The sequence below is a fragment of the Vanessa atalanta genome, chromosome 30 (genome assembly GCF_905147765.1).
Source record: "Vanessa atalanta chromosome 30, ilVanAtal1.2, whole genome shotgun sequence".
Classification (NCBI taxonomy): Eukaryota; Metazoa; Arthropoda; class Insecta; order Lepidoptera; family Nymphalidae; genus Vanessa; species Vanessa atalanta.
The window spans coordinates 3,233,881-3,294,828 of record NC_061900.1 but is presented as its reverse complement, the minus strand read 5'-3'; the positions used below and the strand labels follow the sequence as shown (position 1 = coordinate 3,294,828).

At 35.6% G+C, this 60,948-nt stretch overlaps 2 protein-coding genes across 2 annotated transcripts; one reads left to right on the top strand and one right to left on the bottom strand.

Annotated features, from left to right (window-relative positions):
* Positions 1-378: 378 nt before the first annotated feature.
* Positions 379-31,751, bottom strand: LOC125075277 (solute carrier family 2, facilitated glucose transporter member 1-like). The gene is made up of 12 exons (XM_047686992.1): positions 31,591-31,751; positions 12,352-12,450; positions 11,588-11,748; positions 10,792-10,902; positions 9,265-9,352; positions 7,975-8,188; positions 6,568-6,626; positions 4,884-5,085; positions 3,894-4,030; positions 2,959-3,061; positions 2,558-2,658; positions 379-1,218 (listed from the first exon to the last, which is right to left on the bottom strand). Exons 1-12 carry the CDS (start codon positions 31,594-31,596, stop codon positions 1,081-1,083), a joined length of 1,419 nt encoding a protein of 472 aa, XP_047542948.1. The 5' UTR covers positions 31,597-31,751; the 3' UTR covers positions 379-1,080.
* Positions 31,752-41,892: 10,141 nt separating this feature from the next.
* Positions 41,893-49,373, top strand: LOC125075242 (zinc finger protein 808-like). The gene is made up of 9 exons (XM_047686940.1): positions 41,893-42,057; positions 42,169-42,279; positions 43,261-43,791; positions 44,604-44,818; positions 46,377-46,481; positions 47,467-47,673; positions 48,197-48,308; positions 48,597-48,698; positions 49,169-49,373. Exons 1-9 carry the CDS (start codon positions 41,947-41,949, stop codon positions 49,319-49,321), a joined length of 1,647 nt encoding a protein of 548 aa, XP_047542896.1. The 5' UTR covers positions 41,893-41,946; the 3' UTR covers positions 49,322-49,373.
* The last annotated feature ends 11,575 nt before the right edge of the window (positions 49,374-60,948 follow it).

The window sequence follows — 60,948 nt, the reverse complement described above, 5'->3', positions numbered from 1 at the left end:
CGCAATTACAATATTTAACAATTAATATAATAATAAAAAATATAAAATTGCGTCTAAACTTCGTAATTTCAATTACTGACGTGTATCTATCATTTTTAAAAAATATATATTTTTTTAATCTGGCAACATTGACATCGACTCGTTATGGAAGGAAATCGATCCGATATTATCTGTGTATAAAAAACATCCCTCAAAATTTATCGTCATTTACCAAAAGTAGATTTTTACCGCAATAGGGTTTCTTATGACATTATTTATATATCTTATCAGTGTTTAATACAAAATAACTAAAACTAGTGTGTTGCATATCGATAGACTATCGATGGGTAAGGTGTTAGCGATAGTATCAATAGTCTTTATAGTATTGTCACGTGTATAAAGTATAATAGTATTGATCAAAACAACACTATCGATAGTACTATCGATATCCTGAATAATTTTCGAGGTCAACTATCGATAGTTCTGCAATGCTGATAAAAATAGACATGCCTTTATTATCTGGTGTGTGTCAGCTCTGCTCGACACCCCAAACGTCACATTACTTTACTACAGGCACGGGAGATATCTGTATTTTGTGACATCGATGTGTAACGGATATTTGGATTAAATATCGACGTTGACATCCTCTAGATATCGTCCCGTCTTTGTTTAACTTTACATACGTACGATATGTGGGAAAGAGATGAAACGTGTCATCGGAATCGGTTTGACATTCGCTTCATCTCTCTCTCGCAGATGGGTTAGTATAAAGTTAAAGAGAGACAGGGCGAATGTTTCATTAATTTAATGTTATCGTACTGCTGCTTTGACGTACCAGAACCAACCACCGATTTTAGTTGTGTTTCGATATATCTAACACGTGCCTAAATGGCGTTATACTAGTTTGTATAGTAACATATCTGTACTCGTTGACGTTTTATTGTAATCTATAACTGAAAAAAACTACTATGTCGAAATTTAACGCGATTCGGAAAAGGTTTTAGTACATAATAATATATTATAAGATCATTGACGCGATACGCGCGAACTTCACGTTGTGTTCAATGACGTACGAAAATAATTTAAAAACATTTTAGATGTTTACATCTGCTGTCTGAACATTGCGGTGATCTCTTCAATAGTTTTGTTCTTCGTCTCCGGAACTTTAAAAGCGATGAAGAGAATGAAAATAAACTGCAATATTGCGAATATTACGAACGTATTCGAACCCAGGATGAGCTGCAATAAAAAAAACATTAACTAACTTATAAGGCAACTTATAACTTGTGAGGGAGTAGCTTAAAGACCATTGGCCTTATTTCCAGCTGTTGAGTGTCGGGAAGATTAAAGACTTTGACCTTGAATTGACGTGACGTCATTGGTCGAGATCGGAATATTCTGTGGTGTTCATTATAATAGGCTATTTGACAATGCGAAAAATTAAGTGTCAATTATTGTAATCAGTATATATTATGAGTTTAAAAATGGTTATTTATTAACGAAAGTTGATAGTTAAATTTAATTAAATCAAAAATCCATAAGTAAAAATGCATTTTTTTAAACGCTTGTCACGTGACACAAAACGATCCTGATTGGTCGGGTTTATGACGACGTCACTTGCTTGTTAACCTCGTTTGCCTAATGTATGTGGATTATATGTGCCACAGATTACAATACAGGCAAGTCACGTCACCGATCCCATTGCAGCGCCATATTGTCAAAGTAGCGTTTCCGCTCGCTATTTAAATATGGATTTTTTTAATTTCATATTTTACAGCGAATATGTACTAGAATTATAAAAACAACCTTTTCTGGGTTCCTTAACCTCTACTAAATAATATAAAATGAATTTTAAAAACAAGTCAAATAGCCTATTCGTGAATGACTTTGGAAATAATATGAAAGCAATAAAAAATATTATTTTATTGTGTGTTAATAAATATATGTTTAAGAGAGATTCCTTGACCCATATAACTAAATAGGAGCAATAAAAAAAAAACAAAAGCGCGCCAGAATTGAATCGCCGTTGTTTTTTTAATTTTGAGCTCGGAGCGTAAGGTATTAATTGTAAATTGATAAAAGTGTTCGTTGTGTTGTATTGGGTTTTGCAAGCTTAACTGAGTTAGTAGTTTACACAAAATGTATGATTTGGTGTTTTTGTTAAGATAAATACGAATTTAGTTATATTTGGTTTGTTTAAGTTTTTACTTCATGGTAGGGCTTTGTGCAAGCCCGTCTGGGTAGGTACCACCCACTCGGCACAAGGGACGTAACATTTTAGTTCCCAAGGTTGGTGGCGCATTGGTGATGTAAGGAATGGTTAATATTTCTTACAAAGCCATTGTCTACGGGTGGTGGTGACCACATACCATCAGGTGGCCCATTTGCTCATCCGCCTACCGATATCATAAATTTTTTTTAAACTATTTCACCTCTGGATCCTCAATCTATATTAATCAGCTATTAGTAAATCACATGAATACGTAACTCTAAGGTTTGTTTTTTGTTTCTTTGTTTGAGTAAAGACTCTTGACATTTGAAAGGGATATTAACTTTTATAGTGTAATTGTACACTGACCGTTAAAGGTAAGAAGCTCAAGCCGACGATGAAGTTCGCGGTCCAGTTGATGGTGACAGCTACCGATGACGCCGCCGGACGAGCTGCCTGGTTGAACAGCTCTGCAAACACAAAACGAAATAAAAACAAATATAAAAAATACTTTTTCGAATATTTTTTATTAAATGTCTAGTTGTTTTTTTTAATTATTATCAAGAAATCATCTTGATTTCTCCTAAAATTGGAAGGAAAGCCTCCGAAGTTGGGATCATCGTCCAAAAGTTCCTTAACTTATTAGCTTCGCACGCAAAAATTCTATTAAAGATAATTTATTAAGAAGATTATATGTTTTAAATATAATATAATATATAATAAAATCATTCCGGTGATAATATTAGCATAGACAACATAAACACACTCACCGGTCACAAGGAACCACGGAATCGAACCTGGGCCCACTGCGAACATCACCACGAACAGTATAACCAGAGCTATACAGACGTAGGACACCCACACGTGAGCCGTCTGAAAAAAAAAAACAAAACAAAAAATTAAACACGACGTCACGAATATGTGACGTCACAACAGCTGATGTAAAACAGCGAAAATTTTAGACATTCCAAGAGATGTAACGTCTCTTGTGTCTGTAGCATTTTTTTTAAACTATTTTACGACATCCAGGTTAACGACTCACAGTTGCCCGTGACTTTTTTTACGTTCGACTTTAGTACATTTTGGCGTTTCATATTGATATTATTACTGAACATCAGCGGATGTTCTCTGGGCTTCGAGAAGTCGTCTGCTTGGAAGACGTGGGCCACACTGACTTAATCTGTCTACACTGGCTCACTCACCCTTCAAGCCGGAACACAACAATAAAAGTATTACTGTTTGACGGTAGAATATCTGATGAGTGGGTGGTACCTACCCGGACGGGCTTGCACAAAGCCCTACCACCAAATAAATTATTTAACAGTGTTAAAAATGAGCCGAGATGGCCCAGAGGTTAGAACGCGTGCATCTTAACCGATGATTTCGGGTTCAAGCCCAGACAAGCACCAATGAATTTTCATGTGCTTAATTTGTGTTTATAATTCATCTCGTGCTCGACGGTGAAGGAAAACATCGTGAGGAAACCTGCATGTGTCTAATTTCAACGAAATTCTGCCACGTGTGTTTTCCACCAACCCGCGTTGGAGCAGCGTGGTGGAATATGCTGCAAAACCTTCTCCTCGAAGGGAGAAGAGGCCTTTAGCCCAGCAGTGGGAAATTTACAGGCTGTTAATGTAATGTTTAAAACATTAAATGTTTATAATGTTAAAAATTCTCGAAATCGATTAAGAAAAGTTATACTTACGTATAAATTGGCAACACAGAGCGCGACGGTACAGAACAGCATGCCAGTGAATCCCGTCAAGAGAAGCGTCTTCCTGCCAGCGACTTCCACCAGCAGGAGAGATATGACGGTCATCACGACGTTCATTGCTCCCATGCCTGTAACAAATATTATAATTAGCGACATTTATTATATCTTTACGAGAGATGGCCCAGTGTAGCAAGCACCGCTGAAATTTCATGTAGTTTTAAAAAATATATACATAACGGGGAGCGGTTACTTTGGTTGTTGATTTGGATAATTAATGAATCGAGTAGTTGGCAATACTGTTTGATGGCTGATTTACTTTTAAGAGCGGGTCACCCCGAATGGAGTTGTAAGTGTCATGGCGACGCGAGTCGTTATGTTTTGACAGGCGACTCGAATGCGATGGCTGCTTGCGAACCCATTCGCACTTAATCGAGATGAATCATTGTAATCCTTTGATATTTGTGGTGTACGATTATTGAATCAATTAATACAGTGATCAGACGATATTAAATACGTTTTATTTTGTGAGTATCTCCATTGCACGTCATAGTCTTCCAAATGTCGGATCAATCCCCGAACCTAACTGTTCGGCATCCTGCTCCTCCGACATATATATATACGCCTGGTAAGCATATGACTCCACTCCAACTGATGGTAAGTGGTACTGAAGTCCAAACGCGAAGACGGCCTGTACAGTCAGGGTGAATGAACTGCACAAGCCGCCCTCGCCATGTCAGCTCACAAGATACACTTAACCACTTATATCCACTTTAATTTTACTTCCAAAACTCCGATAACAGTTTCGTCGACGATCAAAACGCCATTCTTTCGCAAATCCATAGTGAATATCATAGACTAATCAAGCTCTCTACTAATGATATCGCGTCAATTTGCTGTCAAATGTTGTTTATTTGGCTTTTCTCCTCTTATGGTTTGGATATACATCTAAATTATCATAATCCGTCTAATTTATTAACTTACCCAAAGTCGCGTATTGGCTCTGCGTCTCACTCAAGTTAGCTGATTGGAAGATATCCGTCGAGAAGAATATCACAGCGTTGATCCCGGAGAGCTGCTGGGCGACCATCACGACCATGGCTATCAGGAGTGGCTGTCGGAGCTGACGGTTGCGGAAGAGTTCACGCAACGTGACTTTCTTGCTTATTTTATTCTTCTCCGCTTCCTGGAAAATAGAACATAAATCCAGTGGAATGGAATTATTGTTATCCAAAAAAGTAAAGATACAACAGAAGCTTATCTATACATATAATAAAATTGGAGGGTCTGTTTGTAATATTAAAATAACCCATTTTCACTAAATGCAGTATGTATACATGGTACATATACCAAAATAACATTTTTTTACAATTTTTGTCTGTTTGTTTGTTCCGGCTAATCTCTGGAACGGCTGGACCGATTTCGACGGGACTTTCACTGGCAGATAGCGGATGTAGTAAGGAGTAACTTAGACTTTTATTTTAGAATAATATATAGAAGAAAAATTAAATCACAATCCAAGTAACTTAAATTCAAACAACGCGCACGAAGTCGCGGGCAACGCTAGTACAATTATAAAATTAAAATAAATATTTAGTTCAATATTATAAACGCGAAAGTGATTCTGTCTGTTTGTTAAGTATTCATTATCAAACCAGAGAACCGAACTTGATGAAATTTGGTAGCAAGCAAGCTGGAACCCCAGGGGAAGCCACGGGGTTTTTTTATACGCAATACCTGATGACTCACTCCTCAAATATCTAATTATATCATGTCCGCACTTCATTACATTAGCAGCCTGTAAATTTCCCACTGCTGGCTTAAGGCCTACTCTCCCTTTGAGGAGAAGGTTTGGAGCATATTCCACAACGCTGCAACAATGCGGGTTAGTGGAATACACATGTGGCAGAATTTCGTTGAAATTAGACACATGCAGGTTTCCTCACGATGTTTTCCTTCACCGCCGAGCACGAGATTAATTATAAACACAAATTAAGCACATGAAAATTCAATGGTGCCTGCCTGGGTTTGCAAGATGCACGCGTTCTAACCACTGGAACTTCTCGTCTCCGCCCGTCTGAGTAGGCAAAATCCACTTATCGCTAAACTATACCGGTTAACAAAAATATCTAGTATTACGTATTTAGTTTGGGCTTTGTACAAGCTGTGTAGGTCTACCCTTTCTTTAGATATTCTACTGCCACACAGCATTACCAGTTATTCAGTTCGAGAATGAGTCACTTCAAGTACGTCTTAGTTCCAAAGTTGGTGGCGAATTTGTGTAAGAATTTCTTTATTTTTATTTTTTTATGGCATTCGTTGGCCGACGAGCATATGGGCCACCTGATGGTAAGTGGTCACCACCGCCCATAGACAAAGGCGCTGTAAGAAATATTAACCATTCCTTACATCACCTATCGTCACCAACTTTGGGAACTAAGATGTTATGTCCCATGTGCCTGTGATTACACTGGCTCACTCACGCTCTAACCGAAACACAACAATATAGAGTACTGTTATTTGGCGGTAGAATATCTGATGAGTGGGTGGTACCTACCCAGACGGTCTTGCACAAAGCCCTACCACCAAGTATTATTAGCTGTTAACCCTTTCCCTCCCAATTAGAGGGGAAGATGTATTCAATAAGAGTATTCAATTATTATATTACCTGGTGCATTTCTTCCATTTCAGCGTGGACAGCGACGTCGCCTCTTAACCAGTTTAGAGCTAAAAAAATAAAAATAAAATACTGCATAAATAATTTATTTCTTACAAGCTGTACATTCGAGAAACATCCAGATATCCTTACAATGTATTTTTTTTTTTTTTTTTAGCATTAGCAGCCCGTAAATGTCCCACTGCTGGGATAAAGGCCTCCTCTCCCTTTGAGGAGAAGGTTTGGAGCATATTCCTCCACGCTGCTCCAATGCGGGTTGGCGGAATACACATGTGGCAGAATTTCGTTGAAATTAGACACATGCAGGTTTCCTCACGATGTTTTCCTTCACCGCCGAGCACATGATGAATTATAAACACAAATTAAGCACATGAAAATTCAGTGGTGCCTGCCTGGGTTTGAACCCGAAATCATCGGTTAAGATGCACGCGTTCTAACCACTGGGCCATCTCGGCTCAACAATGTATTTATAATTGTCTTTCGACGTGTAACATCTTCCCTCTCGCTTTGACGCAAGCTGTGTGTGTTTACGGGAAAGGGACGGAAGTAGCGGGAAGCCTGGGCGCGTGTTTGATTCGATCAAAAAGCAAGCGATGCTGGAGTTGGCCTTCATTTGGCCACAGCTTCCGTAGATAATCTTAATATTACTCTTCCCTCTCGCTTTGACGCAAGCTGTGTGTGTTTACGGGAAAGGGACGGACGTAACGGGAAGCCTGGACGCGTGTATTTGATTCGACCAATAAGCAAGCGATGCTGGAGTTGGCCTTCAGTTGGCCACATAAGATAATCTTAATATTACTTAATACCAATGTGAGATGTCAAATGTTAAAACATCATATGCGACTACTGTAAGGTTTAATTTTGATGTGATAACTTCTTATTGGATAAACAGCTTCGGTACGTAACGCGTCACGGCGCCAGTCAGTCTGGCTTCCCTTTCTCTTACGCATACGGCAGCGGCAGGCAACAATGATTCTAATAATGTACATACACAGAATACTTAAAGTACTGTAAGGTTTTTTTTAAATAATTATCCTAAATTTAAAGTATCTTTACCGGGAAAATGTATTTTTTTTATGAACTGGGCACACTGGTGGCCGCTCGGAGGAGCGGGGCATCAAAACAAGATGGCGGTTGGTTATCAAGCGCGGGAAGCGATATTTTAAAAGTTACCGAATTGTATTTTAAGAAATATAGTCATTGTCAGCTAAATAACGTTTGTCTACACGTTCAGTGACATAAAGGGGATTTATTTTTACAGTACATATTCAAGAATCGTAACTAAGAATAAAATATAATTTTACAATCAAATAAAAAATTTAATAATAAACAACCCTTGCTTACATTATCATATTAATATTTTATTTTTATTGCAATACATAGATGTTTTACACTCACCCCTTTGAGCGTGAAGTTCAGCACCCTTGTTCAGCAGTAAATACTTCGGGGATTCAGGGCAAAGCGGTAACGTGCAGCACTGGATCAAAGCTGGAATCGCGGCCAGCGCCAACAGCAACGGCCAACCGCCATCAGTGCCCAACACTGATTCCAGTCCTAAGACTTGAGATAACAGTATCGTGATTGTGATCACCAGCTGATAGACCGTTCCGATCTGAAATTGTTTTCGATTTGATTGACCGTGTACAAACTTTATTCATAATTTTATATGTTTGTATATATACATATATGTGGGATGTAGGATTGAAAGAAACCACAATTTATATTGTTTGCTTCGAATTTACAAAAAAGTACGTTACACTTCAATACGTCGTGCCGCCATCGTGTCTCCTCTTTCTCCTTCTCGCTCACACCTACATAAGTCTCTGTCATGCTGTCTCTGTCATCATTACACTATTATACTCTCGCTCTCACATTGTACCTCCCAATCACACACCTAACATTCCCACATATAGGTGTCGAGGAACGAGCAACGCCATTTGCTAATACGATCAAGTACTATGCCCGGTGTTGCTAGTTAATAAATTTTCGATGTCGAAATGTCAAGTGGACAATTGGATGGAATCGATTTTGCGAAACGGCAACACTGCATTTTTGATGGAGCTGTCATGTATTCATTTGTTATTACCGATCTTATTCCGTAAAATAAGATATTGAGAAGTCCGTTAACGGGTTTATTTGAGCACCGAGTAATGGAGGAAGAGCGATCTGAGCCCGAACGTGCAGAGGATGCGACATATTTTTATTAATTTCGAAAATGCAATTTTTCGGGAGAAGCATTTAAAACTTTGACATTCCCCAAGCGTCGCCGTGATTCGCGCCAAAACCATAATGACACTCACGCCATCTTACAGAAACTATGGGTACTACGAAAGTATGTGTTACGGGTATTGCCCCAAGTAAAGGGTTGCTTCAGGGCACTTATTAACTACGCATTTAACTCATTTTTTAATTTTTTGCGGTCTCGTACCGGCGTTGCGATGTATATAAGTTATTTTGATACAGATCCATTTTTTTTTAAATATTTTGTTGTCATTTACGCTCAATTAATTTTTTTTTTTCTAAAAAAAGGACGTTTTCTTGGAGGGGGCTTAAGGGGTTTTCCCTTACATGATTTAATAGTTCACTTTACTGTAAGCGTTAAAGAACATCGTTTCAAAAATATTATTTCTTAGTGAATAAGATGGCAACAATAAAATACTTCGTATAAAATAACTTATCAATCCTCACCGATCCTCGTAACGAAACAGGAGATATCTCCGCCAGGTACATCGGAGTCAGACCTGCGTTCAGACCGCTGTTCACTCCGATTATCAACCTGGAATACATGAGTCATTATGATACCTGACTTCAGTTACCCAGTCGTTTATGGCGAAGTTTTTTCGTTGCTTATTACCTACTTATTATTATAATACTAGATGAAAGCCTTCGCTCGGGTATATAAATAGAACTTAATAAATATACATATACCAACTACCGTTCCCTGAAATGAAATTATTATTTGAACACACACATTCTGAACGCACCCGTAGACGTCAAACATGGCCGCCCGTTGAACTGTCAGCGGTTAGAACACGTGCATCTTAACTGATAATTTCGATAAAACCAAAGGCCAAGCACCACTGAATTTCATGTGCTTAATTTGTGTTTATAATTCATCTCGTGCTCGGCGGTGAAGGAAAACATCGTGAGGAAACTTGCATGTGTCTTATTTTAAAGAAATTCTGCCACATGTGTATTCCATTAACCCGCATTGGAGCAGCTTGGTGGAATATGTTCCAAACCTTCTCCTCAAAGGTAGAGGAGGCCTTAGCCCAGCAGTGGGAAATTTACAGGCTGCTAACGTAATATAAATGTAATGTTATTGAATTTCATGGATTTGATATCGAAATATTTCGACTATACGAATTTTGCGAATATATGTTTTTGACTAAATTTTAATTATTTTTTAAAGCTATAATTGTGGATAGGTTTTGATCGGGTCTACCGTAGACCTGCACGATATTATTAATATAGAATATAATGCGCCCTTTTTTTTAAATACATATAGACAGTTTATTGGCAATATTGGGATTATTCGAGATAAATGGGCGTATATTCAAACGATTTTATATGAACGATCCATTAATTTAGTTAGTTTTTAATTAAGCCAATTACACAGATATATTCACAATAGTCATCAATATCGATTCGTTAATAAATCATTTACAAAAACACTGAATCTATCCAGTGGCGTAGCTATCGTAGGGCTAGGTGGTGCAGTGCACCAGGGCCCCGGAACTCAGGGGGCCCTCTAACCTAAGCTTTGAATAGATATGACATATGGATTTAGCCTACTAATGTTCGTCTCAATGTATCCTTTATCCTATTTTTATTCCTATCTATAATTTTGAAGCGCAATATTAGTTAAAGAGGGGGTGAGAGCCCGTTTCTTTTTCATCTGCATCGGTGCATCTATGCACCGGGGCCCTTGTCCACCTAGCTACGCCACTGAATCTATCACAAAAGAATAAAGATAATGTTGGAAATTAGCGATTCGTCACAAACGTGGTGCGCGGGAACCCTTGAATGTAACTGTCGATCCAAGATGGCTGCCGCGCTACCATCGACGCGACGCTTCACTAGAGCGCCATTCAACTCCCATTGATACTGTTTTCCAAACAGTATGAATAAACAAGATGGCGCATCATGCGCCGTCATATATTATTCTGTAACAATGTCACAAATAAATTCATTTCAACATAAGTGTCACCTAACCTTCCAACGATGAGCATTTCAGATGAATTCGCCAACTTCGCACAACCTTGGAGCGCCGCTGCGATGAAGACCAGACCATTGTTTAGGAGTAAACCACCTTTTCTTCCAAATCTGTAAAAGTATTCGCGTCATATTCGTCTTAAGCAAATAAATATTGGACAACATCACATACATTACTCTGATCCCATAAGTAGCTGAAGCACTTGTTATGGAAAATCAGAACGACGGTACCACAAACACCCAGACCCAAGACAACATAGAAAACTTATGAACTTTTTCTACATCGACTCGGCAATCGAACCCGGGGCCTCGGAGTGTCGTACCCATGAAAACCGGTGTACACACTACTCGACCACTGAGGTCGTCAATCGTATGGCCCAACTAGCTGTGCTAGCGACTTCATGCACGTTTAAATTTAACAAAAAGTTTAGGTTGTAGCCTAAGTTACTCCTTATTAGATCAGCTTTTTGCCAGTGAGAGTCCCGTCAAAATAGGTCCAGTCGTTCCAGAGATTAGCCGAAAAATTGAAAAAAAAAATAATTTGGTATAAGCACCGTGCATTTTTAGTAAAAAGCGGTTTTTTTAATATTACAAACAGACACTCTTATTAGACTAGACAATTTTATTATATGTATAGATATCTACTAGAACAACGACACAGTTCATTATTTTAAGTTTTTTTTTTTTATTCTGGCTCTTATTTGTGCCAAGAGTTCACAGATTATTTCGCCAATGACACGTGCGATGGAGGAGACACATTTTTAGTAATTATTTTGTCTGTCAAGACCGGCATTACCTGTCAGCGATGACGCCGGTGATGACGCCCCCAATCATACCCCCCACACAATAAATGGCCACTGCGATCGACCACACTGTTGTCACCTTCGGGTCATCTTTCGCTGGTAGCGTTACATTTGTTCCCGTCAACGCCTCCTTCTGAAGCCATTCTGACATGATCTGAAATAAACACATAATTTTTAAGATTTAATTAATATTGTCTAAAATTTTCTGAATCGCGCTAACGTTTGGTTCACAACAATGTATATATAGCCCTTAGAAGAGACTTTGTAGGACATTTATTATCGACCGTCCGCGCCTAGGCGTATGACGGGTCTCAGAGCATACATGTCCTCCCTCCAGAATCGACGGCGATCTAAGTCGAGGTCCAGTCTCACAGGAGGCGCCCATAGAACGCGCGTACTCTGAGCCCTACGACAAAGACGATAGTATCGCCAACGCCTCTAACTTCAAGGCTAAGTACTAACTCGCTCCCACGCCTGGTAACGCTGTATACGCCAGTTGAGACAACAGCAAATAATATACACAAAATATTTTAGTAGGGAAACTATTACACCCCGACTAGTGACGTCACGCAAACGAGCAAAACGCTCCACACTCCACCGACTACGTCCGAGATGCGATCTCATAAGAAACGTCCTCGGGATGGACGTGATTACCTGTAAAGGTTCAAATTACAAGGTCTAATGATGCTGTAAAGGCCATTAGGGCCAATAACAGCAGGAAGGTTTATTAGTGGCTGTAGCAATATAATAAACTTACCGCTTGGGGGGCATTTAAGACTCCTGTATTGTACCCGTGTTGGAACGCTGACCAGCATGCTGAGGAAACGATGGCGAACGCCAGACGAGGATTCATTCCCTGGAACAATAAAATATTATATGAAATTTTGACATGCCAGTCATGCAGTAGGTTTGTTACAAAACTAAATGTGTCGTGAAACATCCGGTAGGAACCATCCGTTCTATTTTATGTATAACAGACAATAAAAAAAATAACTGGGTTTAAGAATAATTACATGACAAAAAGAGACGGATATAATAAGAAAGAGAGGGAAAGATCTAAAAGAGAAAAAGAGGGAAACGTTAACATTAAACATTTATAACGTAATACTTGTAACTATATTGGTTTATGTAAATTACTTTTTTGTCTCATTTGCATTGGCTCTTGGAGTAATGGTGCAAATAGCTCCATCAAAAGTATAATACCTCGCCTTATTGCCTCCACTGGTGACAGGAGGGCTGGTTCGTTTTTAGCCTAGAGGATCGGAGTTGCGATTCAACGGGGAAATGCTGCTAGCATTCTTGCCACCATTCCACGCATTTATACAGTCACAATTTTTAATACATATTTGTATATATTTAAGCACTTAATGTTATCAATTCTTATGTTAACAAATATAAGTATACTTAGATTGTTTAAATGTCTAGTAAGAGTGTCGCACTACAATAGAACTAAAACAAACCAGTCAACTTTAATGTCTAGATGTTCTAGATGAGATATACGGTTGACACACGCCGAATGTCATACTTGACAGTGTGCGTGGATTAGACAACTGTTGGCCACTATTTTTATCAGTTTAGTATTTAGTCGCAATTAATTAATTAAGGAATTGCTAATATTCCTATTTACCATTCCTCTTTAATTTATCACTTGTGTTAGGAGTGGGGGCGACAATATCCCAAGGGGTCCGTAAACCATTACGCTATTTACGATATATATATTTAAATAATTATCCGTTGGTTTCCACGCTATATGAACAAATGATATTATAGATAATAAATGAATATATATTTATTAATCAGTGAAAAAAATACTATAGCAAAAAATACCGCGTACCGGTTTTATCTACATTCCGAACCGGAAATAGGTCTGTCTAATTAATCTTATAAAATGACAATTCCAAAGCACCTTTTAACATTTTTTTAACGATGTTTTTAATTAATAATATAATAATATCTTGATATAAAGCTAGGTGTTGGTTGTCACGTCACGGTATCATGCGAAAACGACCCCGTGGTGCCCGCCGATGAGGCGGAGAGGGTACCGCTGGTTTTTTAGTGGGTATTCCGGTGTGCCGGGTAGCAAGCATATTGGGCACCAGCGAGTTACACATTCACCTCACCCTCACGTCCACGTGAGTGACACCTATCGCGTTTTTCCAGCGAGAAAAAAAGGGGTTGGTTGTCAGATGTTACGCATAAAAGTAGTCTATGTCCTTCCTTGGAGTTTAAACTTACTTCATACCAAAATTTCATCAAATTCGGTTCAGTACAGTGGCGTAGCATGGGGGGAGCGGAGGGTGCGGTCCGCACCGGACGGCACTTTGCCGAAGGTGGCGCTGCGGAAATTTAACTTTTTTTAAAGAAATTAAATTTTTGCTCCCACGCTTAATAGTTAATTTTCAAAATAAAGTTTCACTTGCTCTCACCTAAATAAATTAAGTGAGTTCAAACTTGATAAGAAATTAACGAAAACGTCAATTTACATGCGTAAATCTGTCAAAAGATTTCTCGTACTACCAAAATGTCGAAAACCACCAGTTATTTCGTCTTCAAACTCGATAAGGATTGCAAAAATAAGAGGGCGGCAAATTTGGAATCCGCACCGGGTGCTAGTGACCTATGCTACGCCACTGGTTCAGTAGTTTGGAATTGACGCGATATCATTGGTCGAGAGCTCGATCGATCTATGAAATTCACTATGGGTGGCGAAAAACTGGCGTTTCGAACGTCGACGAAACTGTTATCGGAATTTTGGAAGTAAAATTAAAGTGGAAATAAGTAGTTAAGTGTAATAGTGTTGTATTATAAATAAAGATATATTAATCATAAGCTCTTAGTAGCTACGAGTAGTACACGATACAGCCGAGTTATTAGAAAATTGCATGAAAAACGTGAATGTACGTGTTTGTTTATCTTTATTCCTACTTCGATTGGAATAGGCTATAGATAGACTATCAAAGCTGAGAACGCGTCGAAAAACAATAACAATTATCCACTCAGTACACGCACACTAGTAAAGTACTTTGACATTTAAAGTGACAAGCTGTTGCTGTCACACGACAGATAATAGTCTCGTTTGTTTTCTATCCGTCTAGTTATTTAAGACATTTTTAACTTTGCCGTTTTATAAATTCAAATCATTTGTAAAAAATAGATTAGTAAAGAAGGCATATTATTCGATACAAGATTATATTGATAATAAAAAAGCGTGGAGTTAATGCTTGTTGACTTCCAGTCAGAAGACATAACATACATATACAGGGTTATTGGTAATTCGACGTATTCCCGTTAGGAGGTAATAAGGGTGATTGTTTGCAACAATTTTAACCCCCATATGCATGATGCAAAAGTGAACCATTATTGAGTTATCACGTTTTTTAGATTTTTTCAAAATAAGTCAAAAATGCAACTTCAAAAATTTATTTAAAAAAAAGTATCAATTTAAATCTATTTTTTTCTTCTGATTTATAAAAACGAATAAACATTGGTTAATTGCCAATATTAAAACAATAATTATCGGTCCAAATTTAAAAATGCGAGACGGAAAAAGATATTTTTTTGATTTTTTTCCACAAAAATGCCTTAAAAACAAAAAAAATCGTTACGAAACTTGTCCTGCTGATTATTTTAAAAATATAACCGTTTTATCAGCTCTCAAAAAATGTATAACAACTAGGAACTTATTTAAAAACAACCGAAATAAAATGACCACAAAGCCAAGCTGTTGGAAATTCTTATTCGAACATGATATAATTCGGACTAAAGTTCGCTCATTAAAATTCACACAAAATTAATTAAAAATAATACCCAATGTAAATAAAACTAAAATACCAATTTATAACTCAACTACCGAATTAGTCAAATTATTCCGCATCATATTTGATGCGCTTTGATAAAATATAAATTACTTTCATAATAAAATCACAAGATCACCAGACCAGTGAATCATTTTTTTTATGTAACCAGTGTTTCAAACGCCTTAATTTTTTATCGGAAACGAATACCGGTTTTTACGATCTAACGTGGAACTCTATGAAACGAGTCGAAGGACAGACGCGGCCGTTAATTTTTTCCTTGATCGTTAAACATTTAAAATTTGTTCTTTAAGATAAATAAAGTTAGACTTTAATCTATTTTAAGAATTACTATTGGATCCTTACATATGGCGTTTTGTCGTACTGACCACTTTGATCGGAAATATCTCTTCTTTGGTTTACATTACATTAGCAGCCTGTAAATTTCCCACTGCTGGGCTAAGACCTCATCTCCTTTTGAGGAAATGTTTTGAAACATAGTCCACCACGCTGCTCCAATGCGGTTTGGTGGAATACACATGTGGCAGAATTTCGTTGAAATTAGACACATGCATGTTTCCTCACGACGTTTTCCTTCACCGCCGAGCACGAGATGAATTATAAACACAAATTAAGCACATGAAAATTCAGTGGTGCTTGTTTGGGTTTGAACCCGAAATCATCGGTTAAGATGCACGCGTTCTAACCACTGGGCGATCTCAGCTCTTTGGTTAAGAATTACAAATTCAACTCCGATGTAGCACTGATACACGGACAGCGAGATGATATTTAAATTTTTTTTTCTAATTTGTAAATCGACCTTACATGTGAAAATTACAGTTAGACCGAAAAATTACTTGATTCTAACGATTGTTAATAAAAATAATAAATGTCGTTACTTGAATTAAATAATACTTAAAAAAAATGTAAAAAAAATAAATAATAAACGATAAATTTAAAAATGCAAACTAGCGACCCGCCCCGGCTTCGCACGGATGCAATGCTGATACTAAATATACTACAGAATGTCTGACAGCGTTCACAGTTTCTTGTCATTAAACAATACAAACCGCTATGTCCCTGCGTTTTAAATCTGTGATATCTTCGAAAATATTCATTTAAATTAAATGCTGTAAAGAGCCATATTGATCTATATTAAATGCACAATGTATTTAAGGTACTTAATTGGAAAAGGATTAAAGCTGTATTAATTACAATCGCTTCGAAAATAAGCCATTATTTATCGTAAAAAGTAAAGTATAAAAAATGGTTGATGTGGGCTATCTCTAAGAGATAGACATATACCATCTTGGACATTTTTGAAAAGCTTTTTAAGGTGTTCAATACTGTAGTACATTATTTTGATCTATCTCGTAGGGTTCAGCCAGCGTTTGCAATGTAAGCGCAAAAAAATATGTTACGACATCACTTCAGAAACTTCAAAAATTATCAGTGTTTCTCAACTATATTGTGCATGTATTATACATATAAACCTTCCTCTTGAATCAATCTATCTATTAAAAATAACCGCATCAAAATCCGTTGTGTAATTTTAAAGATCTAAGCATACACAGGGACAGGCAGCGGTATGCGACTTTGTTTTATACTGTGTAACGATCATGTTATATCCCTTTGATTTCGTAATCAGATTAGAACTGTTCTATGTCAACCGTTCATTCAATTCCGGTCAACACTTCCTGGCTGGCTTAAAACAATTGACATTTCCGACGACTCACCATTGATTGTTATGCTAACTATTACGCTGCGTACATTTTAGGGTCGAGCGAAACCAAATTTGTGATATCCATAATTACACAGGGACGCGTAGGCCCATAAGGGTCATCTACTGATTACGTGAGGCGTGTCGGAATCTTTCCACCCATCTACCTTTGCTGAGATGTGACATTTTAGTCGAGCCTTACCCCCTGTTAACCCCTTTGTTTTTAATGTAACGTAACAGCTTGTAATTTCCCACAGCTGGGCTTTTGAGAAGGTGGGAAGCTACCATATTTCATTGAAATTAGACACGCGGAGGTCTCACGATGTTTCCTTTCACCGAGCACGAGATGAGAATTCAGTGGTGCTTGCCTGGGTTTGAACTCGCAATCAGCGGTTAAGATGCTCGCGTTCTAACCACTGGGCCATTTCTGCTCATTATCTCGGCTTTTTAATGTAAATATTAATTTATTAACATTAAAAATTTGTATTTCAGTGCTTGACTGAGTTAATTTTTAAAACAATGAGTTTAATTCTTTTCTAATTAAGACTAGTTACAGTTTATTTATATTATAAGTGTAATGCTCCTATCTTCTATATACATATAATAAAATTGGAGTGTCTGTTTGTATTATTAAAATAACCGCTTTGTACTAAATGCATATGTATGTATACGCGGTACATATACCAAAATATATTTTTTTAATTTTTTGTCTGTCTACTTTTATTTTAGAATTATATGTAAAATCGCTTAAATAAATAAAGTCGCTTTTTTATTTAATTCAAACGCGCGCGAAGTCGCGGGCACAGCTAGTAAATAATATATATATATAAGTAATCTTTTAATCCTATTTAATGCAATCCAGCGGACATCAGACTCAGCCTCGGCGAGTCTGATGTCGCGTTTTAAGTTTAATACTGTAATGATTTTTTAAATACACTTATATAATTTTAATTGAAATAATAATATTTAGTACTGCTTTTGACTTTTAAATACGTTTTTTTTTTATTTAAATTGTTGATTCGGTTATTGTGACACCGTATTGTGACACTCCCGAACTGGTACTGCCTGGCACGGAGCGCGGGATTTTGTAACTGGAGAGAAAAAGATGGAGGACAAACTAGGAAGGACGGATATTTGCTGGATTTTCTGTTAAAGTTTTAAGTAAAATATGTATCGAGTGGTTTTAATATAATGGAAGTTAATGTGATGTGAGTTGTTTTATTATAATACAGTTCCGTAAAATGACGATTCAGAAGCGCTTGTTACTCGAATAGAGTGTACACGTTGAATTTGCCGTTAAAAAATCGCATGGAATACCAAAATCTAATGTTTATTAATTTTTATCTTTGTCTATTACAATATAATTTGCAAGATTATTACAATTTTCCTCGTAATCGTTCATTACATAATCTAAAAAGATAAAAAATATATAAATCTATTCTAAATTTTGTAGGTTAACTGTCAACAAACGTGACGTGACGTTAACACGATATTTAAATATGTTAGACGATATAATCTTAACATACACATATGTATGTTAACAAATAATCGTAACGACTGTTTGTTTATAAAATTGATATATTAATAGCGTAAGCCGATTTTTGTTATTGATTATGGGCATTACCGTCTTTACCATAGGGCACATGGGGCAAGTGCCCAGGGCCCCCATCCCGAGAGGACCCGGAGAACCAACAATTTCTTTCACATGTTTGTGCTCACGTTGTCTGCTATTTATATTTAAGAAATTGCAATATTCGTAAGAAATAACTAACATATTTATAAAAAGGCTAGTGACGATAGTCGATACTAAAAGTTGAAGGCTATAGACGTGCTCTTCATGATACTATGGCCATAAGATTGTACAACCAATCAGATTCCTACGAATTTACGAAAATTACCGCACCGTTTATTTGAAACTATACTTAAGGCCTGGCCATAAGCAACGTATTTGTACATGGTAGTAAATATCTACCAAAAGGGCCCCAAATTCATGGGTGCCCAACGGTCCCTGCATAGCTTGAGACGGCTTTGATTATGGGACGATAGCTGCACGTAAAAGATCGGTTACGGTCTCATTTTGAAGAGCTCCAGCTGTAGATGTGCAGAAAAATAAAGAAAATTCTTTATTGCAATTTACTAAATTGTTACGATTTAACAAATAATTAATTTTAGACAACGGAAATAAGTTACTGGCCGGGAAGAGAGCGGCGTCATGGCTGTGTAAAAAAAAACAAAAGTAAAACGAGCGAGCACACGTCGTCAGTTTACAAAGAAATTAAATCAAAACAAAACCTGTCATAGGTTTCTAAATTCCTAATATAATCTGTTGAATAAACGCAATATTTCAAGGGCGACCCACTAGTGGTTAACTTCCAAACGAAGTAGGAATAGAGTTAAACAAACCTTAGATTTACGTATTCAATGCGATTCGCTAACAACTCAGCTATTGTGCACTACTGAGAGTTTACGATTAATATATCTTTATTTATAACACAACACTATTGCACTTAACAACTTATTTTTTTTTTATTTATTTATATTTATATTTTATCAAGTAACATAAAGACTCATTTTGTTAGTAACAATAAAAACTTATTTCCTAGGTTAGTATTTTAATTATTTTTCTATGACACTTGAAATGGCACAGCAATGGTTGACATATACACAATCCAGTCTATTAGAGATCATACCTAAGATGCTGTTGGTGCTACCCCGTAGTCTTTGTACTAACGAGCCACATCTTTTACGCATAGTAGCAAAGAAACAGTTAACTTGCGCCGTGGCGAACATACCCGACGCACTACAGAAACGAGTCAGCCCCAGCAGCACCCTAAATGCGTCATTGTATTGAACCCGAAGAGCGCTGTAAGATTTTTGTGAATATCTGGCCCATAGACTAGACATATCCGCTTTAATTTCACTTCCGAAATTCCGTAACAGTTTCGTCAACGTTCAAAAGGCAATTCGCGAATCCATAGTGAATATCGTAGATCAATCAAGCTCTCGACCAATGATATCGCGTCAATTTGCTGTCAAATGTTGTTTACTTGGCTTTTCTCCTGTTATGGTTGGAATAGAGTATAAAAGCTGAGATGTTATGTCCTTTGTGCTTGTAGTTACACTGGCTTGTAGGGGTACTGGTTCTTAGTTTAGTAGGTTAACATATTTTTTTTTTTGAAATAACGATAACAAAGACAAAATCATCAACGTAACTGAAATGACGCCATTTTACGTACGTAAATATGCCGGAAAACTTGGCGGCCATTTTGTTTCTTCAACAGACTATAATATAGCAAATTTGAAATGAGTAATTCAATTACAATTAAATTTTTTGTTTGATTATCACATATAATCACATAAATATATTTCTAACGAGCGACGTCACAGGTACGCCGTTAGTATTTAGTAAGTTAATTCATTCGCATACAGGTATAGTGACGTAAATAAATTTTTCCATAGCGTGTTCAAACACGAATATTCAAATGAGTTGGGCTAACAATAATCAGTTTCTACTAGACTCCTGACAGTTGTTTGTCTAATACAATATCAATATGTCTGCCTGACATACGAGATTTTTTTTTAAAAAAATAGTAGTTTAAAAACCTAAAAAACACGCTTTTAACACGCACTAAAAATTACAAAAGCAAACTCTTTAATTTAATACCCATATCATGGGGGTGCTTTTCAATCACGATGGATTTAAATCACGTGACTATTTTTTTCGTATTTCTGACAGCAAACCCTTTCATTTGATATCCACATCATGGAGGTGGATTTCAAACAGCCAGTCCGCCATCTCGGGGAGGCCGCCATATTGGATTTGTAATGACGTTTCTTAGCTAGTCATGTATTGTCATCAGAACTCGGACCGTGTTCAAAATCCTAATCGAAGACCGGCAAGTGGGTGAAATTAAGATTCCAAGATTTACTTACATACATAGTTACGAGTGAAGCTAATATAAGCGTGATAAAAATATACTTAAGGTCGCTATTGTCTATAGACATTAGCGCTGTCAGATATATTAATAAATAAATCTTATATATTAATAGCGTAAGCCGACTTTTGACCCAGTGATTATGGGTTATGGTCTCATATTGAAGAGCTCCAGCCGTAGATGTGCAGAAGATTATAGAGGATCCTTGATTGCTTCTAAAGTATTACAATTTAACAAGGAATTAATTTTAGAGAGCGGAAAAAGGTACCTAAAAATTAAAAAAAAAACGTAAACAAGATTAAAGTAAATTATTTGCCAAAAAAAAATAATAATAAAAAATCACTTTGGCGCCAAATGTAGACGATTGACATGCAGGTTTCCTCACGATGTTTTCCTTCGCCGAGCACGAGATGAATTATAAACACAAATTAAGCACAAGCAAATTCATTGGTGCTTGCCTGGGTTCTGGTGTCAGAAATATGGTAATCTTGACTTAACTACTTATATCCACTTTAATTTTACTTCCAGTAACAAATCAAAACGGAATCTTTATGCAAATCCATAATGACTAGCTGTTGTCCGCGACTTTGCACGCGTGGAAATTGAATATATTTACAGATTAATTTAAAATATTATAATTAATTTTTAATAATATTTTTTTTATTATTAATTTATGACATCTCTGTAAACCACATTGGTCTGTATTTCACCTCTTAGGGTAGAATCTAGAAACGGTTAAAATTCGTATCTACTTATTATTAATCATCGTAAAAATAAAGTTTCATGTTTCTAACTTAAAAAATGACGGACCTCCGTACAAACTTTCGAACCCTATTTCACCCCCTTAGGGGTATAATATCCAAAATTCCTTCCTTAGTGGGTATTTATAAACGATCCAACTCACCAAATTTCATCGCCATAACTGTTTACGGTCGGCGATGATGAATCAGTCACTCGGGACATGTTATTTTATATATAAAGGCAAATTTCCATCTCTATTAGGATAGACTATTTGTTTATTATTTTCGTAAGAAACTACAATTACACAATATAAAAAAAAATGAGGAACAAAGGCGATTCGTCGCAGACGTGTTAGAGCTTACAGTTGACAACCCCACAATAATGGCGGCGTTCAAAATTCCCGCCAACCATCGATACGACGCTTAACCAGACCGATTAGCTGTCAAATTTAGTTTCCTCGTGATTAAAGAGATGGCGCTAGTGATGCTCCGTCATATAAATAGATAATTTATATGGCTAGATAGAGTGTCGCATTACAAAAGTCCTAAAACAAACGAGCGAACTTTAATCTTAGTGTGCATCACTGTGACTATCGCCAAACGTCACTTAACAAGTGTGCGTGTATTTAGCTCAGCTATACATTGCGCTATTAGACTAAGAGCAAGTGATCGGCAGACTTACGGTATAGTAGCAAGCTGTTGGTGAAATGGAGGTTCACTATTCCCATCGAGGGTTCCTTTGAGCGTGCCATGGAGTCGTATACGGTATACCGTAAGTCTGCCGATCACTGACTCTTGGACTATATAAACAATTCGTAATTATCATATATTTATAAATGGAAAATGAAAAAAAAAAACTATTGCACTTAACTACTCATATCCAGTTAAATCTTACTGCAAAAGTTCTATAACCAACTTAAACGTTATGAAAAACGCCATACAGCTCTTGTGGTTGTAACAGGGTGTATTATGACGATCTCCGTGGTCGAGCAGTGTGTACACCGGTTTTCATGGGTAAGCCACTCCGAGGTTTCGGGTTCGGGTCCTGGCTGAGTCGATGTAGAAAAAGTTCATTAGTTTTCTATGTTGTCTCGGGTCTGGTGTTTGTGGTACCGCCGTTACTTCGTTGGGATCAGAGTAACGTTATGTGATGTTGTCCAATATTTATTTCTTATTTATTTATGAATATCATTTTCTCTACCCTAATTTATCTCAAGGAAGTCATTAGCCATTATATTTTTATCTCTCTGGAAGAACGCGTTCCACGTGGAAGTGGGAGGGAGGGTATGTGGGACTCGCCGGTGGCATGGATGCCGAGTGCGTGCCCGTTCTCCTCTTGACCCAGCGTCTCAAGTGAGGACGTATCGCCAAGGAGGTCGTTTACCATACGACAACTTTTTGCAGTAATGCATTGTTTTGTTCATTTACTGCAAACGTTTTGTTTCCTTGTACAATTAAATGCATTGTTATTATTATATTTTAAACTCTCACGCCCACAATCGAATATACAAAACAATGAATTATTTGTCACAATGAACTTACTTAAGCTGTTCAATACTGGTAAATGAGGAGGGGTTTTCTTTGTGATGTCGCTCTGACTGATCGGTCACGGCTAAACTCAAAGGAGAGCTACGCAGGACATATTATAGAGCTCATCATTATCATTATAATAATCAGCCTGTATTAGTCCACTGCTGAACATAGGTATCCTCTAAGCGCTCCACTGAGCCCGATCTTCGACCCTTCAAATCCAGTTTCCTCCAGCCACCTTCCGTACACACACTACGCTTGCCGATTCGCGGTCTTCACTCTAGAACCTTCGAACCTACGGCTATCAGTTCTTCGACAGATGACCGGGCCACTACCACTACATCTGGCATATCCTCTGAGCTATGTCGATCACCTTCGTTCTGCTTTCTAGTTAGTGTTAGAATATCGTTCGGCTGACTTGGGGCCATCTGATGGTAAGTACATCGCCAATGCGCCACCAATCTTGGGAACTAAGATGTTACGTCCCATGTGCCTGTATTTACACTGGCTCACTCATTCTTCAAACTGTAACACAAAGATACTAAGTATTGCTGTTTTTCAAAGCTACGACTTAATAAGTACAAAACATCCATATAAACCAGATCAGTACATTTGTTTTTCCCTTTTTTTCGTTGGACAATGTGTATGATTTATTAGTACCATAAGAATTGATGACATTAGTGCTTAAATATATACAAATATGAATTAAAAATAGTTACTGTATAAATCTTGACCGCGTGGAATGGCGGCAAGAATGCTAGCAGCATTTCCCCGTTAAATCGCAATTCCGATCTTCTGGGCTAAAAACGAACCAGCCCTCCTGTCACCAGTGGAGGCAATAAAGCGAGGTGTTATACTTTTGATGAAGCTTTTTGCACCATTACTCATTTGTACATTTGTTGATAATTTTGATAAAACTCGTTAGAAACAATAAACTTGTATTTTTTTAAACGAACATAGAAGTCTCGTTCTCCAAACAGAACTTCTAAGATAAACTATTTAAAACATTACAGGCGCACGACGTCATGATGCGTGGAGGTGTTCTTTAAATAAATATTTTTTTAATTTCGTAAGACTAAGCATCTTTGTTATCTTATCTCTAAGATTGTTAATATTTTAACAATTTAAGAAATGTTAAAATCTGAATTATTCTATCGGTTCAAAAAAGGTCTTAGAAAAAAAATCGCGTACTTGAACGATGTTTACAGAATTAATATCCGAATTAAAAAGTTTAACTCTAATTAAAAAGCTTGATTCAAACATCAAATCACTTAAATTAAATTTACTTGTATGTAAAGGGTTTTGTGCCCTCTAGGTACAACACATACGTCATACCAGGGATTCGTATTCGGATCTGGATACGGATAGATGAATAACATATCACCGGGTTCTGATACGATTACGGATACGAAATTATGTCGGGTTATCCGATTGCTACGTATACTTTCGGTTACGGATTTTAGATTATTTAGAAATTGTAAGAGAATTTGACTTTATTTGTAGACCATTATTGAATATCAGGTATTATCACAGAAAATTAACTTATAGCTTTAAAAAAGAAGTACAATTACTATCAATATTATTATATCGGTTACGGATAGATATTTATTTCGGATATCCGACAGTTTCGCTTACGGAGATCCCTAACATGCCTGCATGTATTCTCTCGCCAAACAGAGATATACTTTTTTTTAAATATAGGTGGTTAACGAGCAGGAGGCTCACCTCATGAAAAGTTACTACCGTCCATGGACATCTGCAATACTAGGCTTGCAAGTGCATTGCCGACTTTTAAGAAATGTGTACGCTCTTTTCTTAAAGGTTTCCAAGTCGTATCGGTTCGGAAAACCCTCCGGCGAAAGCTTGTTCAACACATTTGATGTACGAGGCAGATATTGCCTTAAAAATTGCGCTATCGTACATTAATACAGCATTGTTGTGTTCCTTGAAGGAGTGAGCAAGGTATTCTTTTTTTTTTATTACACCACATCCACGGGGTCACAGTTGCCCGTGCCTTTTTTTAAAGTTTTGGTTTTAGTTACCAGTGGTGGTTGACAGTTTTTCTCATTTACTAAACATCAACAGATCTTCGCTGGAGTTAGAGATAGACGTCCTTCTTGAAAGACATGCCCCACACTGACTGAAGTATTTTTTGGTTTTTTTTTTTTAAATATTATATATTAATCTTAATTTTTATTTCTTTGTTTCATATACATTTATTTAATAGACACGTCGGGATAATTCATTAATATGATATCCTTCATTCGTTAATTCGAAGAATTGACTGCTTCGTTGGCCAAACTTGATATGTAGCCCCAGATCCAGAGATTCTGGGTTCTTATAAAAACACCAATATACTGCTTAAATAATACTATATATGCTTATATGATACTTGCACAAAGCCCTACCACCAAGTAAAGGCTTGCAAGAACCCCTCTTATGTAAGGATGAAGGCTACTTCCAGATTTTTCCACTTCTTTCTATGTTTGGTAATTGTCTTCCAGTTTTTACCAGCTTTTTTAGTATATCGTTATCCCAACGAGTTATTGCTTCCTCTCTTTCTAATAAAGGCAGTCCGTAGACGGTTATGAGATATTATTTTTTGACTAGGTGGTCTCACGCGAAACTTTGCGTTTATTCAAAAGATTTTTAGGAATCGCAATCAAGAATCCTCAAATTTCAGTACACCTACGGCTGGAGCTCTTCAAAATGAGACCATAACCGATCCTTTACGTGCAGCCATCGTCCCATAATCACTGGGACAAAAATCGGCTTACGCTATTAATATATAAGATATCCATTAAGAACCACAAACTGAAACTCAAACTCCTTTATTCAATATAGAAGCATTACACTTACTTATTGATAGTCAAATCAAAGACTACCACCGGTTCGGAAAAGAAAACACCCCGACCTGAGAAGAATCGGCGAGAAAACTCGACGGGTCTTTTTTGAGAATTTTATTATTTACATATATTCAATATGAATAGAAATAGCCAGGAGGTTTCATTCCCAAGGTGTGCTATCAATCACAAACTCACTGATTGTATAAAAACCGTACATAAGCGTTCTTTAATAATTTTCTTTAATTTACCAACAGAGGCATTTTGGACGCTTTCTGGGATCCTGTTGTTGAACCGTATACATTGCCCCACAACAGAGTTACTGACTCTATGCAGTCGAGTAACAGGAGTAACAAGTGTGTATCTGTTCTTACCAATGCTATAAGTATCAAATTTTCTCATAAAATCATTAATCCGTACAGGATGACTTTAATTTAATGACAGTCTAGCATTTCAGTATCGTGTACTGCGGTGAGATTCGAATGTTATTACAGAATAGTTCTGTGCAAACAGTTTAAAGCCCATGTAGACTGTCCTTATAATATCATCATCCTCATGCCCTTACCCCAATTTACTTGGGCGCAGCATGTCTTCTTCCATACTTCCCTATCTGACGTCATCTCACAAGTAACATTCTTTCCAGCCATATCATCTTTCACACAATCAATCTTTTCATTAGTCGTCCCCTTCCTCTATATCCATCCACGTTCATGCTCAAGATCTTCCTCGCAATATGTTCCTGATTCCTCCGCATAACATGCCCATACCATGATAGCTGCCTTCCACATAACTTCTCCGTTACCAAAGTCAAAGTCAAAAATCTTTATTCAATATAGAAGTGTTTACACTTGCTTATTGATAGTAAAAAATCTACCACCGGTTCGGAATTTAGCACCTCGGACCTGAGAAGAACCGGCGAAAGAAACTCAGCGGGATATATTTTTTTTTTTACCATTTTGCATGTACAAAAATAATTATATTTTAGTTATTTGAAACAGCCTGGAGACGTTTATTTAATTATTTGAAACAGCGATTCATTCCCAAGGTGTGCAGTCAATCGGTGCCACTTTCAAACTTCCTCTTATGTACTCCTCACTCTATCCATTCGCGTAACACCACACATTCCTCTCAATATTCTCATCTCCGCTGCATGCACTTGTCCCTTAATCCCTTTTGTGGCCCAACACTCTGACCCATATAGGACAGCAGGTCTGACCATGGTCTTGTCATATACTGTCCTTACGATATCAGTATGATAATATCGATGACGTAATTACTATTCTGATGTTAAGCGAGTCATTATTATAATGTCATTTATTAGTCATACAATTCACTCATTATAATAAATGTAAGTATATTAGATCCTTCAAATGCGTCACAGATTATGCGAATATTGAATCTATTAAGTAATATTAAATATTCGAAAGTAACTCGGTCTGTTAAGTCTTCAAGGTTAGTCGCTGAATCGATTTTTGTAGATATTTGGCATTTGTGAGCCGAGATGGCCCAGTGATTTCGGGTTCAAACCCAGGCAGGCACCACTGAATTTTCATGTGCTTAATTTGTGTTTATAATTCATCTCGTGCTCGGCGGTGAAGGAAAACTTCGTGAGGAAACCTGCATGTGTCTGACACTAATGCATGTGTATTCCGCCAACTCGCATTGGAGCAACGTGGTGGAATATGCTCTAAACCTTCTCCTCAAAGGGAGAGGAGGCCTTTAGCCCAGCAGTGGGAAAATTTACAGGCTGCTAATGCTAAAAAAAAAATGGATAGTTTGAGACACCTTCCAAGGCGGGCTACTTTTTTAAATTTACTCCTCAAAGAGGTTAATTTTGGGTGACGGTTTGTTTGTTATAAGTAGTTTTTTTTTATAAATTTATATACAACTGTAACAGCCTGTAAATTTCCCGCTGCTGGGCTAAGGCCTCATTTACCTTTGAGAAGGTTTGAAGCATATTCCACCATTCTGCTCCATTGGATTGGTGGATACACATGTTGGTGGATCATTATGGCCGAATTTAGACACACGCAGGTTTCCTCGCGATGTTTTCCTTTACCGCCGAGCACGAGATGAATTATAAACACAATCTGAGAACATGAAATTCAGTGGTGCCTGCGACATTAGACTTTTGCAGAAAGAGACCATGACATTCCACCACCTCTCAGTCCTCTCACTGCCTAGCATACAGACAGCCAGACATACGGGAAGCGCTTTAGTTTTATACTACGTAGTGATGAGAGACCACTAACACGCAGTCGAAAACTAGTATTTGATATAGGTGAGTTTTTGTGGGTTTAAATAATATATTACAGGACAGTATTCCGCCAAGCAACAATACTAAGTTTTTGTGTTCCGGTTTGAAGGTCGAGTGACCCAGTGTAACTACAGGCACAAGGGACATAACACCTTAGCTCCCAAGGTTGGTGGCGCATTGGGGATAATGTCTATAGGCGGTGGTGACCACTTCCCATCAGGTGGTCGATTGTCTGTCCGTCTACATATATCTGACATTATATAACACACATAGGAAGATAAACAATATATTGTGTGTGTTTTTTTTATTGGTTTCTTATTTCGTGACATTTGCGTTCATTGCGTTATGTTTGAGTAAAAGTTGATTTCTTGTTTTATTCAATACTAGCCGTCCTTCGTTCCTTTGCGTTTAATCTCGTTTGCTAATAAATTTCATCAAATTCGGTTCAGTGTTTTGGCGCGAAATAGCAACATGCAGACAGAGTTATATCAGTACAGATGACTGACTAGCTAAGCCAATAGTGACCACCACCCAAAGTTATGGGCGCTACAAGAAATATTAACTATCCTTTAAATAGTCAATACGAGACGAATATTGAAAACGAAAAAAAAAAAATTGAAAAAAAAAAAAAGAAAGTGTCAGTGTGGGCCACGTCTTCCAAGAAAACAACAAGCTCGAAGTCCAGAGAAGATCTGCTGATGTTCAGTAAAAATATAAAAAAAACGCCAAAATTAATAAAAATAAAATGTAAAAAAAGGCACGGGCAACTGTGAGCCCGTGGATGTTGTAAATTAAATAATAAAAAAAAAACGAATATTGAATACGAAGACTTTAGTGTTCCTTGTGCGTGTAGTTTACACTGACTCAACTATATGTAACGTTGTGGTTTACTTATCTTTATTAATAGACTTCAAAAAAAATACTTTATCAATTTAAATAATGTTATTTCCGTATGGCATGATATAATTCCTCTTTCGTAATATTTAAATAAAAAAAAAAAAATTAAAGTGGTTACTTTTAAAAATGTTTAATATTATTTAATTTCTTTTTTATTTTTGATTTATTAGCAATGTTTTATTATCTGTAGTACTACAGTTTACTTGATTATTTATTTTACATTTTTTTTTAAAATGAGCTTGTTATTCACAAGACAGGTTCTGAATTTTAAATTTCGAATATCTTTCGAATTCATAGACAACTCGCCGAATTTATATTCGTCTTTATGCAAATAATCTTCGTTGATAATTTAAAAAATATATATAGAAGCGTTACAGTTGGCAATTGATTTTTAAAATACACCATTTCTGAAAAAATACCTCAGATTTAACATAATAAGAATAGGTATAGCCTTAACAATAACAATGAAGTTCAAATACCATTTAAAAAAAAACGTATTTTTTTTTATTGAATCGAATTGAGCCAAACATGCCCAGTGGTTAGAACGCCTGCATAATCGATGATTTCGGGTTCAAACCCAGGCAGGCACCACCGAATTTTCATGTGCTTAATTTGTGTTTTTAATTAATCTCGTGCTCGTCGACCTGCAATGTGTCTAATCTCAACGAAATTCTGCCACATGTGTATTCCACCAACCCAGCACAGCCCACAGCGTGGTGGAATATTCTCCAAACCTTCTCCCCGAAGGAGAGGCCTTAGCCCAGCAGTGGGAAATTTACAGGCTGTTAATGTAATGTAATGAATAGTCGCGTCAAGTTTTTGTCATAGTTGCCGGATCTGTATCAGTAATACGAATATAATAAATAATTAAAAAGTATTATTAAATATATGAAAATATCACGAACCAACCGACCTACATACATTGACGGCGTAATATTCACCATTCCTTACGCCAATGAACCGCTGAACTTGAGAACTAAGACGTTATGACCGTTGATTCTATAGTTACACAATTACACTGGCTCACTAACACCAAAGGCTATGTATTAGTAAGCATTAGCATTACCATTAGCAGCCCGTAAATGTCCCACTGCTGGGATAAAGGCGTCCTCTCCCTTTGAGGAGAAGGTTTGGAGCATATTCCACCACGCTGCTCCAATGCGGGTTGGCGGAATACACATGTGGCAGAATTTCGTTAAAATTAGACACATGCAGGTTTCCTCACGATGTTTTCCTTCACCGCCGAGTACGAGATGAATTATAAACACAAATTAAGCACATGAAATTTCAGTGGTGCCTGCCTGGGTTTGAACCCGAAATCATCGGTTAAGATGCACGCGTTCTAGAAACTGGGCCATCTCGGCTCTTAGTTACTCTTAGTATTAGTAAGGTCTACGCCGAATATCTCTGTCATAAATATCTTTACAAATATTTTAAGTGCGAAAGTAACTGTCTGTCTGGTGTACGAATAAGCGTCAACTAACAGGAATATGCTACATTTAACGTCTAACCAAGCCCAAAAACACGAGGAAAACCGCGGGCGACAACTTATACTAATACTTGTATAGACTAAATATATATATGACAAGTAACTTTATAATCAAAAGGACTTATGAAATGCCTAGTTGGTCTAGAAGTCAAAAAGTTCTCTGTTGATTTCAAATTCTGATACCGGAAATAGCATCTTTATTAATAAAAAAAAAAAAATCATTATTTATTGTAAAGTCGATTGGAATAAAGAGTATTTCAAATTTATTTATTATTATCGTAGTGATTTTTATTAATTTTACAGAAAATAGTTTTAGAGATTTATATTTTAGCATTTTTTTTGAATTTGATACTAGTCAATGTAATTAATTAACTCCTTAAGCAAAGTCCGTTTTTTAACGGTAAAAGATTCTAAGAAGGATCGCGTGTTATTGTTACTGTGGTTCAAAGAATTCAAAACGTAAATAAACTCGAAGCAAGAAGACAGACGTATAAGACTTTAAAGTTTTTTTTTTTTTAATATTAAATATGAAAAAGATAAAATTTAATTATTCCAAATGTAAAATATTAATAAGATACATAAAAATAATTTAAAAATTACGTGCGTATACGTAAATCGTTTCTCAAATCATGCTGTCTTGCTGTCTTTTATTATAATTTTGCGTCTTTTAAAATGTGGGAATAAAAGCAACAAAACGTATTCGTATGAAATAAAGAAATAATATTTACTGATAGTTAATTCCATAAGAAGCCGGCTTTATAAATGAAAATCATGCCAAAATATATATTTACCGCCATCCTGTTGCTCTACTTTATATAACCAAACACCACACTTGCGTAACTTTTATTTTTAAACACAACACTTCACTGTATAAAAAAAATAAAAGCTTTATGTCATGATTTTGACATTTATATATTCCCAACGAAACGGTCAGTCCTGACTGCGGGGCAAAAATGATTTGAAATTCGAATTTCGAATGACGTGACTTGCCTTCAAATATAGTATGGTCTGTGCAATATGTATCATATACATACTTAAATAATTACTTTACTTTCGTAATTTATTTATAAAAATCTATAGTTATTAAAAATCATTAAAAAATATATATTCTAACTATTTACTCGTAACAATACTTAAAAATAAAATATATCTATCTCTTTTTATTTTTCGTTCGCAGCTGTTAATAACGCACAGTCCATACTATAGAACGCTTGAGCGCGGTTTGTGTGGGCAGTGACGTCAGACCAACCGGTTCTTGCGTTTTTTGTACGGAGCGGAGAACATTCCGTTGATTTTATGGGATAACCGCCTGTAAATATAGCTGTAATAGAAGATATTTTCGCTTGAATATTAAATGATACATTTTCCCTCGCTTCTGGAGTTTGAAGCCGTTATGAGCGCTGAAGCGCTTATTTTTATAATTTATATTTATAAGGTAAGTGTAGATATTTTTTTATCCTTTTATATAAATATGTCACGTTTTTTTTTAAACATTTTTCTTGATGTGAATCCAAGTTTATAGGTTACTTAAGTAAAAAATATAGTGCTATGATATTAATTATATACATATTTATCGCACGATTCTTTTGTTATTGTTATAATTGCCTGTATACTAATATTATTTACATATGTATCTCTGTTTCATGCAATCAAAGGTTTCTATTCAGCTTATTTACTAGAACAGACAAGCTAATGTGCTAAGTGGTCACCTTTGTGTCATCTTCGCCATTGATTTAGTTAGAAATATCATTATCAGGGCCGGATCTACCGTATGGAATTTTGGGTTTCAGCCCAGGGCCCCGTGGATTCAAGGGCCCCCAGCTGAGTCAAATCAAAGTCAAAAATAGACGATAATACGAAAGAATCCATAACTTTATTAAATTAAACAGATCGTATGGTTTGCGAGTCCTGCAATTAATCATGAGCATGAGCAGCCTGTAAATTTTCCCACTGCTGGGCTAAAGGCCTCCTCTCCCTTTGAGGAGAAGGTTTGGAGCATATTCCACCACGCTGCTCCAATGCGGGTTGGCGGAATACACATGTGGCAGAATTTCGCTGAAATTAGACACATGCAGGTTTCCTCACGATGTTTTCCTTCACCGCCGAGCACGAGATGAATTATAAACACAAATTAAGCACATGAAAATTCAGTGGTGCCTGCCTGGGTTTGAACCCGAAATCATCGGTTAATATGCACGCGTTCTAACCACTGGGCCATCTCGGCTCTTAATAATCAAGCCTATTCAATTAATTTAATTCAAGTATACGTTCAGATATGTCTTAGGTGGGCCTAAGTAGTGTTAACAAAAGCCTAATCTTACGATATGGCCCTGATCATTATTATCATTAGCCAATCCATTGCTGGAATTCAGTCTCTCCCAAAATGTGTTAAAGCTCCTGGTTCTCCGCTTTTCTGACCTGCGTTGTGTTTGTCGATACATGATTTTCACTCTAGCGCTCGTCTGCTCCAACGGCCATCGGTTCATCGACATACGTGACCAGCTCATTGCCAATTCAGTCTGCTTATCATGTTAGCTTTACCGGTAACTCTGGTTCTTCTCCGAGTAACCTCATTTCTGTTTTTATCCGTCAAAGATACTTCAAGCAAAGCTCACTCCATAATATGCCAAGCTAGCTTTAATTTGTAGACTAATCCCTCAGTTAGTGTCCACGGTTCGTCACCGTACTGTCATAGCATACGCATTGTTTAAACACTGTTGCTTTCAAACATTGCGGGATAGACGACATAAGGCTTACTTACTATCTATAACGTATATATACATAACTTCAAAATAAACTTTAAGCAACATTTTACAAGATTTAATTTAAAAGTAAAATAATTTTAAGGTAAAGCTATCACCGATTTCGAATGTAGATTCTACCAAAAATACTACGAAACTGTCTATAGTCATCATATACCTCGTAAATCCAACCAATAAAATTCGAGCTTTTTATCGTATATGCAGTGGCGTAGCTAGGTGGGTAAGGGCCCCGGTGCATAGAAAAAGAATTATGCCCTTGCCCCCTCTTCAACGTAATAATTGGCCTTCAAAATTATAGAGAGTAATAAGAATGGGATACAGGATACAGTGAGTTGAACATATCATTAGTAAGTTAAATCCATACTTCATCTCTATTCAAAGCTCTTTTCATAGCTTAGGTTAGAGGGCCCCCAGAGCTCAGGGGCCCTGGTGTACTGCACCACCTGGCCCTACGATAGCTACGCCACTGGTTGTATGTAAATAAAGTATTACAATTAAATGTATAAATATCTTGCCTATAGCCGAAATGGCCCAGTGGTTAGAACGAGTGCATCTTAACCGATGATTTCGGGGTCAAACCTAGGCAGGCACCACAAAATTTTCATGTGCTTAATTTGTGTTTATAATTCATCTCGTGCTCGGTGGTTAAGGAAAACATCGTGAGGAGACCTGCATGTGTCTAATTTCAACGAAATTCAGCCCATGTGTATTCCACCAACTCCCACATTGGAGCAGCGTGGTGGTATGACATTAATACTATTTTTGTACTGCAGAAGAGGGCTATTCGTGCAATTTATAACCTGGGCCCAAAAGATTCGTTAAGAGGTAAATTTAAAGAAATTAAAATAATGACTGTCGCTTCTCAATTTGTTTTTGATAATGTTATGTATGTACGCAAAAACATAAATGATTTTCCCAGAAATTGTGACGTACATTCTATTAACACTAGGAACAAGAATAAACTTGTTACTCCAAGTACCCGATTACACAGAGTTAGTAACTCTTTTTTGGGGCAATATATACGTTTTTACAACAGGATCCCAGAAAACGTTCAAAATTATTCAATTATAAAATTCAAAAGAGTCGTTAAAGAGCGTTTTTGTGCTAAAGGATATTACAACACTAATTTTTAGTTGACTGCACACCTTGGGAATGAAATGATCGCCTCCAGGCTGTTTCAAATAACTAAAATTGTACATGGAAAAAGGTAAAAAAAAAAATATATATATATATATATATCCCGCTGAGTTTCTTTCGCCGATTCTTCTCAGGTCCGAGGTGCTAAATTCCGAACCGGTGGTAGATTTTTGACAATCAATAAGCAAGTGTAAACACTTCTATATTGAATAAAGATTTTTGACTTTGACTTTGACTTTGTATATGCTCCAAACCGTCTCCTCAAAGGTAGAGGAGGCCTTAGCCCGGCAGTAGCTGCTAAAGTAAATGTAATATCCTGCCTAGAAATCAAAAAATAAGTCCACGCTTCTCATCATTAATATAATCTTATTGAGTATATTAATATGATTATATAAAATAATTGTATTGAGTAATATACCGTTTTTGATTTATGACATGAGATTTAAAATTTTCAATAGGCCAAGTTAAAAAATAGACGATAGACATCATCGTCAATGTGCCGCTAACTATGTATCTAAAATATGTCTCCTTTTCTATAACCCTGACAATACTGATGTAATATTTGTGAAGATCGGTTGAGAATTTGTTGCGTGAAAGAGTAATTTTTTTTTTTATGGCTTAGTTTGGCGGACGAGCACATGGGTCACGTGATGGCAAGTGGTCACTACCGCCCATATACAATAGCGCTGTAAGACATATTAAACATTCCTTACATCGCCAATGCATCAATTCTACCGCCAAACAGCAGTACTTAGTATTGCTGTGTTCCGGTTTTGAAGGGTGAGTGAGCCAGTGTAACTACAGGCACAAGGGACGTAACATCTTAGTTCCCAAGGTTGGTGGCGCAATGGTGATGTAAGGAATGGTTAATATTTCTTACAGCGCCATTGTCTATGGGCGGTGGTGACCACTTACCATCAGGTGGTCCATTTGCTCGTCCACCTACCGATATCATAAAAAAAAAAAACCTCGTGAACTAAGCTGTTATGGTCCTTGTGTTTGTTGTACACTGGCTCACTCACGTTTTAAGCCAGAACAAAACAATACTGAGTGCTGTTATTTGGTGGTCGAATATCTTAAGAGTGGGTGGTACCTACCCAGAGGGGCTTGCACAAAGCTCTGCCACCAAGACTTTAACAAGTCAATTTTTTCAAATCTGAACTTTGATATCGACCCTCTTTACTATCCTGTTTTTATTGCCGATCCCAATAAATGTCGCCTAGCTATTGGTAAGACATGCTAGGAGTAGGTGTTATAGCTTTGGCGGGTATACAGCACCCCTAGCCAAAGATTAATAAGTTACAAAATAATAAAAAAATTGAATCATTAATCGAACACTTATAAAAGAAGAAAGGATTTTATTATGACAGAAGTAAAAAAAAAAAGAAATTCAACTGATATAACGTGCGGCATAAAACTTTTTAAATAATTTTATTAAAAGAACGGATTGTTATCTGTCGACAATTAAGAAAATTTACAGTAAATATAAATACCAACTGCTTATTTATAAAACTTTATTCGAAAATATATTAAAAAAAAAATAACGATACAATTGACATTTATAAGTCAAGCGCTGAAAGCGCTGTTAATACTCGTCACGGAGGTGTGTAGTCTCAGAGGCTTGTCTTCGACGTCAAACATAAAGAAACGACGACGAAAAAAAAGTTGAAATATTTTAAACGTAAAACTGATTTGCTTACGAAACACGTAGCGATATCCACATGTGTACATTGTTTAATGTATTTAATTCCTATTGTATGTTGTATAAATATAAATAAATGCAAGTAATTAATTTTATTAAATATGAAAAAAGTTAGGAAGTTTTGGCTCACGTGGAAGTTAAATATATTTACAGATTAATTTAAATTATTACGTTAATTTAAGACCTCGTACATTTCTAATTCGACTTTCGTGCGCTAAAACCACTAGAATCTAAAATGTTCACAAAGATCATTCTCGAACAGACTACGTAGAACTGTTTATGCGAAAAACGGTCTTCTCTTAGGTCTACTCCAGCCATTTTAAAGGTTTGACCTAGTGCGTTATTAATTGTGACAAAGCGGATTTCCATACTAAACTATGTACGAAATGTCAATCTCTATTTCCCCCCTTAGGCTAGAATATCCAGAGACGCTTAAATACGTATGTATCTACTCATTTTTATTCAGTAGCCTGAAAATAATGTTTCAAGCTTCTAACGTCAAAAATGACGGAATTCCATACAAAGTTTCAACCGCTATTTCCCCTTAGTGATAAAAATGCCAAAATTCCTGCCTTAGTGGGTGTCTACTCAATAAAACGACGCTACTCACCAAATTTCATGGTCCTAACTTTAATAGTTTACGCTCGGCGATGATGAATCAGTCACTCAGGACATATTATTTTATAAGTATAGATTTCAAGCGTAACTTTTTATACGAAAATCATAGTTAGGCCTAGCACGAGTAGCACGAGTAATATTAACTGTAGTTTTTTTTTTTCTTATAATTTTTAATATAAGTATTTTCTTATAAATCGAATGACATATTTTTCGTTAATCTGTGACGGAAATGAAGTCTTATCGATATATATATTTTGGCGCCATTAAAATCAGCTGTGTTAGGCTCAAGGTTACTAATTTTTTAGACAATGGCGCTAAAAGAAATTAGATTTAAGTACTCGTATTTACTTAATTTAAAAATTTTAATAGATAAAATTATTCACATCAAATTATTTAATTTACTTATTTATCTCCTTAAGTTAACATCGCGACAAGCTTTTATCATTATCTTGATTAACATTACATAGTATAAAACAAAGTAGCTTACCGCTGTCTGTCCTTATGTAAGCTTAGATCTTTAAAATTACACACCGGATTTTGATGCGGTTATTTTTAATAGATTGATTCAAGAGGAAGGTTTATATGTATAATACATGCACAATATAGTAGAGAAACACTGATAATTTTAGAGTTTTCTAAACTGATGTCATGTAATTTCAATTAATATTTTCGAAGATATTACAGATTTAAAATTTCAGGGTTATAGCGGTTTCTATTGTCTAATGTCGAAAAAGCTGTGAACGTTGTACGACATCCTGTAATATATTTGAAGCCGGAGCGGGTCGCGAGTATCACATAAATTATGTCAAATGTGAAATGGCGAAATAAGTTAACAATAAAAGTTTTTGTGTAAAGGTTTTTTTTTTTTTCTTTTTAGCGCATTTAAATAAAAGCTTGTTTTTGAAATGGTTTTTTTACGTTAAATTTATTTTACTACTAACCAGAGACAATGGGATGTTGATATAGACAATTTTACTAAGCTTATATATTCCTAACAGAATTTTACTAATATTATATATGTAAGTAACAGTGAATTGAATATTTAAATATCTGTCTGTGTAGACGTCTGTCTCGGGCCAGTATGTTCAAGCGACGTGACGCCCCCCCAAAATACGAACGAGGTACTGCTAGTTTTTAGGGGTTCCGTATCCAAATGGCAAAAAAACGGAACCTTATAGATTCGTCATGTCTGTCTGTCTGTCCGTCCGTATGTTACAGCCACTTTTTTCCGAAACTATAAGATTTATACTGTTGAAACTTGGTGAGTAGATGTATTCTGTGAACCGCATTAAGATTTTTAAACAAATATGAAAAAAAAAACAATAAATTTTGAGGGTTCCCCATACAAAGTTTTTCATCAAACCCATACGTGTGGGCTCTTTGGATAGGTCTTCAAAAATGATATTGAGTTTTCTAGTATCATTTTTTTCTAAGCTGAATAGTTTGCGCAAGAGACACCTGCAAAGTGGTAAAATGTGTCCCCCTCCCTGTAACTTCTAAAATTAAAAAAAATATATGGTGTACATTACCATAGAAACTTCCACCCAAAATTAGTTTGAACGAGATCTAGGAAGTAGTTTTTTTTAATACGCCATAAATCGTAAGCCGCAATTTACCTTTCTTTCAAAAGTTACAACGAACTACAAGAACTTTTTAAGTACTTTTATATTATGTGCTGCTACGGAACTCTTCATAGGCGAGTCCGACTCGCACTTGGCCGCTTTTTTTTAATGAGTTTTTTGGTTCAGTTGTCGCCGGTGGATCGAACATAAACCGCTTCATGAGAGCACTGATAATAGCGATCATCCAGCGAAAAATACGTCTGTTGGGTCAGCTGGTTAAAGTATTCATAAATTTTCGAATATCTGCTCGGAATATTCGTATATCAGTGATTTCTTCCGGCTCAATTATTTTAAGCGAAACACGAACTACAAGATTCATACGTAATATAAAACGTCGCATAATTGCTTAATGAACATTTTAGGTGTTCCTTACATAAAAATTGTTGGGAAAAAAACTACGTCAAATTAAGGGTCCTTAAAGAACTTTGACGATCTCCGTGTTCGAGTAGTGTGTACACCGGTTTTCATGGGCCGAGTCGATATAGAAAAAGTTCATTAATCAAATCAAAATATACTTTATTAAAGTAGGCTTTTACAAGCACTTTTGAATCGTCATTTAACAAACTATTTAAAGTAAAGCTAAAGTATAGCTAAAACTAAGTTTGGGATATAGATTTTACCGAGAAGAACCGGCAAGAAACTCATTAGTTAGTCTTTTTCAACATCTAAAAATACAGTCATGTTAGTTAAATACGATTATACATGTATGTTATGTCTCCTGCCTGGAAGTCAACAAGCGTTAACTCCACGCTTTTTTATCATCTGTATAATCTTGTATCGAATAATATAAGGCATATGCCTTCTTTACCGACGTATTTTTTACAAATGGCTTGAATGTAGTTAGTTTTCTAAGTTGTCTTGGGTCTGGGTGTTTGTGGTACCGTCGTTACTTCTGATTTTCGATAACACAAGTGATTTAGCTACTTACATTGGGATCAGAGTAATGTATGTGATTTTGTCCAATATTTATTTATTTAAAGATGGCCGAGATTGTCCTATATGAAGGTTTCTTAGCCAGGCAACTATCACTGAATTTCCATGTGCTTAATTTGTATTTATAATTCGTGCTTGGTGAAAGACAACATCGTAAGGAAACATGCACGCGTCTAATTTCAATGAAATTCTCTCACTAGGGTGTCATCCAATTGGACCAAAATTTGCTCAAAACGTTCTTCTAATTGAGAGGAGACCTTAGTCTAGTGGGGGGAATATTAAGTTACTGATACCTTTTACTAGTAAATCGCATGAAGCATGTAAATCATTGACTTGTATGTGTACTAATAGACGCGCTGTTCGGTACTGAGATTGATATTTTTTATAGTTGTAATGGAATAAGCGTTTTTCGTCCATCTCATCTGATGGAATGTGTAGATGAAGACGAAGGTGATACACGCCGATCCAAAAGAAACCTGTCACTCTACTCTTAAAGGCTGCAGAGTTCAACTCGTCAGGAAAAATGGACCCAGGCAGGTCGTTCCAAATTTTAGCGACTCTCACCAAAAACAAGAGAAAACAAGCCAACAAGAGCGATTGTTGAAAGCAGTGATTTACTTTTATTCTTATTGATTTGGTAATTTTTAAAGTTTCGTACCCAAAGGGAGCATATTACTAAAACTCCGTTGTCTGTCTATCCGTCACCAATCTGTATCTCATGAACCGTGATAGTTAGACGCTTGTCGTTTTTGTAGATGAAGTATTTCTGTTGCCGCTATAACAAGAAATACTAGAAACAGAATAAAATGAATGTTCAAGTGGGACTCCATTACAACAGACATAATTTTTTTACTGTCTTTTATAGATAATGGTACGGAACCCTTCGTCCGCTAGTTCGACTCGTAGTTGGCCGTTTTATATTTTGTTTTTGAAGTCATAAAACGACATCTTTATTTACATGTGCGCTTTATTACATAACTTTTTTTTTAAATAATTATTTATGGTTTGTAACAGATGTTTTCCTACAACGAATGTTAATCATTAGTGTTTATCTAGATTTGAACCGGTGACCTTTGTTCGAGATCCACGTGCGCGATTCACTTCATATGACGGTATGTCTTACATCTTATCACTATTATACCGCTTGCTACAAAAAAAATATATATATAAAAAAAATTACGAAAATTAACAAAAATATCAATTCGAAAAAAAAAACTTCTTATATGAATCTTCTTTTGGTGCGTTATGAAAAACATATGAGGGCGACTACACGATGAAGTTGCTCGTTAAACCGCCAATTAAATGTCAAGTGTTGAAATAGACAACTTCACGCCTTACTTATTTGACAATGTGTATTTTATTACAAATTTAAATTAAGAATATTTACAATAATTATGTATTTAAGAATTTAAATTTCGTCTTTTTCGGTACTTTAATAAAGCAAATGTCTTAATTAGTGTTGCTTAGTGTGTCGATAGTGGACTATCGATAGTATCGATAGCTCTCCATGATCAATAGTATCGATAGTATTGCAAAAACGATTACTTTCAACCTAAACTATCGATAGTATCAATAGTATCGCTGCTACCAATAGTATTGCTTACAGAGAGCTAATATTAATCAAAACGATACTATTGATAGTACTATCGATATCCTTAATTGTTTTCGAGGTCAACTATCGATTGTCAAACTATCGATGGTTCTGGATAATTAATCATTTTGAATATCCAAATTGGTAACATTGCCATTTGTTGAAAACTTTGGCTGTATTGGCTTGCGAATGATTAATAGTACCAATATTAAGCTTTAACAAATTTAAGGAAATACAAACTAGCACTATATCTACCTAAATATTATGTTAGGTCAATTAAAATAGGCGATTAGACCAATCAGTAATCAACACACTACTTTTCTTCACATACCCTTTGATTTCTACAGATAATATTTATATTTTCATTTATTAGTTTGTGATAAATTAATAATTTTTATTGAAATACTGTTTAATTTATAAAAATAACTTTCAAAGCCGTAAGGAATGTTTTTAATTTACGATTTCATAATACACTGTATAAAACTGTATAACCGTATCGACTTAAAATGAAATGAATTGATTATAATTTTATAAAATTGTTTATTTTTATGACTGTATTTAAAATATTTTATAAAATAGGTACTCAAGTTCATGTAAAAAACGGCGAAAAGTTTTGTTGAATGCAGCGAAGCTGTGATTGTGAAAGATTTTTTGATCTGGCAGCACTGTGGTTAAAGTTATTGTTTATATTTAGTCAATGTCAAACAGTAAAATAAAATCTTGAAAACAAAAGATTCAACTCAATTATAATAGTATATTTACTACAGTGTTTCAGTTAAAACATGAATGTAGATCTAAACGTATGTCAAACGTGTTTAAGTCGCGACCGCCTTTTGTACCCACTGAAAAATTTTGAACTTTGTCTTAGCGATATGAATATCCCCATTAATATTGTGAGTAAATAAAAAATTAACTTTTGTTTTAAAAAATATAAAAAAGAGCATCTCAAATTAAACTTGTTTGTCAATAATTTAAAAAGAAAAGTTATTATTTTTATCTTTTAGTACGAGTACAACGCCGGTGTTTGCTGGGAATGCAAAGCTGTTTTAATGAAGTTCGCTAAGTTTAAGCTACAAGTAATAGAAGCGCAGAAGTTAATAACATCTAATACAGAGGTAAAATAAAAAACTAAAAATGTATACACGAATATCATGATCTGCGGCTTGAAAATTATTTTTAACTTAACGTATTTTTAAAAAAGACCTGTGTGCTACGGCTACGTTACTGTTTTCCTGTAAAGAAAGGGCTCCTTGGAGTTCAAGCTTGCTTCACAATGTTTCATTGCTCAATGTAGAATTTTAAATGGAAATCAAATGACATAGATCACAACAGACTGATTAACAGCAATGAATAACTTTCTGAAACAAAAATTTATTTTTCGAAGATTATATTTAGATAAATGATTAATTAATAAAATTATATATATTACAATATAATTCTCTCCTAGAAGAATTATACCTACCTTAGTTGTATATAAATCATTACAATATACAATAAATCTAATGTACTGAAATTTTAGATATTTTTTCATTTACTGGCTAAAATATCTTCATGATTTACTCGGTGGGAGGGCTTCGTGTTATGTGGTTATTGTAGGTTCTACCCATCACCACATATTCTACTGCCAAACAGCAACAATTGTGCGTAATTCTAATGTTATGGTTTATCTTATTCGTTTTATTAATTATTATTTATTATATAATAGATAAAAAATGTATTATACTTCCTTATTTTTACTTATGTTCATTTTCTTATGTTAATTTATATTTTCAATACATACTAAGTAATATGATAATGCACGGTGAGACTACCTGTAAGTAGTAGAACTTTTGCCTTGATAATTTTCTAATTTTTTATTTTGGATGTAATATTGTATCTACTGTTGGTTCTCCTAATGAAAATAAAATAAAATTAGTAACCTACGGTTCCAATTTGAAGGCTGAGTAAGCCAGTGTAAAGTAACAGAGGATATAACATTTTAGTGAATAAGTTTAGTATATTTGCATTCCAATTATAATATTATGGGTGGTGATTACTACTTAATAGACCAGCTGGACTACCTATCTAAAATTAAAATAAATTCTATTTTTTTCCAGAAGAATACTTTAAGTACCCTACAAAGGACTACAAAATGTTCATATGACTGCATTTATAATTATGAAACAAACATTGATTCCAATACAGACATAAAAATTAAATCCATTAAAGAAGAAATTCTAGAAAATTCCGATAATATTAACAGAAATATCGAATCGGAAGACAAAAAAGACTATAATGAATTGAAATACAAAGATAACGATAACTGTGATAAAATAAATTACACTAATATTCATTTATTAAGCACGAATAAATCAAAAATTAATTTAAGCAAAGATTTAGATAATAAAAATAAAAAATGTCATACAAAATCTAAACACAAATCGACAAAACTTTTATCAATAGATAGTAAGAAAATAAGAGATAAAATTGAGACGATAACATTCACAGAGGATGAAATGATAAAGAATAGAGAACATAAGAGAAATCAACCGAATTACAAGAAGATACCGTACAAATGTGATTATTGCGTTCTTGGTTTCACGAGGAAGGAGACTTACATTTTACACAACAAGAAAAAACATGATGAGGTATTTTGTCTATTATTTAACTAGTTTTGATTCTGTTTGGCCAGTGGTGTTGGTCTACTTCTTCAGATCCTAAGAACAGGGTTTTAATTTTTTTTTATGATATTGGTAAGTGGACGAGCAAATTGGCCACCTGATGGTAAATGGTCACCACCGCCCATAGACTATAGAGCTGTAAAAAATATTAATCATACCTTACATTGCCAATGCACCACCTGCCTGAAGTTACACTGGCTCATTCACGCTTCAAAATGGTACACAACAACAATGGGTACTGCTGTTTGACGGTAGAATATCTGATGAGTAGCACAAAGCCCTACCACCAATTAACAGAGGGTTTGAACTTTTGGCCAATAAAGTGTTTCTAAATTAAATTCTTCTTGAAAGCACATATATCCTATGGTGATGTGCATGCTTAAACTCTTTCCAGTGGTCAGATTTTCCACTACAATTTTTAGAGAGTGTGAGTGTTTTTAGAAACAGCTGTGTGTGTGTGTTTGCCAGTTTGTTTCTGCCTTGAAAAAATCAAATCTTTATTCTGCGTAATATTTTAATCAAAATTATTGTCTAATTTAATTGTTTTACAAAGAGTATTTAATCCAGCATCCTAACACACTCCTTTGCCAACTCACCATTGACCAGTACGCATGACGACTAAATCACCATCCTAGAGCTAGATACGGCAGCAGCTCTGAGCAACAAATGAGTGATGCTCCTATAAGAAACCACAGCATGACAACATCACAGAGCAGATTTGCACATAGCTGTGGAACTGATTGCAAATACACACCAAAAAATAATAATCATTGTTTCAGTCCATCGGCCCTCACGCATGTGACGTTTGTTCAGTGCGTTTCGCAACCACAAATTCCCTTGTAAGCCACCGTCAAAGACATTACACCTTATACAAGTGTGTGCTGTGCAAATATGAAGCTACGCTGCTCAAAGCGGCCGTCAACCACTGTGTTATAAAGCATGATAAGGATGAACAGGGACTTATACACTGTGCGCAGTGCTCTGTGACAGTTGAGTGAGTATATTTTATATAAAAAATGTATCCAGCGAAAATAGATTATTAACCAAAATTGTCCAGTGGTTTGAGTGCTTGCATAAGTTCCTAACTTATGATTGCGGGTTCAAACCCAGTCACACACTGGATACTTCATGAACTGGATTTGAATTTATAATTCTTTTTTTTTTATTATTTAATTTACAGCGTTCTATATTTTATATTTTTATTAAACAGCAGAAATCAGCAGATTTTCGCTGGACTTCAAGCTTATCGTCTTCATGGTAGACGTGGCCCACACTGATTATTTTTTTTTAACTTTAAAGTAATATATACATAATCTATAATAAATAATTATATACAAGTAATTGTTTTAATTATTTTTTTTACAATCCAGCGGGCCCTGCTCTGCGCTTGTGTATATAATTCATCATGTGCTTGGTGAAGGAAAACATAGTAAGGAAATCTATATGTCGGAGAAGCAGGATGCCGAACAGTTGGGTTCGGGGATTGATCCGACATTTGGAAGACTATGACGTGCAATGGAGATATTCACAAAATAAAACGTATTTAATATCGTCTGATCACTGTATTAATTGATTCAATAATCGCACACCACAAATATCAAAGGATTACAATGATTCATCTCGATTAAGAGCGAATGGGTTTGCAAGCAGCCATCGCATTCGAGTCGCCTGTCAAAACATAACGACTCGCGTTGCCATGACACTTACAACTCCATTCGGGGTGACCCACTCTTAAAAGTAAATTAGCCATCAAACATTATTGCCAACTACTCGATTTATTAATTATCCAAATCAACAACTAAAGTAAGCACGCTCCGATATATATATAGTATGTGTCTAATTTCAATGAAATTCTGCCACATGTAACCACCATCCGCATTGGAGCGTTCTGATGGAACAAGCTCCAAACGTTCCTCACAGAGAGAGTTACTTTAAAGATGATAAAACAAAATTCACCACCTGCCTGATGTCGAGTGTTCACTGTCCATAGATATTGGTACTGATGTAATAATGATTGCCGACCTCCGTGGTCGAGTAGTGTGTACACCGGTTTTCATGGTTACACTCCGAGGTTCCGGGTTCAATTCCCGGCCGAGTCTAAGTAGAAAAAGTTCATTAGTTTTCTGTTGTCTTGGGTCTGGGTGTTTGTGGTGCCGTCGTTACTTCTGATTTTCCATAACACAAGTGCTTCAGCTACTTACATTGGGATCAGAGTAATGTATGTGATGTTGTCCAATATTTATTTAAACTTAATGATAATTCCTTATATTCTTAACTGACCTATCTTGGGTACTAAGTTATATGTATCTTGTGTCTACACACACAGTTACACTGCCACACACACATTCAAACTAATACTATTAACAAAAATGTTTGGTGTTTGCTTCCTACCTAGACAGTCTTGTATCCCTTACAGTAAAAGTGTTTTAAATGTTAGTTAAACTAATGCTGTCTCCTTCTTCCAAACCTCAAAAAAACAGTAACAGAAAGAGATGAATAAGTGTTTAAGAGTATCTGCTATGTTTTAAAGTGATATAATTTTATTATTACAGGACAGCCGATGACTTAGCAGCGCATATGAACACAAATCACATGTTAAAATGCAATCAGTGCGGAGAGAAGTTTAAAGGGAAACATACCCTAAGGACGCATTATATGTGAGTTCAAATCGTTTGATCCTATTTTGTTATGTAGCACGATTGATAAAAATAGTAACTGCTGAGTTTCTTGCAGGTTCTACTCTGTAGAATCTACATTCCGGACCGGTGGTAGCTTCAATTAATATAGTTTGTTAAATGACAGTTCAAAAGTGCTCGTAAAAGCTTACTTGAATAAATTATATTTTGATTTTGTTTAATAATAATCTAAGTATAAAAATTAACCCTCATTCTAGCCTTATGAACCCGGCTAGTAAATTAATATTATTAGATTTGATTTGATAAATTCTTTTTTTTTTATTCTGGCTTTTATTTGTGCCAAGAGGGCACAGACTTCGCCAATGTCACGTGCGATGGAGATTGAACGGTACGGTCGAGATGACAGGCTTAATTCAATTTTATGGGAGGGTGAACCACTTCGTTACGTAACGCGTTACGGCGGCAGTCTGTCAGACTTCCTCTTCTTTTGCACATCCTTATTTATAATTCTTGAATATGTATAATGTACAGTCAGAGTAAGAAAACCTTTGTCAGTTTTCAAATTCATTCCTTTATCAAGTCGTGAACTCTTAGTACATTTTGAAACTAAAGCATTAAACGGAAAACTGCACATACAATTAAACTAACATAGTATGATAACTGGGTTCAAAATAGTGTACATTGCGACGCATTATGTCATACTCAATCGGTAAAGATTATCGCTCATACTGAGCACACGAAAATAGACCTTAAGGTATATATTTTATAATCAATAAAAGATTTTATTAATAAATAACCTTTCCTTAGTTTAGTCAATTAAATTAACATAGTCTCGCTTAATAATATATGTCTGTCTTTGAAATTGCTCAACAATGAAATCGCAATTATGAAAGTAACTAAATACCTCCCCTTGTCAAATTTAATAGTGTTGCCAGACTATTTTTTTTTAATTTTTTTTTTTTTTTATAACTGGTATCACCGAATTTATTTTTTTAAATCATTCCAGACGTATCCATTCATCGAATCGTGCGTTTACATGCGATGTTTGTACGAAAACGTTCAAGACGAAGTCTCGCCTCGAATCTCACATCACTTCTCACAACAACACTCTCGCTAAGAAGTTAGCATATTGCTCTATATGCAAAGTGCAATATAAAAATATCTACGTTTATAGAAACCACTTGAAGAACAGCGCGAATCATTCCGAGAGACTGTGAGTATATACATATATATAATTGGACCGTGTTGTGCGTGATTTTTCCGACCAGTGTTGCCAGACTTTGAAAGCACAGCATGATTTTGTTTTCTCGTGAATAAAATTAAGGGTAATTTTCACATCGGAAGGAGGAAAGAATTTAAGTAATATTTTTAGTAATAGTTTATCTGTTACTAGTTGTCGCCCGCGGCTTCGCTCGTTTAAGGGGGTTGGTTGTCATGTGTTGGGCAAAAATGTAGCCTATGAGTTCAAGTTTGCTTCATACCGAATTTCATCAAATAGGGTTCATTGGTTTGGCAGTGAAAGAGCGACAGACAGACAGACAGACAGAGTTACTTTAACATTTATAATATTAGTATAGATTTGAGCTACAAAATATGTTTACAAATTTCCATAGCCTATAAAATAAACTATTTGTTTTATTTATGATTTTAATGCGTCGGAATATTTATTTGATTATTTAACCTATTTTAAAGTCGTACCGTATGTTTTGAGTTTTTAAAGCGGTATTTTTTTTCAGTTACCACTGCGAAGACTGTAACAAGAGGTTCGCGTCGAAAGTGTACTGGCAAAAACACTGTGACTTCTACCACTTACAAAAGTCTGCGTTTAAATGTGATTTGTGTAATAAGGTAATACTAGAAATATCTCTACATAGTTTGAGATGAAGGCGTTATATGTATTTTTATTTATATACATAATGTTCCTTACTGAACGACCACCACAGCTGATGGTGGCACAACTGCTCATAACCTTACATATGTATTCCTTACACTGACTCACTCACAAACATACACATTTGGTGGTACAAGTTTATTTAAAACAACTGCCCCCCCCCCCCTCCACACGCAGGTGGAAAATAGAAATAGTATAGGAGATGTTCGTCTGAATTATTCCGATCATTTTCAATTTTGTTTCAGCTCTTCATGTCTGATTGGCGTTTGAAGAACCACAAACAGAAGCACCACGGGCTCAGTCGGTCTAGAGATCATATATGTAATATATGCGGAAAGAAATTCTATGTAAGTATAAATATCCTTATGTATATACTGTAGGTGGTGCCTTCTATCTTGCGAAAAATAGCGCCTTATTCCCAATTATAGAATTTAATTTTCAATTCGACGACCTCCGTGGTCGAGTAGTGTGTACACCGGTCTTCATGGGTACGCCAATCCGAGGTCCCGGGTTCAATCCCAGTTTTCTATGTTGCCTTGGATCTGGGTGTTTGTGGTAGCGTCGTTACTTCTGATTTTCCATAACACAAGTGCTTTAGCTACTTACATTAGGATCAGAGTAATGTATGTGATGTAGTCCAATACTTATTTATTTAATTTTTTCTTAATGACGATAATGAAACTCATTCACGTCATTGAATATTAATTGATGGAGGAAAAATATGGCATTAAACTTTTCGTCTTTGCCTACTCATATATGGATTAAAAAAAATGTTATCGCGTCGACATTTAAGTGTTAATTATTATTATTATTTTAGACGCTTTCAACGCTCCGCGGGCACCAGTTGACACATTCAGAAGAACGGACCTACATGTGTGAAGACTGCGGTGACACATTCAAACAAAGACCCGCCCTGTATACACACACGAAACTCGTCCATAGAGGCGTTAAACGGATAAAACAAAATTAATAAAATAATATATCACTCGGTTTTTTTTTTTATTTTGATACTAGCAACACCTGGAAGACGTTTTGCTTAATGTACCAACTGTGGATTATTGGTGTACAGGGATTTTTTTTTTCAGGGAATATTGAAAATTTACCTTCACTGCGAATAGTTCAGCATTTAAAATATGTTGATTTAAAAGGTAACGCAGGACGACAGATGTTTCTTACACTAACAATGATAAACAGTTATAATACCATTAATATATCGTATTCATAAATATATCCTTAAAATTTTTTTTAGTAATTAAACTGAAACTGAAACTTTAGTATATATACCCGAAACATTTATCTAAATAACACTCATTTTCATTCATTCATCCATTGCATTCCATAATACTGCTCTACAAATCAGTCGTTTTATTGTACTGCCACGCACCTCCCAAGTCGCCCACAAACCTTTAAATGTACCACATGCTTACACGTTATTAATTTACAAAAAATTATACAATGTGTGTGTTTGTGTAAATAAACTTTAAAACTTTCTATAGACAAAATAAGAATTAAAAACACTTACATATGTGCCTTTGATTGTTAACTGAGAAAATTGTTAAAAGAAATAACAACAAAGGTTTTAAAACAGCATGTTTTTTTAAATATTTTCTTACGGTAAATTTATTAATTTTATTGGACCATCGTACGATTATCAATTCTAAATGTCTGGCAAGTGGCAACACTACACTGTACAATATAGTCTGTACAACTGTTCAGCTAAAATATTTTATAATATTGTCAATTTGATATTTGTGATTTCGTTTCTCGTTACAGTATAAAGACAGAAATAATTAATTTTATTTGCGTGATACAATGAAGTTGATAAATTTATTCTATTATTCTGAGGAATTGTGTTATACAAATAGGTACGGTATTTAAATTTTATAACAATGTTTAAACTGAATGAATTCGAATATATTATGGTTGAGACGTTATGTCGTTCAACTGTTTCTTCTGTTGCTTTTCAAACCGATTCCCTATGAACAATGTATGGTTTGACTTGAAACTACAGTCTTCTATCATATTCCATGGAGATATTTAAACGGTATGCAAAAAATATATTTAAAAACTACGTGACATATTATTGTCAGTAAAAAAATGTCTATCATTATAGAATTTAATGGTTGCGGTTTAGTAAACTGCTCCATCAGGGGGAAGGGGGCGACTATACTCACTATCCCCCGGTACCATTCTCATGATGCGAATTGAGATTGAGTTCTTGAGATATTGGCCAAAAACTAATCTTATACTTCTAACCTTAAAATTTTATCAACAATTTAAAAACTCAGTGGCCTTCGGCGCTACGGGATGTGCAGCACCATCGCCTTTCGTAACAAAGCAGTTTCTTAAAAACATTCTAGGGGTAAAGCGACGACGACGACGACTCACTACGACGACGGTTTTCATGGGTACGCTACTCCGAGGTCCCGGGTTCGATTCCGGGCCGAGTCGACGTAGAAAAAGTTCATTAGTTTTCTATGTTGTCTTGGGTCTGGATGTTTGTGGTACCATCGTTACTTCTGATTTTCCATAACACAAGTGCTTTAGCTACTTACATTGGGATCAGAGTAATGTATGTGATGTTGTCCAATATTTGTAAAGCCGACAAAGCCCACATGGAGTCAAAGTAAAAATAGTCAGTTTTGAGTTAACTTTCAATAAAAGTCAAGTGTACAAGTCCAAGCTTTCCACTTCTATTTTATGTACCGTAAAACGGGGTGGATAGACACAGTTTACAATTTTGAAATCAATAATCAAATAATTGTCCATTTGATTTCTTATGCCTTATATAATTATATTATGAGTCAAGATTAGTATTCAATATTCTAGTATTCAAAAAACAGTTTTACTAAATATTATAAACAAAAAATATATATAAATTACCTATCTTTATTTACCCAAGAGTTGGGGTGAATGAATATGACATATGGGGTTAATAGAAAAAAAATGGTAGGGTTGCCTCTCATTTTAATTAGTACAATTATTTATTTAACTTCTAAAATTATCTTAATTGCGAACATTGAAATTATGTAGGTAAACGTTTAGATAAATCCATTATACATAATTACCATAATACACAGTTACAGCCTCTGAAATGATTCTGGAGATGAAAGGAGATAGTTCAAGACGGTGTGAAAAAATAGGTTATTTTTTATTGATAATAATAGCTAGGTACTAGGTATATAATTTTGCAGATTTTTAAAGTTTAAAAAAGTTTTTAAGCAGAATAAAATAAAAAAAAATCAAATTTCAAATCAGCCTTTTATTGATATTGTAGTATCTACCTTCTAGTTACATAAATAATTTTTGACAATTAAATTATAATCAAAGAAATTGTAATAGATATAATTGTTTTATGAAATTAAATAGAATCGTCCAATAAATCTCTAAGAATTTCGGAATCATTTTTATAATAAGATGGTCTTCGCGACATATTAGTTTGCAAACCGCTTGTACTTGGTTGGTCAACTTTAGTATTTTTAATATTTAAAGGAACGTTTTTAGAAATAGGTTTCAACTTGAGTGGTATTTTATTTTTCATAGTGATGAGACACTTCTGTGATACTTTTTTGTCAGAAATAATGTTGATCTTTTTTCTTTGTGTTCAGTACTAAGATCCTTAGATATTTCAGTTTTATTTATGGTATCAAGAATAATTTCTAAATTCGTGATAAAACTTGCATCATCAATTTGTTGTAAATTGCCTTGTGGAGGAATCTCGACTTCTTTATCGAAAAACGTAATATCTTCAAAGATTACGGGCATTGTTGCTATATTTAACACTTTTGTAGTAGGCTTTGCTTCTAAGTCTCTAACTACGGTTTTTTTTACCTTTTCCCTTACCCTTCTTACTCTTGATCGATGCTATTGTCGTGTTTGCTGCTGTTTTCATTATGTTTTTATTTTCAATATTTTCTTCGTCTGTTTCAATATAATCCTCATTTTCAGTACCGACACTCCTTCCAGGAACTACATCTAATTTTCTTTTTCTCTTCGATTCAGTTATATTCATAGTACCATATCTCATTTCTTTAAGAATGTCAAGGACAGATTTTTCCACATCATGTTCATTTCCAATACTGCTTTCGACTGAAACCTGCCAGTATGTTGTCTTTGGCATTTTCGTTAATTTCTTTAATAAGTTTATTTAAAAGCCTTGGGAAGCACCCTTTCGGAACTGAGGCTTGTGTTTTTCCGTCAGTTTTTTTCCATTTCAAAAGTATGTTGCGCTATGCAATTTTCATTGGGCGGAAAAAGGCCACATCAAGGGGTTGTGTGAGATGTGTGCTGTTTGCAGGTAAAAAAACAAATGAGATGTCATTCTCCTGACACATTTTAATAACATCCAAAGATAGGTGCGACGATAAGTTATCACCTATGAGGCACTTCTTCCCTTGTTTACCCCTGAAATAAGGAAAAACGATAGATCTTACCCAATCATCAAAAATATGTGCATCAAACCATCCGCTTGCCGAACGATTATATCTTGCTCCTGGAGGCCCATTTTCAGTCCAAGTATCATAAAGATTTTGTGCTTTATACACTACTAGCGGTCGCCCGCGGCTTCGCCCGCGTAGATAACGGTTCATAATCAGTCTTCTAATATCCCTACTGCTGAGGCACGGTCACAATTGAAGAATTACTGCAACCGGCGCTTGGATCTATTGTGATAAACCTCAAATTCGTGATCACAACACCTCAGCCAGACCAACATCAGCCACGAATCTGATGAGGTTCTTAGGGTCGGAGGCCATTATGCCCTCTAAGGACCGGAGTGGCCGTTCTAGGTGTTTGGAGTGCCTCTTAAACACAACAGGGCAATCGAGCATGTGGATGGTATAGTTATTATACTCTTTTTCAGCTAGCATGGGTTCGGTGACAGCTGTCAACCACGTATTCTTTTTCATTATCTCTCTTCACTCATGTTGATTTAATGTTTTTCCATCCTGCTGTCATCGAACCCATGCTTGCTGAAAAAGAGTGTAATGATGACAATATTTAAATGTAATTAAGTACTAAGTTTTTACTTCTTCCGGCAGTCTCGGAGTGCAACCCGTTGTTTAAGAATAGATTAAAAGCGATTATTGTAGAGCTTCTCTATAAACAACGTTTGACGTTAAATTATTTTCAGGTATCAAAATATACTGATGGTCTGGAGCCCCGACCCGTGATAGGGCAACATAAAGTTGCCCGTGCGTAAAACATTCTTTTCGTAAATCGATCCCTACTAATTTAAACGTTTGACCCTGTGATTTGTTTATAGTTAACGCAAAAGAAATTTTCACTGGGAATTGTAGCCTTTTGAATGATATTGGCAAATCAGTGGGGATCATTGGTATTCTTGGTATATGAGCTAATTCACCAGCTGCAGGGCCGGTGATAATCTTCGCTACTATTAAGGCCGTCCTCTAGTTTCTCGGGTATTTTTTTATGGCTTTTTCAATAAATTTTTTACGGGCAAAGAATCGAAATAATCAATCTCATTATTTTTGCAATATCTTTATTAACATTTAAATAAGCTTTACAAATTTTTTCAAGTTAAAATATATAATAAAATAAAAGTTATAGTGGCCGAAAGGAAGACATCAAGTAAAGGAGGTGCTTGACGGTGGACAAATCATTACCAAAAATAGTTTCCAATGATTAATAACTAACACATAACAGGCGTAGATGCATAGTATAACGGAAAAAATTAACGATCAACCAGAGATTACAGGTACAAAAGAGAGAGTGGGCTAGATGACAAATTCATTCAATGACAACTAATTCAATCAGTACTACCATTTGATAAGATATTATTGATATAACGATTGAAGCTACTGAAAGAGACATAAAATATATCACAATCTAAAAACATCTGGTTATATTTAGAACAACTCCTATTAATGAAAGAATTCTTAGCGAATTTAGTTCTGGTTACAGGAACATAGAACGTTTCCTTACGCCTAGCACAAATACGCGGACAATGGAATTGCACCTTCGAGAGCAGATACGGAGAATCAATATAGTTATTAATGATTTTATACAGAAGAGTCTGATCACGTTGAACACGCCGGTCTGCGGCCGACATCGGCATAGAAAAGTTATTATTTTTTTTGTTAAAAATTGATTTCGCGCTAAGGACCCCGATGAAACGCTTATATATGCGTTCAATCATATATATATGGTTTTTAAATTGAGGATTCCACATGGATCTTCTTTTTTGTTTGTAACATGTCGTCTCCATAAGTATTCCACAATATGGTCTGCAAAATTATCCCAATTATTGTAGTTATCTTTTGCAAAAAATCTTTTGATGAAACACCACTGTTTACCTTCTATTCTTTGTGTGTGCGTGCCATCTCCGGCAAGAAACGGATTTTCAGGATCACTATGATTAACTTTTTTATGAATATAATTATGATTTTGTAATCCATCATATGGCTCGCCAATAATCGGTATGGATGATGGTGCCTTCTGCGACATGCTTTTTTATAAGGGGTATCAAAACATCAGCAGACCTTATGTTCTCCGGACAGACCTCAAGCCTAAGGTCCTTCTATCATGCCGAGGACCCAATGACCCTCAATATGCCTACCTGAAAGAAAGAGAAAAAACTTAAAATTGCTTGCAATAATTTATGAGTTTGTAAGGATCCCAGAAAACGTTCAAAATTATTCAATTATAAAATTCAAAAGAGTCGTTAAAGAGCGTTTGTGTGCTAAAGGATATTACAACACTAATGACTTTTTAGTTGACTGCACACCTTGGGAATGAAATGATCGCCTCCAGGCTGTTTCAAACAACTAAAATATACTTATCATTGTACCTACATGGAAAATGGTTAAAAAAAATAAAAAAAATATATCCCGCTGAGTTTCTTTCGCCGGTTCTTCTCAGGTCCGAGGTGCTAAATTCCGAACCGGTGGTAGATTTTTGACAATCAATAAGCAAGTGTAAACACTTCTATATTGAATAAAGATTTTTGACTTTGACTTTGACTTTGTGTTGTGTTTATTTTGGTATACTTATAGCTTACCTTTATTGTACTTTCTTTTTCCAAATTTCCTTTCATCGATTTGGACTATTTTCCCCGGTCCACCAATTTTACCGATGAAAGTTTGTTTCTCCAACCGGTATATTATCGCAGCTTCTCTGCAATAGTTATACCAGTCGCAGATTGTAGCTTTAGATTGGCATTGTTCGGTGTCATTGAAATCTTCCTTAATGGCCATGGAAAAACTCCACTTATTAGCATAGGCATACATGAAAAAAAAAACTTGTGTCAATGTTATTTTAACATTTTCAAACCATGTTCCTTGTGCTCGGCTAACTCTCTTTCCTCGGCATGGTCCTTTGAAGCAAGCAAATGAGCCAACATTTTTATTAGAGGCAAAAACAACACTCATGGCTTTTTAATGCATGCGGCACATCTTTGATTTTGGAATCATATTGTTATCTTCTGCAAAGCTAATAGCTTGTTCGTGAGTACCAAGCTTAGAGTACCAAGCAAACGTATCCATAGGATTTTTCTTTACAAGTCTTCTTTACGAATTGTAGCAGTAACTTATTTGTACTTGTAAGATGATCATTGAAACAAATATTCTTGTTATTTGATAAGAAGCCGATGACATGGCATTTCAATTTAAGTTTTCTCACTCGAGACAGAAAGTCATCTTTTTTCCAGCGACAAAGGAATTTTACAATAATAGGTTCAGTTCTTTTAACATCTTTGTCCTTCGAAGCAACTCTTGTGATGAAATCTATGTCTGTATTAACATTGAGCTTGAAGTCGGCCTTGCCAGCGAATTTTATGGAATACTTTTTTGTTGCTCTTTTCACGATCTACAATTAAGGTCACGTACATTTTTCACGTATCGATCGTCGTTTTCGAGATAACGATCAAAAATATAAAAAAATTGGGGAGAATTTTTTTTTTTCAGTTCTTCAATTGACATTTTCAAAATATTAGTACCATTAAACATTAACATTACATTTAAGAAACCGTTTATTTTTACTTACCATTCCAATAATATTCCACGAATTCAAGGAATGAGCCAGTTGAAGCGACGTAAAAAAATTATCCGTAGTTACATTGAGCCCTGAATTTTTTATATTTAGCCAAGAGATATAATACAGTGCATTTTCCTACATTTGTTTGACGTATGCCATCACTTGACCTTCCTGTATATATTACTCCATTTAGGGGGTAGGAATTATTTGTATCACGAGCCTAGGATATTTTTAGGCCATACTTTTCTGGTTTTGATGGCATGTATTGAGTAAAGCGAGCCCGCCCACAATATCCAAATAGTTGTTCGTCTACACAACATCTACTAGGCTTGTAGATTTTTTTCAAATTTGAAATAAACTTAGTCCAAATATCTCGTATAGCAGAGGCTCTATCAGCTAACAAATGTTCAGGGCGCATTTCATCATTATCAAACCTTATGAAGCGTAGCAGCATTTTGAATCTATCATGGGACATCGTAGCCCGAAATAATGGTAAGTGACTGGATATCCAAAGTTCAGTCATATGCTTTTTATTAGATCTATATCTATGCATCCCACTAAAGATTAGAATACCAAAAAAAAAAGCATCCAATTCTTGTTCTGTGAATGGTTTGAATATTTTTTGTTGTGGTCGCTTGCTATCAGGATAATTTTCCATCAGTCTATTATTGTATGCTTCAGTAATCTTAGTCCCATTACGATTAGTTTCCCTCAAGATTATGTCACACATTTCATTGGACAATATATTTTTGAATATTTACATTTGATTGTAAATTTTACTGAAAGATGCAGCCCAGCCCCGTTGGCGAAGAATATTTCGGTTACTAGTTTGTGTTCTGGGAAGTGGTTCAGACTGCCACCGCGTTCCATCTTTTGCAATAAGAATATTTTCAAGCGATTCCCCTTCAAAACTCGCATCGGAATCGTAAGAATCAATCTCATTTTCGACTTCAGCTTCTGGCTCAACGTCCGAAATTTCAAATCTACTCTCTTCAACCAAAGGAATATAATCATGTTCATTATCAGAAGCGACAAACTCACCCTCGTCACTAGAAGATTCTTCTAATATCGCTAGTAATTCTGTTGAATTATATCTTCGAACACGTGATCTTTGTTGAGAAGTACTCGCCCCAATATTTATAATGAAATGATTATAAACTCTCAAAATATAAATATACTCGAACAAATTTATGAAGTCAAATGTCAAGCACGATGCAATGAATGGATTCAGTGTTTCTTACGCGCCGATAACCATGTACCGCACTCTACCTCTCCTCCGCTTTGATCGCCACAGATTGTCAACTGTTTAGATTAGCTAAAATAATAATATTCAAAATATGTGTAACTCAAAAACAGATCATGCTTGTTTGCATTACGTATAAATTGTATGAAGGTACCCGGGTACCTCGTCTGTCTGTTAAAGGTGTTTTAGTTGTCACTCACATAAGGGGAAAAGCAAAATTCAAATTCAACATGGTAACACAGTCAAATATCCTTTTAATTTCTGATATGATTCGATCAAATAACATCATTATTTCTTTAGAAAATAGTTGGTCAGGTTGGAGTGTTTGTAATTCGTCTTCACACATCCCATCTAAATGTTTTTTACGTTTTTACGCAAAATAGGGTCAACGCCACTTTTTTCAACAACTTCTCCAGCCTCTTTTCTCCAATATTAAATTGGATTTTTTCTCATTTTTTGCAAAGTTTTGAACAAGGATAATATCTACTTTCTGAATTTCTATATTTACTCAAAAAGATTTCGGCACGACGGTGGAATGCTGCGCAATGTGCTTTTATGTAACGGGTCCTTAATTGAAGCTAAAATTGATTCACTGCGTTGCTGGATAATCTCAATGATATGTAATGTCAATGATATTGTAAAAAAGTACTGAAGGCCACCGATTTGTTCTGCGTTTTACGGTATATTCTGCTAACAGCTTATCCATGTCGTCCACTCCACTTTTGGTTTTACTATAATATAAAATTATTTCAGGTTTGGCAGTTTCCTTATTACTTTCAATAACTGGTGACATCTGCATTGATGACAACATTATTACTGCTTTCTTCTTTTTCGGTACGTAAGAGAGTACAGTTGCTGCTTTGCTAAATACGAAGTTAGAAGAATAAATGTTTTTAGCCCTAAGCTGTTCACCGCATTGGTAAGCTGGTAAGTAAGTTTCCTTACTTCTATAGGAAGTAGTCCAAAATATATATCGGTGCACTTGAGTAGGTAGGTATCTTTCCTTCCTCTTCTGCAGTAAATACTTGTCTAGACTTAACATAATCAACTCTTCATCTTTCATTATTCTTCTTTTTCTTTATGTATCAATAAAGAGAGACGTGACATAATCCAAAAGTCTGACTAACTTTCCGAATACTGAATTTTCTTTCTGAAACTTCAGCCGCCGCTAACTCGTACACTTCTTGGCTTTGTGTTGCCCGCTCGGACTTTCTTTGATACTTCATTCTAAAACAAAGGAAAAAAGTAGGTATCTATATCATAACTTGGGGCATGTTGTAACATGTCACAACAAGCCCCGGAATTTCTGGCTATGGCAACATGATGCGGCGCGGTTTATAGGTTAAATATACAATGATAAGTAATATATTTTGAAATAAAAGTGTGATTCTTACCAGTTTAAGCTTTTTGTTGTTGCGAGAAGTTCACCCAAGCATTGGAAAATTGTTCTGCTTATTTCTTCCCACGCTTTAATTTTCACATCAAGGGAGGGCGGGGCTGGTACTAACAATTTTTGTATTATGGTTTATATTTTCATTGATAATCAACTATTTCGTTTTATTTTTTATTGTTTTAATTTTACGTGCTTGGGTTATTCAGCTATGATATTAGTAACAAAAAGCATCAGGTTAGTTAGTGGTTTCAGAAAGAGAGCCATAAAAACCAAAAAAGTCATTTCTTAATACACACCCCGCATCTGGGGCAAATATTAACAGAGCTGGGGTAAGTATTAACGTAAGGGGCAATTATTAACAGAGATTAAAATTTTATCTAATACTTAAACAAAATGTCACTCACAATTCATAATGAAAATGTTTTATTATCTTATATGTTTTATATGTTTAACAAATCAGTACGTTTTATGATAGGAACTGAAACAATATAGTAAATTCTTTTAAATCAACACTTAGTAACAATTATTGGTACATATTAAATGTAGTTAAGCCTAAAAAAATAGACACACTATTTAAATTTAACTTATTTAAACTTGTTTTAAAGTAACATAAACTTTTTAGGATTTAACAGTCTTTAAGTTTCTTAACGAGATAGAAAAAATAGTATTATCTTATAAATCTGCACTAATCAACAATCATTAGGGGCAACGCAAATAGAAGACGGCGAGACAAAGGTACGGTACAGACACGGCGCAGATACGGTGCAGGCGCGATATCTGCGCAAACAGACGCGGGGACGATACGGCAAGTTAAGTCATTATAGAGCGTGATATTGACGGGATAAGACATGTATTCCTCTTCAGACGAAGATGGAGATGCACTGGCTTTGCTACAGATTATTAATTTACAGCAAAGACCAAGAAGGTTTTGGATACATCCAGTGTGGAGAAATGCAGAAGAGCACAGGTACTATAAAATAATGGAAACATTATATGAATATCCTGATCGTTTTCGCACAGTTTATAAAATGTCACTGGAATGTTACCATATCGTATTGTCAAAAGTAAGAGAAGGACTTCGGAAGCAAGTAACAAATTGGAGAAAACCAATCAGCCCTGAAGAAAGACTACTGATAACTTTAAGGTAAGTGAAACTATTTTTTACAGATCAAACTTTTATTGACAAATCAAAAGATAATATTCATTGAAAATGTTTTTGGTTTAGCATCTTTGCTACAATTAGTATTTATAAATTGCTCTCAGTGTTACAGCTAATTTGAGTATCTGTCAAGCTGTCATCATGTGCTGTCCTTATCTCACAATACAGAATCAGCGCATGCGGACAGGGACAGCACATGACTACTCAAGCTAGCTGTCGCACTAAGAGCCATTTATAAATAAGGTATATTCCCGCTACAGCGGGAATATACCTATATAAATACAGGCCTAGTTCAAGGCATTGGATAGTTCTCATTAAAATCACTTATTTCGTCTTCATGAGATTGGATAGATGTCTCTGGATTCGGGTGAGGTGTAGCTGGAGTTATTGGTGAAAATATTGGCAAATATAATGTAGTTGGAGTTGCCGGAATTGCTAAGGATTGTGCTCTTTCATAAGCTCCCGGTGTCCGCGTTTGCTGATATTCTGAAATGCTGAGTTGATAAGCTTTCTCATCATAAGTTCGGTGTCTTGAAGGCCCAGCTATTTGTTCAATTACAGCCACTGCCGCCGGTGGTGCTGGATTTATATACTCTCCGGATATCAAAGTCAGCTGAGTTTCCGGATTTTTGTTAGCTGCTGCAGTATGTTTAGCTGTCTGCTGAGTCGAGGTAAACGAAGGTGCTGGATTTGTATTAGCTCTGGATGTAAGAGTCTGCTGGGTTGCACCTTCATTAGGATCATAATCTGTCTCTCGAGAAGGTGTTCGTGGATAATACGGCTGTGTACTAGGATAACTAGGTACTGGGT

What these genes read in the sequence shown, in the direction of transcription:
- LOC125075277 (XM_047686992.1), bottom strand. An exon ending in TCTTAAATGCCCCCCAAGCG is followed by an intron (nt 11,749 to 12,351) that starts GTAAGTTTATTA and finishes TGTTTATTTCAG; the next exon opens with ATCATGTCAGAATGGCTTCA. An exon ending in AAATGGAAGAAATGCACCAG is followed by an intron (nt 5,086 to 6,567) that starts GTAATATAATAA and finishes TCTATTTTCCAG; the next exon opens with GAAGCGGAGAAGAATAAAAT.
- LOC125075242 (XM_047686940.1), top strand. Translation starts at nt 41,947, where the DNA reads ATGAATGTAGATCTAAACGTATGTCAAACGTGTTTAAGTCGCGACCGC. An exon ending in TGAATATCCCCATTAATATT is followed by an intron (nt 42,058 to 42,168) that starts GTGAGTAAATAA and finishes TTTATCTTTTAG; the next exon opens with TACGAGTACAACGCCGGTGT. An exon ending in TAATAACATCTAATACAGAG is followed by an intron (nt 42,280 to 43,260) that starts GTAAAATAAAAA and finishes ATTTTTTTCCAG; the next exon opens with AAGAATACTTTAAGTACCCT.